Source organism: Lactuca virosa, chromosome 5 (genome assembly GCF_052849685.1).
Source record: "Lactuca virosa cultivar CGN04683 chromosome 5, Lactuca_virosa_CGN04683_v6, whole genome shotgun sequence".
NCBI lineage: Eukaryota > Viridiplantae > Streptophyta > Magnoliopsida > Asterales > Asteraceae > Lactuca > Lactuca virosa.
In genome coordinates, this window is record NC_136430.1 from 79,089,103 (window position 1) to 79,161,191 (window position 72,089).

Sequence of the window (72,089 nt, forward strand, 5' to 3'; positions counted from 1 at the left end):
TTTTAGCCCTTGTGTATGAGAAATGTTGCAAAATGGCCCGTAATGGCATTTTTGTAAATTATGAACGGAGCTCACGTACACTGGGCGTACATGCCAGAACCTCAAACCCTAATTTTTAGGGTTTGGACCCTATATAAGCATCATTAACTCACCAATGCTCATTCCCTCACCAGCCTCCAACCCTCATTTAGTCCATTGCAACCCTAATCTCTTATGTATGTGTTCCTTCGAGCTTGAAAGTGTGTGTTTGTGGTGTCCTTGAAAGAGAAGAGAGAAGCACCAACTTGGAAGATCAAGACCACATAGATCCATAAACACCTCACCTCCAAGCTTCATTTTGAGGTATAAAGTTATGAACTTGATGATCATATCTCTAGATCTTGTTTATGTCAGAAGTTTATGCTTATTAGCCCCATATTATTGGTAATTTTGGGTATGAACTACCTTAGACCAAATGAGTTGTCCTTTTGGACGTTTTAGGGTAGCCTGAATGATAAAAATGTGATCTTGGACCTTCCTTTCACTCGATGCAAGTGTTGAGGTGTCTTAATGGGTTAAGAAGTTGGAGTTTTAGCTTTTGGGCACTTGCTAGCCATGCAATACCATAAAGCTGGAAACTTTATGGTAAAGGACATTAGTTTAAGGTCAGATCTAAGAATTGGACGAAAGAGCTTAAAGGAATAAGCTCTTAATAGAAAGGATTAAAGGAGGGCTACGTACGACGGACATATAGATTGGTACGCTAAGCGTGTTAGGCTAGCTTCACGATTTTGGTCAAGGGCTGAGTACGCCCAACGTATGTAACATCCCGAGAATTTGGTAGGTATTCCCGAACCCTCTTCTATCATTACCTTGCCATCTATGGTCCTTGGGGTCGGAAGTGAAGATCCAAGATAAGTTTAAGGACCAAGTTTGAAAACTTGGGTAAAAAGGGAGTACGCCGCGCGTACATAAGAGTACACTAAGCGTATTAAGGTCCACTTGAGTACGCTAGGTGTACTAATGTCTGGGTGAAACCCTAATATTTAGGGTTTGGGGCCTATATAAGAAACATAATGTGCACCAACACCTCTTTTACCTCAGCCTCCACAAATCAAACTCGCCTCTCTCAAACCCTAGCCTCCCCTTTGTGTGTTAAGCTCATTTTGGTGTGTTCTTGAGTTCCTTAGGAGGAAACCATTGCATCAAAGAGTTGAAGGAAGAGACCAAGCTTGTAGATCTGAAGTTATCTCGTGCACAAGAAGCTCCAGAAGGTATAAAGTTCCAAACTTTATGCTTATATGATTAGATCTCTCCATTTTGCTTTAAAAGACCCATTTCTTGTCCCAAAAACCTCAAGGTGGTGCATGTTGTGTTTTGAACAAAAAGGACTGTCCTTCTGGACTCTTGAAGGGACCTTGAGTGATAAAAATGAGGTCCCATAAGCTGAAGGTGTCCCATGCATGGAAGGATAAGGTCTTAATGTATTAAGGCCAAGCATTTAGAACTTTTTTGGACGTCCAAAGTGATAAAGTTTACGACTTTATGGATCCTAGGCATGTTAGATCTCTGGATCTGAAGTTTGGGCTTAAGTGCTTAAGCCATTAAGCACTTAACAAGGTTTTGGCAAACTGTCCAGTACACCCAGCGTAAATCCAGTACGCCCAGCGTACTGGGTCAACCACCCCGATGGTGGTCAACGTCTGGATGAGTACGCCCCGCGTACGTCCTCTGTTGGGCCATTGGCAAATGGGCTTCGGGTTTTGGGCTGTCTATGGACTATCTGGATTTGGGCCTTTGCTGGACTTTTAAATAAGATGTTTTGGGTCAATTGGTGGTAGTGGATTATGAGGTTAGGCCCAATAAGGAAGTTGGGCCCAATTTAGTAAATTGGGCCAAATAGTGGACTTATGCTTATGGACTTTCAAGTTAAGGACTTGGAGTGGGGCTTTGGCCCAACAAAAGGGAATGAACTTAATGAGTTATGAGGACACTTAATCAAGGGAGTAATATTGGGTATTAACCTAGTATTTATTATTATATGACAGTTCGGGATTCCTGGTGAGTCAGCAGCCAGAGATTTGCAGTATTTCAGCACTACTTGCGAGGTGAGTTACCTCACTATACTAAGGGGTCTAAGGCACCAAGGTCGGCCCATTGATATGATATCCTAACAGTTGGTAGTATGTTGAGTATGAGTTAGTGTTGCATGATAGTTGTTATGCCAGTTAGGTAGATATGTAGGACTACCTGTGTTATTATGTGATTATCTGTATGCGTATTAGTGGTGTTATATGTCGACATATTATGTGGGGTGGGTTGAGGTGATACTGCTCCGTGCGGTAACCAACAAACCCGGGAGCATTCCAAATACGAGCTGAGGGCCAGGTGGGGCACGCCAGACCCGTATTGTGGGCTCGGGAGCATTCCAGATACGAGCTGAGGGAGACTCGTACTGTGGGCTTGGTGGCAATCCAGATGTGAGTTATGGGCCCGGAAGGCAATCCAGACTCACACTGTGGGCCCAGGGGTAATCCAGTCTGTAAAGCTGTGGACCCAGTACATGTTGTTATTTGTATATGTGTTATGTGTAGTGTATCGGTATTTTGGGAGGAACTCACTAAGCTTCGGGCTTACAGTTTCGGTTTATTGTTTCAAGTACTTCAGGGGATCGCGGCAAGGCGAAGGCGTGATCGTACAGCTCCTCATGTTTTGTTTATGTTTCTGGGAAAACTCTGATATTAGACTATTTTGAAAACGAATTTGTAATAACTACTGGTTTTAAATGTTTTGAAAAGTTTTAAATTTGCTTGAATTTTACGGGTGTTACAACGTATAGGCTGGGTACGCCCAACGTACTCAGCTGTGTTGACCAAGCTTGACTTTTTTACTTTGACCAAGTTTTACATAAGGGTATTTTGGGCATTTTGAGTGGTATTTGAGATTGGTCATTATTTGGTGTATAGGTGACCAATTGAGTTGACATTTGGAGCTGCGTCCTATTTAGCGATCATTTCAGACTGAGAGGTGAGTTTTCCTCACTGTTCTTGTGGGTCGAAGGCACCGATGCTGACCCATTAGTTATCAATTCTGGTATAGAGGATGTTGCTATGATGTAGTTATCTGTTAGATCTGCTTGATTGTCTGCTAACTGGTTATATGTTTATCTCTTTGTTGGATATATGTTATATGTCGATATAGTATGGTTGGGGGTTGAGGTAGCACTGCTTTGTACGGTAGGTAACAAACCCACGAGAAAACCAGACATAAGTTGTGGGCCTGAAGGGCAAGCCAGACTTATGCTGTGGGCTCGGGAGCAAGCTAGATATGAGATGTGGGCCTGAAGAGCAAGTCAGACTCATACTGTGGGCTCAGGGGTATTCCAGTCTGTTAGTTGTGGACCCAGTATATGTTGTTATATGTTTGTGTGGTGGTACTGTGGGGGAACTCACTAAGCTTTGACTTACAGTTTCAGTTTACTGTTTCAGGTACTTCAGATGACCGTGCAGATGACCGTCCTATTAGTTATCAATTCTGGTATAGAGGATGTTGCTATGATGTAGTGATCTGTTAGATCTGCCTGATTATCTGTTGACTGGTTATATGTTTATCTGTTTGCTGGATATATGTTATATGTCGATATAATATGGTTGGGTTGAGGTAATACTGCTTTGTGCGGTAGGCAAAAAAATTCAGGAGCAAGCCATACATAAGTTGTGGGCCTGAAGGGCAAACCAGACTTATGATGTGGGCTCGAGAGCAAGCCAAATATGAGATGCGGGCCTGAAGGGCAAACCAGACTCATACTGTGGGCTCATGGGTATACCTGTCTGTTAGTTGTGGACCCAATATATGCTGTTATATGTTTGTGTGTTTGTACTTTGGGGAACTCACTAAGCTTTGGCTTATAGTTTTAGTTTACTGTTTCTAGTACTTCAGATGACTGTGCAAAGGCGAAGACGTGATCGTATACATCCTTTGGTTTTTATGTTGTTTGGATTTTAGAATACTCTGTTTACTAAAATACACTTTTGCAATAATGATTTTGTAAATATTTATGGTTATGGGTAGTTTTTAAAAAGTTGAAATTTATTGTGATTTTTGGGATGTTACAGATATTTTGGAGGAACTTACTAAGCTTTGTGTTTACGGTTTATGTTTAAAATGTTTCTAGGTACACCTTGTTTCAAAAGGAAGAGTCAATTTGATCGCAATGCATACCTAGAGATTTATTTCACATTGATTGTTTATGATTTTACTCTGATGTTTTGAAAATACTTTTACTCTGACTATCTTTTGGGGTAATGAATGAATGGTTTTGACTTATTTAAAACAAAAATTTTACTAGGTATTTTTGGGACGGTGGTGTGTCCCCTTTGTTATCATAATTGGGGTAAATTACAAGGATGGTCCCTGTGGTTTAGGGTAGTCTGCGTGTTTGGTCCCTAACAACTTTTTTTAACTCGGACCGTCCCTACTTTATAATTTTGTTGCACGCTTGGTCCCTATCCACTCTAAAAAAACTAATTTACCCTCATCCATTTCTTTTTTTTAATTAAATTTTTATTTATTTATTAATTTATTATTTATTAATTATTAAATAAATTAAATTATTAATATATTTTTTTTAATTAAATTTTTATTTATTTATTAATTTATTATTTATTAATTATTAAATAAATTAAATTATTAATATATTTTTAGAAAAATGACCCACCCCACATCAACCCTCATATAGCTCCTTCCACCACCTCCGGTAACAGATCCGTCCCCGACATGCACCGGTCATCATCTCCGACTATAGATTAAATACCATAGAAATCTTTCAAAACTCAACACAAAGATACATAATCTTCAACAATAAATATGAAAATACATCTAAAACCAACCTTTAACACAAATCCAAAACCCAAATAAAACCTGAAAATCAAATATTAAACAAAAATATAACCTACGATGCAAATCCAAATCCAAATCCAAAATCATAAGATGCAAATGAAATTAAAATTCAGTCGACTCCCACATCCCTAAAGCGTCCCCCATTTCTTCGGTAGCAAAAGAACAAACCTCTGATTTTGAGGGGTTGAATGGTTTCCGATGTCGATGTTGCACTACCACCAATGATCGAAGGAACTCTGTAATCTCGTGGGAAATCGAAACATCGCCCCCTCTACTGGTTTATCAATTTGTGAATAGAAAACTCACAAGTACCCAAACCCTAGCATATCATTCCTTTCTTTTCTCACTGGAAAGATCTCTAGAAAACTCGTCAGTTTCATATCTTCTCTCGTCAGAACCCTAGTCGACGCCTTGTTTGAGTTGTGATTTAAAATCTGAAAATCGATCTGCACTCTAAAGCTTATGTACAAGATCGGTTTTTGAAAGTCGAACTCCACAGGTCGCCAAAGATTTCTGATTCGTTTCCTATCTCAACTCCGGTGGTAGTACTTTGTGGATCTGCTAGGGAAGTGGAGGGGACGAAGGCAACAAATGAGATGGAGGTCCCATGATGTTTGGTTATAATAAGTGTATTTGATTTTGCTATAATTTTTAATTTATTTAATAATAATCAGAATAAAAAAAAAGAATTAACAAAATAAAAACAGTTCTAAGGGCAAAAATAGTTTTTTCAAGAGTGGTAGGGATCAAGCGTGCAACGAAAATATAAAATAGGGACGGTCCGAGTTAAAAAAGGTTTTTAGAAACCAAACACGCAAATTACCCTAAACCATAAGGACCCTCCGTATTATTTACCCTCATAATTGAGATTGTTGATGGTGTCTATAAATGGTAGCTGAGATAATGGTGAGAGGTGAGTGATGGTGGTGGTGGGTGAGTGGTGATGGAAGCAGGGTATTTTCGATAAGTGGTGGTAGAGATAATGATGGTGGTGGTGGTGGTGGAAGAAGGATATTTTCGTCCTTGTTAAATATTTAACAGTCCTCTGTTAGATGGGAGGACCACTAATGATACGAAAAAATCTCTATAGGGACCAATGGTGTTATTTTTCTGATACTAGGACCTAAATTGTTATTCTGAGCAAAACCACATGGACCAAGAGTGTAATTTACTCTATATAAATCAACGGTTCTCAACGCAGTCAAAATTTTGACTTTTTGCTACGTGACAGCTTAATTCGTACGACACCATACTTCATAACGTGCATACCACTACACTCGATTCTTCCTTTCTCACTCCCCTGTCCCTCCTTCATCTTCGCCATATTCAATCGCATCAAAACAACCAGCAAACCTCTTACGATTCACGCATTCTCCATGGATTTCTGGCAAAAGGCTCGCACCTTCGCTGAAGACGCTGCCAAGAGATCACAGGAGTTAACCAAAGAAGCCGCGAAACGATCACAAGAGTTAACAAAAGAAGCCGCGAAGCGATCACAGGAATTCACCATTGGATCATCGAAGCTCTCTGACATCGTCCTGGAGGCGTCGAAACGGTCTAAGGAGATCGCTGCTGAGGCATCGAAGAAAGTTGATTTCGTTAAGGTCGAAGCGTTGAAACGTGCAGATCAGATCAAGTCTCAGATTCCTTCCACTTCTGCCGCGATCTCGCAACTCGTTGTCGATTCTTCTGCGACAGCGCAGCCTGGGGGCACTTCCCCTGCGGATCTCGAGAAGTTTGGAATTACGGAAGAGCTGCGAGAGTTTGTGAAGGAAATTACTATAAATACGTTTCGAGACTTCCCGCTAGAAGGTAAGTAAAGCAGTTAATAAGGTACGCCTGCATCAGTTATTAGTTAAAAGCATGCGTATTGTATGAAATACATATAAGAATGAAGTTAGTTATAGGTTTTGGAGAATGCTTAGTACATGATTTGAGAACCTTCATGACTTCCGACTCTATCAAGGTGTGGCATTGTTTCCCCTCTAGGGTTTTTGAGCCTTTTTAGTGCCTCGTAGGGATGCATCACGATTAATAGTATATACCCTGTATGGCGAGTTGTAATGGTGTTGTCAAAATTAGCAATGTCTTTCAGTTGTGATGTATTTCTTTTAACATTATCAAATGGTGAAGGGCAGCTTTGGTGTACTTAGAAGTACGAAATTTATGATCTGGTATACCTTCCAGAAGAGGTGGGTAATCCACAAAACTGTCCCAGTGTAGATATTATGCAACTATAGAAATCACAGCAAATCAGCTCTAGTTAATAAAGCCATTAATCATGTTGCCATGTCTGCACGTATTTCTATGTTGTTGGGAGTTACAGAATTCCTCAGATGAAGAAGTGTGTTACAGACATATATGTGATTCAGTTGTTCAGTCTAGAAGAGGTTGGGTGTTCCAACATTTGGTTTCATTGAATTTACAGGGACCAAACTGGTACGCCTTAGATAATATGTCAGAACTGACAATAACAAGGTGCACCTAAAAATAGTAGTGGAATATGTGTTGGTTTAGCTAATTATAGTGATTTCATTCCTGTATGCCTCTACCTCTCTAGTATAAAAATGCACCGAAGTTGTTGATCTTCTGAAATGGTAGGTAGCAAATGTTCAAGAAATTTGGAACTGAATTATACAATTTGACAGTAGTGTGCTTATATAGACATGTTACGGATTTATGATATTTTTCATGCTTATGTATATTTCAAAACCAGTTCAAAGTTCTAATTTGTTTGATGTGTTTGATGGTTATAATTGGAGTAGTTTATGTTTATGATGTGCAGATGACTCACAAATATCTGATATTCCTACGATCTCAAATGTTCGGCAGGATCTTACAAAATGGCAAGAAATACATGCTAAACTTGTTCTCTCAGCTGTAAAGGTAACTTCCTAAATCCTTTTCATAGCAGAGAATAACATCATATGAAAGGATACAAATGAACTAGTGACTTCACTTTTTTTTTTTTTTTTTACCTTTTACATACTGAAATTCCCTACCAGATACCCCTGTTGCTTATTTTATCATATTTTGTTATCTTAAGGCATAGATTGTTCGTTTCCATGTCCACCTATTCACTCCATTATTTTGAAACAAGATAGTAATCAACTTTATGTGATCTTCGTGTTATTGTCTTAATAGTAATATTGCCAAAACAAGTTTAAAAAGTTTGCTTTTAGAATCTTGCAATTAGGTGTAAGAAAAATGGCTAAAGTATGACATTTTGTTTAGAACTTGCATGAAATAGATCATTTAGAGTTCTTATGGTGGGCAGTAGAATAACTGAAAATAGAGAACACAGACCTCATGAAAAGGAGTTTTCAAGAAGTAACAAATTGTGACTTTTTGAAATGACTTATAACTTATTAGGATAAAAAACAAACAAAAGACAATTTTAAACCAAACACTTTTTAACTTATTGACTTTTGCCACTAAAAAGCTAATCCAAACACTTTTTTAAAAACTCATTTTCCCACCTTCATAAGTCAATAAGTCCTTTTTGGCAAATGAATCCCAAAGATAACAATCTAAAGTTTCTTTCTAGTATAATAAACAATATTCACAATATTCTTACAAAATTCTATCAATGTGTGTGTGTGCAAACACACTTCCACAACCATGCTTGCGGAATTCTGCCAAAATTCTTTCTTGGATTTTACAAATCAAGGTGTTCAAGAAATTATTTCATGTATGATGCAACATGCAGATTCTTTCAAATTCGTGTGCAAAAAGCATATAGAACACAAATATCTTTTTTTAAGGAGTTCTACCATATTGACGTGTATTCTCAGTTTCTAAAAGCAATGAGAACTCACAATCTTTCCAACTAGTATGTAGTATGCATTAAGTAGAATAAAACATCTAGCAATCAAATTATACAATCATTCTTCTTTTACTCTTCTAAACCACATATAAGATATAACTTTACCTTACTAACCCCTTACAACAAGAAGCTTGATTTTGCCCCTAGGGTTTTACTCAAAATCAAGTTCTTTCATATTTTGCTCAAAATCTTTACACATGACTTAAAATCTGAGCTATCCATATTCCAACAAAAATCTAACTCTCTTCTCTTGTTCTCTTACTCACTATATATGGGTTTTAGGTAACAGTGTAACACAAACAAGTAAATAATTTTGAGTTGGAATTTTCTGAAATATTTATTCAAATAAGTACTTTTACAAATTGCCCTAGGGTGTCACATCTCACATGCATGTATTGATTATTTATTTATTGGGATTGCAGGAAATTTCAAAGTTGAGGTATGATTTGTGTCCACGGGTGATGAAAGAACGGAAATTCTGGAGGATATATTTTCTGCTAGTAAATACCCATTTAACTCCGTAAGTAGAGGTTATATACTACTGTCATACTGTGTAAGAAAATGGTTGTTGAACTGAGTTTTGAATTTTGATATGATATGACTAAAGTTACGAAAAGCGATACATAGAAGAAGAGGAGAAGAAAAAGGTGAAGGAGGATGATGCTGAAAGTGTTTCTTCTAAAACAGAAGAAGCAGAAAACCAGAAGACTAAAACCGCAACCTCAAAGACGGCTGACCAGGACTTGGATGTCTTTCTCTTGGGTGATCTTGGTGACAGTGATGATGGACAAGGTATGTTTGTTGTCTAGCCATTTTTATTCTTCTTTTTATTTGGGATTCAACATGCTGATGTCTTATTCTTGTATTTTCAGATGAAAAAAATGATGACGGGTTAGACGATGATGATTTTGACAAACTATAATCTGGTAAGGATGATGTAAAGGGTTCCCCTTTTCATCTGTTTTTTCTTAATATTATTAGATTCTAGCATAATGTTGCCAAGTAAATTAAAGTTAGGGGGTTAGTTTGTAAAATGCTTATTTTTTGGAATTCATGGATTCTCAACGAGAATGAAATTGGAGATTCTCTTCCATGGCGTGTTTGGTTGCCAAATAGACAGAAATCCTTTTCATCATATTCCTTCAAATTCCATTCCATAGTGTGTGGAATTCAATTCTTCTTTTGACCGATTCAATTCCTTCCAAAAACATTATGCTAACCAAACGCCTACTAAGGGAATTGGATTCCGAAAGAATTGTAACCTGTCACGCGTTTTGTTTGGTTGAAATGGAAGGAAATTCACTAATAAAAATCAAATAAAGTTTGAATTTTCACTTATAATTAGAATTTTATTTTATTTGTTTCAATGCATATGTAATAATTGTATTTTGGTCTTTCAATAAAAAAAAAGAAAGAATGAAATTGAATTTTATAAATCCATTTCGGATTGAAAACGAACTTTTGATTTTGAATGATTGACCTGCTAATTTATAAAAATCCAAATTGACTTGAAAACATTATTGTTTCAGAAGGAAGAGGGGTGGGTGAATGAAGCCAAATGACAGATTTGTATTCCAGGTGATTTGTTTTGTTTAGGATGTTATGTTATTATCAAGTTGGTTCTTTTTTCTTTTTGTATTTTTTTTGTATTTTTCATAACCTTCATTGATGTTCATATAACGGACGCTTTCAATTTCCTTAAATATTTTATGCAAAAAAAGAATAGGAATCTAAGCACTTGCTCACACATGGTACACAAAGACGATGTTATTTTATGGGTCAGATATTTAATTACTTCTACTGTAATGTTATTTTGTATGTCAGACACCAAAATATTTTCAAAACAATTAATATTTCAAAACCTTATAGGATGTAGCTCGTATATTAAAACATAATTATAGCATAACCAAAAGGCAGATATATCACATTGACTAAAAGTCTAAGTCGTGAAATATCCAAACTCTCAAGAGTCTCTAAAGACATCACTTCAGACACACGTCAAAGTTGATGAGATGCAAATGAGTTGATTCATGATAAACTCTTTATAATTTAAATTCTCAAATAAACACATTGCATTTAATCATCATTTAACAAACTGTAAAACAACATCATAAAACTCATAAATCATGGGTGGGAGCTACTCTAATGGCACATGCACTACCTCATAGCCTTTTCAGTCCCTCCCGTAAACATCATCACCTCAAATGATACAAGAACGTCTCACAAGCCTTTTTTTATTTACCAACGTGTCACATGCACCAACCTAACGTAACTAATCAAAATACTACATTTTTTTTTTTTTACAAAGACTATCTAGAATTATCAAGGTGGCTTTACTCTTTAACTCCTTAACCTCTCAATGTGTTCGGACAACAGAACTCAGGGTTGGTCTAGGCATAAGGCGACCAGGGCATCAAGAATCTAAGGGGCATCAGGCCCATTGTTTGTATAGCTTATGGTTTGAATCGGTAAATCAATATCAGTTTAGGTATTAAATGCTAAGAAATTAGGAACCAAATTAGTGGGAGTTTTTGACCATATTAGAGTGGTTGAAAAAAGTATTTACAATTTTGGTGTACTTTGCAAAATATTTACCAAAATAGTATTCTTTTAAATTGAAAACTAATATTATTGTTTAAAAAAAAAACACTTTTCTTTTTTCACAACCCCTAGAACGAACGTCAACAGAAGAAAAAAAAGACAAGAACTCAAACTAGGCTCCAATCCGTCGCTCCATTGTTGCTCCTCCACCCATCGCCAGCCACCTGCGGCCTCCTCCACCCGTCGCTGGCCACCTGCGGTCTCCTCCACCGTCGTCGGCTCCGGCGGTGGTGGACGGTGACAAAAAAAAATTCACTGCGTGGTGATTAGGAGAAGGTTCAGGTGAGGGATTGTTGCCTAATTCTTTGAAGATTATATATCTTCTTGTATTAAGACTGTGTCTACTAATGCTAGCACTGTCGTTCGTTCCGCCGGTGCTTCCATCGCGGCTTCGATTGCAACTTTCGGAGACAATGAAAGATCAGGTGTTTGTTTTTCTGATCGACATTATATACTTTTACTATATGTGTTAATTAATTGTACGATTAGAATAATTATGCTGGAATGATATTAACTGGAATATCTCTTAGCATCGACATGTTTGTTAATTACAACTCTGTGCAATAATGAGTTGATTTGTGAATTTACAAGTCCATGTGACGTTCATGCATAATAGGTCGGTGGAATGCTATTGGAGTCTGGACAACATTTGTTTATAAGTAATATATTAATCCATGAATGTATAATGCAAAGCTAAATAGAAATATGCACCATGGGAGCTGATGTATGACAATATGAAAAATTTCATTTTATGTCCACTAAGTGTCTTTGATTATCTTTGGTTGTATGAATAAAGTAAATTAAATATGCTGGACAAGATCATACGAAATAGCTCTTAGCAAGTGTCATGTTTGTTTATTGCAAATAAGCTGATTTGAGAGCTTAAAAAAGTTCATATGACATTATTTGTGCTTAATAGGATACTGGATTGCTCTATTATGTCTTCAAGTTTTTTAAGTACATAATTCCAATATTCCATACAAAGATAAATGGATTTGTACATCATGGATGTTGATATATGATTTCTTTTTTGGTTGTACACTTTTATGATTAAAGTAAGTATACTAGATTAGATTAGATGATTATCATTGTGTTTGTTAATTGCAACTTTCTATAATTCATGTTATGTTGTATAAGAAAAAGGGATATTAAAAAAAACAGAAATAAAAAAGATAAAAATAACTGTTATCGTAAAAAAAGATAATAAAAAAAAACTAAAATAAAAACTATTACTTAAAAAAACAAAAAAATAGTAAAAAGGTGAAATAAAAGAGAAAGAGAGAAAATTTAGATATTTAAATAAAAAAAAACATTAAAGAAAACTGAAAAGTAAAGAAAAATGAAAAGAAATATTATTTCGGTAAATATTTTTTTTAATCACCCTATTATGGTCAAAAACTCGAATTAGTAGAGCCGTAAACAAAAAAAAAAAAAAAAAAAAAAAAAAAACATGTTATCACTATTCTCTCTGGTCTCACAAATCAATAGTCGAACTCCCTCACTCTCAATTTCTCCGATTCTATTTCTTTTAATCTCTAACAACAATAACCACTAACCTTTATATGGTTCAACATTTTCTTTTTCTTGATGTATGCCCCCTCTTTCCTCTTTCCACTTTCCACTTTTTCACTTTGACAGAACCCTACAGAAAAATATAGTTGCAGTTCATAAAACTTGATTGTGAAACAAATTTATGTATTACTCTCATCATTTTATCCTGTTACACACACTTATTGGATGATTTTATTGAAGATTATATTTTGTTGCATACCATTTATATTTGCCAATTCTTGACTCTTTTATCAGTTTTGGATATCTGTTTGTATCATTGATATACTTCACTCCCTTCCAACGTTAGATATATGCTTAGACTTTTTTGGTCAAATGATTTCTTTTATGATTATACCGATTTAAAGGAAATGAAGGTAGCTTAACCAGATAACTTTCTTTTAGATTGTCTACTATATTTTCCAAAGCTGTTCATATGTTCTATCAACATTTCAAGAATATATTTTTCAAACATAGGAAAGGGATCTTCATGTCTTTATGTCATTAGTAACATTTCATTTCCCTTTTTTACTTGTTAAATTAGTTATTTAAGCACATGTCATTCAATAAGATCATAAATTTTGTTATCATATTGTTATTAATATTTTGTTAAGAGTATGTAAAGAAAAAGATGTAAGTACATGTTTGTACATGATATATATATATATATATATATATATATATATATATATATATATATATATATATATATATATATTACTGGTTTTTTTTTTATTACCGGATGCTAATATTCTCAAAACAATCATGTTGGTTTTTGAGTTTTTAATCAGCAATCTTGATATTGACTTAGTATTAATATTTGGTGTGCTTATCTTAGTACATTTCTACTTTCTTTTTTCTGGCTGCTTCAGAGTTCATTAGTATTAGTATTAATCTTATTAATCTTAAAATTTATGTAGCAATCTTGATATTGACATGGTATTAATATTGGGTCTTCTTCTCGAGCATGGTATGTTTATGGACCGACCCTCCTTGACCCAAACATATACATGATTAACATAGCTTTTTAAGGTTATTTAGCATGCAACTTCACATGATAAAAATTTACCATCTAAATATGTAATCATCATAAAACACCATAATTATCGTAAACTCATTAAACCACTAGCATGAAAAAATAATAATGATCCTGTTTTCATCATAAACTATCATGAAAAATGTTTAATCATAAAATATCATAACAATACGTGTTGAAAGCTTGGACTCTAGTTTGACAAGCCTTTATTTGAATTTATTTTTGAGAAATCAAATACTCTCCTACATTTTCTTTTTATTCATCATCCTACCCATGTTAAATAATGTTAAATGTATCACATGTTATCATTTAACATGGATAGGTGGATGAGTAAGAAGAAAATATAAGATGCTTTATCTTTATTTTTAGGTAATATTTTACTTTGAACTCAAATAAACTAATGCACTTTCAAATACTTATGCTTAAGGTAATAATGTAGCCGATCCATATATTTACTTAACGAATCATCACCTATTCATATTTAAAATACTACATTTTATATGAAGTAATGTTGTTACTTAACTTTTATATGTTTTTTAAAATTATGATTAAATTTTTAATTTTTCTATTTGACCGTATTTAATAAGGTACAACATATATCATACAATCTTTATTGCCAAATTTGGATTGAACTTTGTAATGTTATCACCATTTAGAGTCATTTTTAATAAAATATAATCAGTAACATGTAATTTCAATAATTATTATAACTTTCTATTTATTAGCAATTCATTTTCTTATTTTATTTATCATTTTCTATAATTTGCATTAAATAATTTTTGTTGAATTTTTGTTCAAATACTATTAAATTTCATGATAAAAATATTAAATGTCTTTTTGAATATATCACCAGTGTTCAACCACTACTATCATCCTCTCCCGTTAACAACATACCACCACTTAGCACCACCACAATACAAAATCTAAAAACTAAAAAAATAAATCGATTATAAGAAAATCTAAATGGAAGAAGCTAGAATTAGAAATCCCTAAAATCAAATAAAAAACTCTATTTTGAATTCAAATAAACAATAAATACATCTAAAATCATTCCTAAATCTAAACACAACTAAAATCTTGGAAAAACAAAAAATCGGAATGCAAAATATTAAAACCTACACCTCAAAACAAAGAAAAATTGGAGGGAGTAGTAATGACACACAGATGTTGCTATAAAAAAATATTTTTGTATTCTATATTTATGTCACGTTTCTTAAAAAAAAAATTTGTTATTTCTGAGGATAAATATAGCTGTTGAAGATAAATAATTTGCCCGTTAAAAAACCATAAAACTCCAAAGAGAATAAAGTTGAAAGAGTATGTAAATAACAAAAAGCAGCTACACATCACAAGCACATCTCTCTCTCTCTCTCTCTCTCTCTCTCTCTCTCTCTCTCTCTCGTTATTCTTTGCCGGCAACCGACGCCCTCTCATTCCGGCGACCTTCTCATCTCTTACCGTAGTTAATTGCCGGTTCCAAGCTATAAGGACCATCAACACTGTTTCTTCTCGAAAACGATCTCGATTAGTTGTAATCTGCTGCTGTTCAGAGTAGCTGTTGAAATTTTGGTCAAAATTGAAATTTCTTAAATGACTTTTTTCGAGATCCACTTTGCTTTTGGGAACGTGTTATTGAAAAGCTACGGTTTTGTTGCATGTTATTGGAGGAAATGAATCTTGGTACATTTTGTTCTGAGATTTAATTAAACTGAATTAGTGGTAAATGATGTTTCTCTTTTGGTAGCTTAGTGTGGAATCAAATCATCAATCCTCTCTTCTATTTAGGAGATTGTGCATCTCGATAACTATATCTCATACGTATTTATTCATTTATTTAGTCGTCAATATAGCGAATTCCTGTGTGGTATATAGATTGTTGTGATGGAGTGTTAGGGTTTCCAGGTGATTTATGGTTTTGAAACCATGAAATTGAAAGGATTAGGAGATAGTAAAGTAGAAAAACTGAAGAGTTTGACGGGAAATTCATATGCAAAATCTTCTAAAACGAAGCTGTGGATGATCAGGGCCACGACAGCGGTGTTGTTGTGGACTTGTTTGGTTCAGTTGACGGCATTAGGAGATACATGGGGGCCTATGGTTTTGAAGGGCTGGCCTTCTCGTGAGACTCTTTCTGCTTCTGCTTTAGATGTCAAATTGTTGCCCATGGTTCCTGCTAGAGTTCTTCCACCCAAGAGTGAGTTCTTTATTCTTTTAACCTGTTGCTTTTTTTTGGTGATTATGTTGTTGTTTTAGTGATAATTGTGTTATAAATCTTGTTGCTTTTTTTGTCCTAATGTGCATTTTTGTATGTAGGGGTTTACAAGAACAATGGTTACCTACTGATTTCATGTAATGGAGGACTAAATCAAATGCGATCTGCTGTGAGTTCTTTCACTATGACTTGATCCCACAAGAATAATCATTGGTTCTTGTAGAAACAAATAAATTGATCATCACTTCAATTATATCTTCATATGCAGATATGTGATATGGTTGCAATTGCAAGATACTTGAATGTTACTCTCATAGTTCCTGAATTGGACAAATCTTCTTTCTGGGCTGATCCAAGGTACGCCAAATTCTCTCACTTTTCTGCATAAACAATCTTGACTAGTTGACTAGTTGACTTATTGTTGTTACTACTAAATAAATGGCAGTGAGTTTGAGGACATTTTTGATGTTGATCATTTCATAACATCTTTGAGAGATGAAGTTCGGATACTTAAAGAGCTTCCAGTTAGGCTTAAAAAGAGAGTGGAATTAGGACTCATACATACCATGCCTCCCATTAGTTGGTCTGATATTTCATACTACCACAACCAGGTATAAATTTTATTTATAAATTATAATATATATATATCTATTCACAAAGTTTAAAAGATTTGTTCTGTTTATACATATAGATTCTTCCTTTGATTCAAAGATTCAAAGTTTTGCATTTGAATAGAACCGATGCTCGCCTTGCCAATAGTGGTCAACCCATTGACCTTCAAAAGCTCAGATGTCGAGTAAATTTCAGTGCTTTGAGATTCACCAATCAAATCGAAGAATTGGGTAAACGAGTTGTGAATCTTTTAAAACAAAAAGGACCTTTTTTAGTCCTTCACCTCAGATATGAAATGGACATGTTAGCATTCTCTGGTTGTACTCAAGGATGCAATGATGAAGAAGTGGAAGAGTTGACACGGATGAGGTTTGACTTTTTGACTTTGACCATCACCACACATCTGTTATCTTTTTCTTATAGCTTTTTTTTTTTTTTTTGGCAGGTATGCTTACCCTTGGTGGAAAGAAAAGATTATAAACTCTGAATTAAAAAGAAAAGACGGGTTATGCCCTTTAACTCCTGAAGAGACTGCTCTTGCATTAAGGGCACTTGGGGTAAATAATGACATCCAGATTTACATCGCTGCTGGTGAAATATATGGTGGAGAAAGAAGAATGGCTAGTCTTAAATCCGCCTATCCAAATCTGGTTAGTAATTAATTTACTGTAGTATATAAAATAACAAAATCAAATTCAAGATTTTCTTTATTATTATTTTTTTTAGGTTAATTTATATTACAAATGACAGGTGAGAAAAGAGACTCTTTTGGGAGCAGATGAGCTTGGGTTTTTTCAGAACCACTCGTCTCAAATGGCAGCATTGGATTATCTTGTATCACTGGAAAGTGACATTTTTGTCCCTACTTTTGATGGAAATATGGCCAAAGTTGTGGAAGGTCATCGGAGGTATTTGATAAAACTTAAATTTTTTTTTTCTTGAAACTTTATTCAAGAATCTTGAATGTTTTTTTTTTCTTCAGATATTTGGGTTTCAAGAAGACGATATTATTGGATAGAAGATTACTTGTTGAATTAATAGACAAATACACAAATAAATTATTAAATTGGGATGAATTCTCAAATGCTGTGAAAGATGCTCATGCAAATCGCTTGGGTAACCCCACAAAAAGATTGGTTATTCGAGACAAACCCAAAGAAGAAGATTACTTCTATGCAAATCCAGAGGAATGCTTTCATCCCTCATCACAAAATGAACCTGTGAATATCATGCAATGATTCATGCATCCAACAATTTTCATTAATCTGTACCAGTCTTGTCCTGTACTGTTCAGTCCAGTCCAATCCAGTCCAGTTCTGCAACAACCTGATTTAAGAGGCGGTGATTTATTAATCTCTTACTCTTTTTAAATTTTTTTTTTTTTGTCAATAACTATGATTCATGTATAGTTATCATCACCCTGACATTCCAGGGTTATATTGGTTACCACTCGTTCATATACAAGAAAAATATTTGAGATATAAATTTATTTAGCTTGATTCATTCATTTTTGTATGTATAATTTGTGGGATAATTTTTTTTATTTGTTAACTAGTAGATTTGTGTATTAACTGGTGGAGGCATTATATACCAAGAGATTTTTTTGGAATAAATAAAGATGTCAATTGGGGTGTGAATTGCATCGTGTGACATGTCTGAATAATGCAAGAAAGTGGCTTTTATTCTAAGCTTTTAAAAATACCTTTAATAATTGTTGTATATGTTCTTTAGAATTGTTAATGATATGTTGAAACATTCTTAATAATGATGCGGGCATTATTTTATCTGGCATAGAAGGGGAAAACATCCACATAGAGATACGTGTACAAAATCAGATTGACTTGATTTTATTGGTGTATGGGTATTTGTTAAAAGATATTTTTATGAAGTTGTAACTACTTATAGAATTTATTTTATTATTTAACCGTAAAATTTTTGTATTTTAATAAAGAAAAATCATCCCCACCGGGTGTGTTAGGCAGTTTGTTTTTCTCATGTGGTATTAGAAAATAAAAACGAATTGTCTGGCATTTTAATTGGTGATGTGGTATTAAAAACTATTGTTGTTAGTTATTATTAATTTATAATTATAATGATAATAACTATTATTTTTAAACAAAAGCCCACCCGGCCACCCCTCAAACAAGAATCCAACACAATCACCAAACTTATGTAGGGGCATTTAGATTATGATAATCTGTTTTAAGTATAATCATTATGAATTAATTTATTCTATTAAAATCACAAAATTTTTAAATTGACAATTATGATCTTCTATACTTTTTTTGGGTTTTATGTGTTTTCTTCGATCTTAATTGGTATCTTTATAAGAATGGTGAGTATTCATCTTTGCCATCCCTCGTTTCCGTAAAGCCATATGAAAATACCAAGAACGTGATTGTTGATTCATATGAACAACCATGTACATGTAGGCAGTGACAATGGTCTAGTTTACCTTATGGAGGTGTCTTAATGACATGTAAATACTTATGTAAGTCATACTACCATGCTTAGGTCGTGCCCTGGTTTTCTATAGAGCACTCTCATCCTACATATCATGAGACGGTTCATTGTGTACGTGCTTCCTCTGAATGGGAACAACCTAAAAAAGTGATGATCGTGAAACCATAGCTCATGGACAAATATCAAGCTAGTCGCGCTACAAAACCACAACTACATATAATCCTAATAAAATCACGATTACATACAATCCTAATAAGAGAGTCACATTAATAAAGAGTGGAGTTGATACCTGTTGGTGATTTTATATCACTAATGTTATTTAAGTGTAATGGGGTTAATTTGTTGATCAATGTCACTTTGACAATTATTGAACAAATCGGTATGGTGTGGAGTGCACGTTTGTTTAATTTTGTCTTTGTTGAAAGTATACTGCTATTTAGGGGCGAAGCCCCTAAACCGACAGGGGTCCGGGGGCAGCGCCCCTGGGAGCGGGGTCCAAGGGGTGGCAGCCCCTGGCGGGGTCCAAGGGGCTCTGCCCCTGGCTGGGATCGAGACCCGAATTTAAGGTTGTTTATGACCGTTTGTGGACAGTTTTAGGACATAAAACTATCATGTGACAGTTTTAAGACAGAAAGTTTTTTCTGTTATATGATCATATCCGAATCTGTGTTGGGACACTTCTTCTTCATAACATAAAAACATTCTCTCTTCTGTTTTCTCTCAATTCTGAGTCTTATCCGATTAAAGATTGGGAGTACCACCCAAATACTTTAATCTGAAAGTGAAAACTACAATTCTCAGAATTTCCAAGGCTATTTTATCCCGAACTTTCTTACAATACCAATAGAAATGAAATACTCGCCTTAACTACCCATCTAGTAACCAACAAAGATGTTAGTGTCGAAAACCTCAAGTAGGATAAGTCTTTTCATGGTTGTTCAAAAAACCAAAACTATCATCTTACATTTAATTTACCCTCGTAGATCTATATCAATGGGATTGATGTTTACATTCAATCATATGATATGTTTGATTGACATTAAATAACTCATACATTTAATTATCAAAAGGAAATTACAGATAACATAAATTTCAAACATATTCCCTAAACATCTACCACTTTATCCAAGGACTTAGTTATAAATATCCACTTCCTTGGTCGATAGAAACTCAAGTGAAAGATTAGTATCAGACACTTTTTTACCGGTTTCTAGATCTTTCTAACGGATTATACATAATTGAATTGAATTTACAAAAAGATTCTTGAGGAATATCTACTTATTGGTCGAATTTGAATAAGTAGTTGATCCATTATATCTCCTTCCATTCCCTCACTATGACCTTCGAAAGTAAAGAAAAGCGGTGGAAATCATCCAGATGGGTGATATTTCCTTCCATTCCCTCACTTTGAAGACTTGTAGTTGCGATCATCTATAAATCTGTAATATTCAACAAATGCCATGTTTTGGGAAATTTCTTTTGCAACCATCCTCAACTAAGGAGATGACACTTGAAATACGATGATATAAAAGTTTCATGCTCTCTCTCTCTCTCTCTCTCTCTCTCTCTCTCTCTCTCTCTCTCTCTCTCTCTCTCTCTCTCTCTCTCTCTCTGCAGAACACGTATAGCAATATTCATCATTTCTTGAGTATTGTTATCTTGGTTAGAGGACAATGGAGATGCAACAACTTACAATTGTTAACGAATATAACAATCAAAACACAATAAAACCAAGGGGAAAAAAATCCAAGTTTCAAAGTTGTTTCATGAATTTCGAAAAATTTGTAGATTTTTTCTAATTTATATAATCAAAACTACAATACTATATAACAGTTTTGAATTTGTTTATGTGAGTTTCGAAATTGTTCTAAGTAATGACAAGAGTTTTAAAATTGACAGTGTGTATACATAAATCCAAACCACTATATACCAACTTTAGCAAATTATTAAGCACCAATACACAAATCTAAAACTCAAAAACAAAAACCTAAAGAAAATACAAAGTTTTGAAATTGTTGCGCGAGTTCATAGAACATTGAAATTTGTTCTCAATGTATATAAATAACTCAGGCCACTATACTATGTTACCCATTTATTAAGTATAAAATATATACACGAAACTCAAACTAAAAACCTTGAAAAATAAAGACTATGTAACATTTCTAGTTAGTTATTACATACTATAGAACATTTACACACAAAACTAACATTCAAAAGCTTAAAAAATCAAGAAAAATAGGAATTTCAAAATTATTGCATGTTGTTCTGAAATTGTGATAGGTATGTAAATTACATAAAAATGATAAGAACTTATTTCATTTGTGTCAATTTTTTGAATAAATTCTACATCCCGAGAGTGGACAAAGTTTTGAAATACATAATAAAAGAGAACTTGATATGTGAGTTCCAAAATTCTTGTCAATTTATAATGAAGATAACACTTTAAATAGGAGACTGCAAATAAGCGATTTTGTAACTCTAAGAGGATACGATCTAGATGGAGTACTATTGGAAAGGTGGTTGTGGGAAGCGTGGTACCAGCAGGAACACCATCTCGGGTGGCACGGTAGTACCACTCGCGTGCAGCTTCCGTTCCCCATAGTTTCCCACAACTCTTTTTATTTTCATGTTGTATTTTTTTTTACTTGTATCAAAAGAGTGAAAAAAAGGAGAGACCATTTCCATGCAATTGGGAAATTTGGAAAGAGAAAGAAGAGAATATGGGAAAAGAAAAAAGAATGATGTAGAATTGATGTGACATATGAAAAATATGACATACTTACCCTCTAAGCAACCAAGCTACAAATGGTTATTTAAAAAAATTCTTTGAAAAAATATCAAATTAGCCGGTGGCAGAGCCACGCTCAAAGTATAGGGATATCCGGAAAAAAAAATCGTGTAATATACAATAAAATGAAAATAAAAAACACAGTTTCGTTAGACATAAAATTCAAATTCCATAACAAAGTTAAGTTTTAAAGTTTACATCTTCGTTTTTTCATTTTACGAAAGCAAGTAATTACATTATCAATTTTACCATTCTTTAGTGTTTCATTTTCTACACTACAAATCAAATCATCATTCATAAAATCGTCATCTATTCTATTACGCAAATCGGTCTTCAATTTTTTGGACCATGTAGTAATAACCTGGATTTTTTTCACCATTTGAGCTAGTTTGTATTTTGGACAATTTAGAAATAACCTGAATTTTTTTAGGGTAGACCAATTTCTTTTTTTCCGAAGTATAACCGCTACATGAAATGAATATTTCGAAAATTTTTACAAAACTAAATTTTTTTTGAGGGGCATCCCAGGACACCCCGAGATCTATAGTAAATCCGCCTATGAAATTAGCTAAAATAATTAAGAAAATAAGGTTAACATCCTTTTATAATATGTCCTTAAAGGTAGTTGGAGTGGCTCAGGAAGAGCTGGATTGGGTTGCCTGTACCGTTGGGGATTGCCCATCCAGGAGTGGTACCGCTCATTTGCTTCATTCAACGGATTCTTTTTCTCTCTCATGTGCTTTAAGACTTGTAACTTATGTTGTTTTGTATGTTTTTAACTGAGTGAGTTGAGTGAGTTAAGAAATATGCTATTTTTATGTGTTATGGATTGAAAAAGAGAAAAATAAATAATAGAGATAAACTACTATAGAGCTAATGTTGCAGTGGGTCGAATGAGGTGGGAGGGGTCTACTCCCTCCACAATAATGTCCACATGATATTTTTTCCCCCATCTTGTTGAAAGTTCGTGTTAGAATAATTAAATCATGTTGAATTTGAATTACATATTTGAAAATAATGAAGTAAAAGTTTGATTTCTAAATAATCCTTAAAGAATCAATGGCATATTCCAAAAATGTTTAAAAACAATAAAAGCTGTGAGAATATTTCAAAAGTTGACTTCTCAACCGACTTTTTAGACGGAAAATGACATCATTGCGAATAAAATTTTGATATTAAAAGAAATGAAAAATACAATAGACAAACACGTAATGAGGTATGCGAGTTTGCAAATTAAAGCTATGGCAGATTAGCTGGAAAGATATCTGATATGCAGAAAGATAGTTGTTATCTTTACACAAACTACTGATAAATAAAAAGTTAGCTGCTATTTGATAAACTATAATGTTTTGTAAACTAGATTATAACCCGCGTAAAACGCGGGGAAAACATAAAAAATACATATAAAGTTATAAAAAGTTGGCAATAATATATAAAAATGAAGTAACAAAAACAAAATTAGCATTACTGGCAATATTAAATGTCTGAAAAAAACAACGAAATGCATGAAATCTATAATCGTTGAATGACCTATTTCTAGACAATATTTTTTGTTTTATTAGTTGAACGTTCTTCCTCTTAACATATGAGTACATTCAAGTTTTTTTGATTTGTAACGTAAGAAACATCAACATATAACAAACTATGAGTAAAGATGGATTTACGGAAGTATAAATGAATTCAAAATATGATCATTTTAATAAATAACTCTAATGTTATGGTTCACAACAACAATGTTAATACCATTAATAAAAATACTTTTAGCAAACATTTAGTTGAAAAATGATAGTCAGTTTCATGTTTATAAGTTTTATTTAATGCCCCCATTCAAAAATAACTCTAACTTTATCCATAATATTAATTTGTGTTTACGATTTGTATTTTTGAACTTATCAAATGATCATGTATGACCCGAAGGGATCCTTTTTTCTTTGTTTTTTACTTTTATAAATAATGAACCAAATGTTTATTATTTATATATCAACGCTTCAGTTTCTTAATTACGATATTAAACATAGTAATAAAATTATTATTTATTATTTATATATCAACGCTTCAAATTCTTAATTACATCAACTATAAAAAATTCTTAGATCCTTAATTAGATCAACTATAAAAAATTTCTAAGCGGAATCATTAAGACTCGCTCAGATGAAAAGAAAAGGCAAACAGTCAAATGAAGTAGTCCTTGGTATAATGAAGTCTTTGATACCAGGCAAGTTTGTAGCATCAGATTCCCATGAAACTAATCCATCTCCGTGACCTGTTCGCACTTTTTTTAAGCTAGGTAGATACATCTTTTTATTGCATCCTTACTTAAAGGTAGATACAACTTATACCTTCATGATGTTTTTTCCCTTTCAAGTGGGTGTTGTCATGTAGCCCTAAGAAACTTTGTTACTTGTTTCTCATTTAGCTTGAGAGCATATTCACCAACAATCCTATAAATCTTTAACTATAAATTAATGTCAACACAACTTAAGTTAGGTGATACACAAGCTGTATTTGCTTAAAAAGTTAAAAGTTTGTGACAATCTAAATGTTGTGAAATGTCAAATTTTGAAATTCATACCTGAGTTAAACCCATACCAAAGGTGAAGTTATCAAGAGATTTTAAGCAGGCCAATGAAATCTTTAACTCTGTCTTCTTTTACCTACAAGACTCTATATAAAGATCAAAAATTAAAAACCATCTAAACAACCCATAAATGAAAAGTATGGACCAGGAAATCCAATATTAATTGACCGACTTTAGTGTATCAATCCGAGCATTTGGTTGAAATGGAACCATAAATGCTTGGTATCAAAAGTGTATAATCTGCTATGTTTTAATCAACCAGAAGCAATGCATATTAGTGTCGAGTTTAGTCTTATCCATTTCTTCCGGTTTAATCTTACATAGTCACCACTTTAATCCAAAAGTTTTCATTTTTCATGTATAATCCAAATAGCATGTTAAATTTTATATTAGAAGAACCAAGTTTAAACTTTTCAAAGATTGTGCCTTTTCTAAATTGAACAACATAGTTTTTAAATTTCCAGCTCCAAAAATATATTCATTGTATGCTCTATTACATTCAACCTGATTGTCTTTGCATAAAAAACACAAAAATCATCAGATCTTGGGTCAAATAGACCATAATTTAAACGTCAAATTTACATGACTTGACCAGAGAAATTACCCAAGAACTCACTACCTCCCTGAAGTGATATCTCCCAAAATAACCTTTAAAAACAACCAAAAATGTCAGTAATCAAAGAAATTAAATGATTTATAATTCATGAACTGTTCGTATTGAAGTTCCTCCTTTTTATCTTCTTATAAATTGGTGATGACTTGTTCCAGACGTGATTATCAAACTATTTTGTTGCAATTTTATGTGATGAAGATAGTTAAACTAATCAAGTATCTTGTCTTCATATAAATCAAAATGAACCTCGGATTCTAACATGACTCGATTTCTCTACAAATTTCATACTCCATCAAATTGAAAATTTAAAATAAATACATGGATAAACAGAGATATTAGATTCAACTATCGAGTTTGTTTGTTGTCAAAACAAAATTTCGAACATGGATAATCAAAAAAACAATATCTATGATAATTGACCAAATGAAAGTAGGATGTTATAAGATACACATTAAAAAAATTAATAAAAGTATGTTGATATTTATAATAAAAATTTAATAAAAGTTTGTTTCTATTTATAGACTCTTCTATGTATTATGTTGTTAAATGAACGAAGGAAAGTAGGATGCTATAAGACACACATTAAAAAATATCTTATGACTTCTTGCATTTAGCACAAAGAATAGGAACATATTTTCATTTATTGGTTTATTATATCATCACACTCTCATTTATTTCATTATGACGTTAAACATTTATTTTTTTTCTTATTAGGGCATCGTACTCTGAGAAAATTACAAAAAACTTACAATTATTTTTTTCTAACTTTAAATATACTAAATAAATTTTTATATAATTAGTAAGAAGTGTTTATTTGCAAGAAATACAGGCAAAGTATATATTACATCCATTGATTCAACCTCCCATCGTCAACTTATAATGCATCTAACTCCCATTCAATGCCACATCAATCCTCTCTCTTATTGTGGATGCTCTAAAAATCAATGATTTAGTATTTTTTTCAAGGCTTGAATTATTGCATTGTTATATTTATCTTTTTTTTTCTTTCTGAATCCTAATCTCCTTCTACAACTAATTTGAAACTCCTTTTGTTATTACTTCAAGATCCATTAGCATCTGTTATTTTGGAACAAATACTATTGATTCGTAAAAGGATATAGGTTAGGTTTAGGGTTTAGAGATGGAAAGAGGAAGTGTATACTATGATGAAGTTCAATATTTCGTCACTTGTCTCATTTTTGGAACTGACTTATGATGTCTTTATCCAAGAACTATTTATAACATGTACTTTTTCCATTTTCTCTTCATCGTCTAACTTTGGTTTGAATTTTTAAATTTATATGACAATAGTTAATTTTCTGTCAGTTTTTATTAATTATATTAGAAAAAAATACAAGTACTGTAAATAGAATTGATAGAGAAAATTGTAATAGAGTAGAATGGAATGAATGAAGATGAATGAAATGATCTGATGGAGAAAATCAGCTAATAAGAAATAGCACTCTTAAGTCTGTAGTCTTTTATCTTTCCCTGGTTATATTATTAGCTGATTTTCTTCTGTCATGTTGTTTCTCTTTAGGCAGTCATCCTCTACCATCTACATAAATATGAAAAATCTTTCTCTATTTTGGAGAGATTATATGAAAATGTTGAACCAATAGATGAGGTAAGAAAATAAATTAAAATATCAATTTTGTCAAGGGATTTTATTCAAATGTGCTGATCAGTTTGTTTTCTACAGAGGGTAGCACGTCATGTTTGTCTCTTGTTATTGGATGTTTCTTTAGTATGCCACCATGCTTCAAGAGTTGTAGTAAGTTTCTTGTTTTATTATTTTTGTCTTTATAAAAGAAAAATCTGCATTAGGGACCAACACAACCATGGATATATAATACAATCTGCATTTTGCACTCTTAAGTCTGTAGTCATTTTTCTTAAATTAGGTTATTGAACTATTTTTGTTGTTAATTTCTCCATTTTAAAAAATTAAATGTCTAAAATGCCCTTGAATGTATTGTTTATTAATTATATACCCTACACACTGGTTATCGTATGTGTGAAATGAGACTTGGTCTAAACCCCAAACTAACTTTACTTGAATTCAAGAATTCTCCAAAGCCGGGTTTGAGCTTAGTGCTTCAGCAGTTTGTAAGTTCGGATGAAAGCCTTTTTGTGTTTGATCGGAATGAACAATATGAGAAGCGCTTCAGTGCTTACAAACTAGATTTTGGTGAAATGAAATGGTGTCGGTGTCTCCAGAAGGAGAATCCGTTTTCTTTCTTGGTGACGGTGCTGCTATTAAACTAGAGGCATGGGCTGACTCTCAGTTAGTACAATACAGGAGATATGTTGCCACTGATCGAAGTCCAAAGGGCATGTTCAGTATGGACTACTTATGGTATTTCCCCCATGATTGTTTCAATGATAATTGTATACATGAGTGAGTGATACACTTAAATCATAAGTGAATCACATGTGAATTACATGTGATTCACATGTAAATAACATGTAATTCTCATATGAATCACATGTAATTCACAAGTGAATCAGATATGAATTACAAGTGATTCACATGTAATTCACATATGAATCACATGTAATTCACACGTAAATCACAAGTGAATCACATATGAATTACATGTGATTCACATGTAATTCACATATGAATCACATGTAATTCACATGTAATTCACATATGAATCACATTTAATTCACATGTAAATCACAAGTGAATCACATATGAATTACATGTGATTCACATGTAAATCACATGTAATTCACATATGAATCACATGTAAATAACAAGTGAATCGCATATGAATTACTGTGATTCACATGTAAATCACATATGAATCACATGTAAATCACAAGTGAATAACATATGAATTACATGTGATTCACATGTAATTCACATATTAATGACATGTAATTCACATGTAAACCACAAGTGAATCACATATCAATTACATGTGATTCACATGTAAATCACAAGTGAATAACATATACATGTGATTCACATGTAAATCACATATTAATTACGTCTATATGCACACATGTATTTTGTGTGTGTGTTCTTCGTTAATTAATTTTTAAAATTTTCTTGTCAATTTCACATTTGAATATTAAAATATACAATTACATGTGAATATCACATTATATAATCACATGTGAATTTTACATGATATAATCACATGTGAATCACATGATATATATATATATATATATATATATATATATATATATATATATATATGCATTTTTGGTAGCGTTCTTGCATTGATCAATTTTTTTTAATTTTATTGTAGATTTTGAAGAATTTTATAGAAAAATATTGAAGATGTGAAAAGTGATACACTGAAGAAAAAATGAATATTTTGATATGAAGAAATGACAACACTGTGAATATTTGTAAGATTTTTTATTTTTTATATTGTATTTTGTATCAAATAAAATTCTTGTATTATTATGTTTATAGATTGATTAATAAAAATGAGATTTTTTATGATTTACTTACGAATATTATAGTATAAGAAATATGTATATATGTATTTGAAAAAATATGCATATATCCACCTAAAACTTTGATTTTTTTGGTTAAAAAATTACAGTTTTTTTAAATATTCTAGTTTTTTTTTTTTTTTTTTTTTTAATTTACTAAATTTTGAATATTTACTTTTTAAAAGAATGCAGTTTTTTTTGAAAAAAGTTGCATTTTTTTAATTGTAGTTTTTTTTGGAAAAAATGCAGTTTTTTTTTTTAAAAAATATATATATATTTTTTCATTTTTTTTAAATTCATGTTTTCTGAAAAAAGTAAAAAATCTCCATTTTTTTTTAAAAAAATCGAAAATTATTTAAAAAAGAAAATATGAAATTTGATTTATTATGTTAATTTTTAGAATATTTTATTACTATTTCTAATAACAAAAAAAATTAAACATTAAATGAGATCGATAAGATGACGATCATGACCTTAATGAGTTAATTTTGATCTAACGTTCCACTTTTAGTTCTCGGGTTCTCGCAAAAAGTATGAGTTCTCAACCGATCTCACCTATATATATATATATATATATATATATATATATATATATATATATATATATATATATATATATATATATATATATATATATATATATATATATATATATATATATATAAACCTCATATTTATATCCAAACTCATAATTTCATTAGGATTAAATTGATTTAATATTAAAAAACTTATAAAATTCAAAATTTCATACCCTCGGAAAATTTATTACTAACAAACCTTACACTTTTGCTATAGTTGAGCGAGGGTTTTTAGTGTGGCTTTTTAGGTGGGATCTAAACTTTGATTGCTAATATATATCATAAAAGAAAAGGGAACGTTTTGGAAATTTGGAATATGTTTGAAGAATTGGAATTGAACTATGATCATTGCTTGATTAATTTGGTGTATGGTGATGATGATCTGAGCGAAAGGGGGATTTTTTCAAAAGAAGGGGCAAGGGGTGTGGGTTATATGCATGCGGTAAATTTGGAATATGTTGGAAGAACTGGAATTGAACCAATGACCATCTTAAATGGGCAACCTTCTTCACCTTATAGTTTAACTGCAAAATATATTAAAAAGCTAGCAAGACGCTAGAACATTACAAGTTCATCACCTTTTAGTGTGTATGTTTATAGGTCGTGCCTTTCTTAAGTTGTGGTCCAAATATTTACAAGAGTAAATATTTTTCACTTTTTGTACATTGGCTCTTTCAATCCATGACATAAATTTATGTAGAAGATAATCATAAAAAGTGATTGCATATATGAAGATCTTGGCGACCCATTAGTTGGAATAAAAAATGATATGTGAAAATATGATCTAATTAATGGAGAAAAACTACTTCCGAAGAGTAGAAAAAATGTTTTAAAGCTTTTCAGTGGTTTAATCCCAATTAAATTAATTTAATACTAATCTTTAATTTGGGAAAGGTAATATAAGGACATATATGTAGTTTATAATTTTATAAGAATATAAAAGTAATATTTAAAATTTGTAAGGATATAAATGAAATTTTCAGTTTTTATATATCAAGCTATAATTTTGCATTTTCTCCCTAGCAAACTGCTTCCCTGATGGGTGGAATCTTCACTTTGTCATAATTTTTCTTGTGGAAGGTGTTCCAGTTGAAGTCAAAGAGCGAGGTTTTGAATGAATCTGAATCACCATGCACGGATTTTCATTTTCTTTTATATAAAATTTCAAAATTTGTATGAATCATTATGTTTATGGATTAGCAAGAAGACAGACCCAAAATAACGTACATTCTTGTTAATCGATTTGAGCCCAAGCCTGACGTGGACTTATCAAATTTTTGTATTTTAAATTATTAATCTTAATTTAATTTTTTTTTCATAAAAAATGGCTTTTCCTTGTAATTGGTTAACGGTTAAGGATTTCGAAGACTAGGTTCGGTTAATGCAACCTATTCAAAACTAAGCAACATTAAAAGTACAAATTCTTTTAAGGCAAATTTTATTTCTATAAAGTTATTAGAGTTTTATGAATATAAATGTTAAAACCATCCAAATTCTTGACCCTACTTCCACTAAAAGTTATAAGTCTATTATTTTCTTCATCTCCCCATCATCTTAATAATACACTTCTATCAAGACAAAATTTAAAAAAAGGAAAGAAAAAGCACATGTACAATATACTTTGAAGACAAAACAATGCATAAATGATCCTCAATATGTTATAAAAGGACCCCTAACAAATGATCAAAATAATTGAATTTGTTATACCAACTTTTACTGTCTCCTCCTCTTCAACCTCTTCAACCCTTCACCACTCTCCTCAATGGAAGGAGTCTCATTGTCCTTTTGTAATCATGAAACATAAATATTTTCATTAAGTCCTAGCATTTTATATATATATATATATATATATATATATATATATATATATATATATATATATATATATATTTAATTTTTCCATTTGTATAATCTATTTCTTTTCTCCAAGTATATCATCGATTTTAGAAATAATTTATAGAAAAAATTCATTTATCCAGACAACACATAACCTAAACAGTACCTTGAGATTGGTGCTTGATCTCTTTCCAAGATCAAGCTCTACAGAGATGTTGGCCTTTGACAAATCCACTCCCGAACTCTTTAACGCTTGTGTTAGAGCACTAGATATTCTGTTTTTTTTTTTAATTAAATTCAAAACTTATTTTCACTCCATAAAAAATATCATAATAGATGAGAAAAAATGGTAAAGATTCTCACCCTTGAGAGTACATGGTTGAGACGCTAATTATGCCGTTTGGAAGTTGTGGTTCATCAGTTGGTATGTTGTTCTTTTAGAAAAAAAAAAAAAAAACAAATAAAATGAAAAATATTAAATAAAAGAAATACCAATATACTTTTATTGATTTGTTTACTGTAACATCCTATTTTTATATCTTAGAAAATGTGGAAGTATGAATTTACCAATGGAATCATTTTTAGAGGTTTGTCGTTCCTTCCTTGGTATGAATCCTCATACTTGTTCACCTTCTCTTGTAGAAACTGAATGTATTCAATAACCTACAAATATATCATGTATTCAATAAATTTGACCATTTTACCCTTACATTTCAAAAATCCCCTGCCTTTAGTATACCTCTAACAAAAATGACGCCTTATCTCTCTTTTGATCAGCATGAGGGATGATTCCTCTCAACATCGAAAATCTGCACAAGTTTTACAAAACTCTATAAATCGATCTCACCAATAATTTTATCCTAAAAAAAAAAAAAAGAAATCCTGAAAATGGAAGTGAGAATTAGGGTTAGAGAAACATGCCTGTCATTGATTTTACTCCTTCTACGCTGTTCTGTAGCAGAGTGCTTTGAGCGTGGGCTGTTGGGCTTTTCACCATTTTTATCAGCTTTAACCGATGTAGAATGTGACGTCATCCAAGGCATTCCAATCTTTCCCGATTTACCCTTGTTTACATTAGATTCTCCCCAAAACGTGAAACCACTCCCTGTGTAAGAACTGCAGTTTGAGTTTTCATCATTGTTATTATTGATACTACTTGATTGACATTGTGCACCCGATATCTCAATCCCTTCAGCCTTTGGAACTACCTTTTGGCTTTGAATTTGATTCATATTCATATATGAATATGATGATGATGATATTTGACTAATGCTGTATGTCGCTATTCCCCCAGGAAGAATATGGTCAAACTTATTTCCTTCTTTCTCAACTTGTTGAAAGAAGTCGTGAGTCTTAAGGAAACCACCTGAATAAAAATTAAGATCAAATAATTTAATAGTTTTGACAAGAAATCCCAATCGATATCAGCGACATTATAAATTTGTGTCAGTGAGGCTAAAATCCAAATGATAAATGGCCTACCAGAACCTTGTGACTGTGTCTATGTCCCCGGACCCAGTATGGGGTTCACGGGTACCACCTAATTCGTGGGTTTGTTTGGATAATCAGATTTCATGTCATTCGATTAAATATTATCTTGATAATTGATGTCACCCGCAAATCAAAAAGTGTATGCACATCAATCAACTCACACAAGTATGAAAATTTGGTTGTCTGATCTTGTTGATGAGGTAAAACATATCTCAATCGCATTTCAATTGATATGATATTTCACTCGTATCCATATATAATTGACTCATCTTTATGATGATGATGATGATTGATTAAAGTAATTAGAATGGAAGAGGGTTCAAATATACCGGGAATGCTGGGAGTAGGATCTTGCTGGGGAGGTGAATAAAGTGAAAGAAAGTCATGCGTGGGCTTAGCACCTGCAAAATCAACGTCACACATGGACAGGCTGGTGTTAATTCTTCTCAATACAAACACACGCGCCGCTCCACGCGCAACCACAGAAAACCACTTAATCTGTACGTTTGTGTATGAGAGATGTTATATGATGGTACCTTGGGCTCCACAGGGTCGGGGTTGAGAAAACTCCATCTCCGCGCCTCAAGGAAGATTAATTTGGAGATTTTGCTTCTCAGATTCCGATCGACTTAGTCGTGGCAATTTTATATAACTGACATCCCGTTCTTCACTTAGATCGCGGGAAACCAGAGTGAGACTTTACGGATTCAAATTAGTTGGCCAGATCCAGCAGAAGCAGCGCAATTAGATGAAGCCACTGTGTTTGCGCCTTCTCCTCTTGAAACTCAGAAGTGTATTCACGCTATTGTGTACGCAATTCTGTTAGATGCAATGAATTCCACCACTTTCAGATCAAAACTCAACAAACGAAAAAGTAAAATCTCAGAGAAAGTCTCTTAGATTTCCCCTAGTACATTCAAATTCTTTCAGCTCTTTAGTCTAGCGAAATTCATAAACAACAGGATTGCTGGAATCAGTTGATGAATTAAGCTGACGTACTGTTAACACTAAACAATTCAAATGAAAGCAGAATACTAGACAACTAGTCTATAAAATAATCGAGTAACTAATCAAACCAGGATAGTGATGAAATAGCAAAACTTACCGTGAAAATGGACAAAACGAAGAATCAAATACAGAAGTACAGATCGAAATAGATGAAAACTACCGAAAGGATCAACAGATGCATACCTTTGATCTGAATGTCAAATATTTCCGCGGAATTCAGCTTCTACAAGAAATTTCCAACAATAGGACTTCAATTCTCAGGTGAAGTAACTCCAACCATGGATTGTAATATTTGAATCTGTTGGTGTTTTGAGTTGTCTTCGTGTTGATATAGTTGAGAATTGTGACGAAGATCAAGCAAAGAACCTGTGATGAAAGATAGGACCCTCCCTCCCTCCCTCCCTCTCTCTCTCTCTCTCTCTCTCTCTCTCTCTCTCTCTCTCTATTTATCTCTCTCTGCGGTTTTGATGAAGAGAATAAGGAGATGTTCTCATACGGTCTCCGTTTCGTCTTTTATAACAAGAGACGGAGTCATAACCCCGTTTTCTCTACCTACGTCAACTCGTTCTTTTATATGTCAACTGGGTATTGGCAATGACAATTTATTCATACTGTGAAATTTGCTACTTTTAAATATAATTATTGACGGCTTAGAGGTGTATGATTTTAATTATGAATGTTGGGCAACATGAAAGCAAGGAAGATGAGTTATAATTTTCATTATAGCTAAGAAAATAAAAGTATGTTGCCTAAACCGGAATATGGCCAAGTAAATGATTTATACAAGGATTCCATATTAGCTATGTATTCCATGATAGTATAGTTCATACAAGCATGGACATATGTATCGGAAATGTTAAAAGTTTACCCGAGAGGACAAGTGAGGAAAGTTTGCCCACTTAAATATAACATAATACAAATGAGAAATGGATTAAAGATGAGATGTAGACAAGTATCTTTTGTATTAGTAATGTAATCTATGACATAATATAATATAAATGTTCCGAAGAAAATCTTATAAAGTTTTGCGGTTGAAATATAATCAAGGTACAAATGACACATGAACATATAAGCCAGTAGGGTTGTTGGACGACTTCGATATATTTTGGTTACTTGAAGTAGCAAATTGGCTTATCAGGGCAACTTGGTTTGGCTAGTTGATACGGAAAAATTATGGCAAACCGCTAGCAGATGCTTATAATAATTTATTTCAAGGTTTTTATTGTTTTGTGAAAACATATACATAAAGTGATAAACTTAGGAGAAACTCATATGCATTTTGAAGGAGATAAAAGGGTGGTAGAGTATGGCTAGGACAGCTTGGGCGATGGCCCTAGGCCTCCAAATTTCTAAGGGCCCATTTTTATACTGTAACACTTGAAATTGGTATGTTTCATATTTAACCCTTTTTATTTAAAAGCCTTGCATTTTGATCCTTAAGCTAGTACACGGGCGTACTAGGTGGTACACTTAGCGTACTAGCTTGATGTTGGTCGCGGAGCTCATCCACGTACGCTAGGCGTACGTGGAGTACGCATGGCGTACGTGAGCATTTGTGAAACCCTAATTTTAGGGCTTGTACCATATATAAACCATATGATAACCTAATTTGGCCTTGTTTAACCAATCTCCATATCTTTGAAAACCTTAATTCGTCCCTTTGCCTTTGTGTGGTGCTTATGAGCTTTTGTTTTGAACTTTGGTGGGTTTTGTGCATCTTGAAGTGGTAGAAGAAGAAGTTGAAGACTCATTCCTTGGAGGAGAGCTTAAAGATCCATATTTAGCTCCATCTTTTGGTGACTTTTGAGGTATAAAGTCCATACATTGTCTACTTTTTGCATTGATCTACTCTTTAGCTTGTTTATGGTCAATTTTGGTCCCTTTTGGTTGGTCTTGATGAGCTAAGGCCGTTTTGGAAGCTAAACCTTGTAGATCTGGACGTTTTAAGGGTCCCTTAAGCATAAAAATGCAAACTTTATGGTATTTATGGACTCATGCATGTGTTAAGTCATTTGTTAAGCTCTTTTGAGCTCTAAGAGTGTCATTAAGCCATGCATGCACATAAAGTTGCCAACTTTATGTGATGAATCATCATTTGGGACTAGATCTGAGAGTTTGGAGTAGTGGCTGAATGGGTTAAGTGCTTATTTGTTGAGATTGGCCAACTGGTGAGTATGTTGGGCGTACCAAGCTGGTACGTTGCGTGTACTTGCCCTTGGACATGTACGCTGAGCGTACGAGCTGAGTACACCCTGCGTACTCAGCAGATGGGCTTTTAACTTTTGGGCTCTCGGTTTTGGGCCATGATTGGACTTCGGTGATTAGGGCCTTGTTGGGCCATCATATTTTATTTTGGGTTCACTTGGATGAAGGCCCACAAAGGGACTTGGGCCCAACTTGAAAATTTGGGCCACAATTAGGGTTTGGGGTGACCATTTTAGAATTGGGCCTTCTAGTGTAGTTGGTTTGGGCCTTGGTCCACAATTGGGGTTTGGGGTGACCATTTTGGAATTGGGCCTTCTAGTGTAGTTGGTTTGGGCCTTGGTCTTGGACCAAGCTAGGTAAAGGGTAAAATGATCTTTTTACCCTAATTTAGACTGATGGTTATGGATTGGAATCAAATTATTATTTTGATGTTATTGGTATTGATAGCTCGTGGATTTGTCGGACCAGCAGCCAAAGATTTATCAGTGTGATTCAACAGTTCAAGGTGAGTATCCTCACTGTGTTTAGCGGGTCGAAGGTACCAACGTCGGCCCACGATTATTATGATAGGATGCTAGATGTTTGTGTGACTATTGCATGTGTTATGTGATGGTTTGTATACCGAGCGAGACTCGATGTCGGGCGAGGCCCGATGACTGTATTATATGCTATTGTTTTGTGATTATCGCATGTGTTAGCATGATTATATGTTATATGTTTATTATGTGTATCGAGCGGGGCCTGATGTCAGGCGGAGCCTAATGAATGATAGATCTATAATCCGAGCGGGGCCCGAGGCCGAGTGGACTCGATGTGGGGCGAGGCCCGATGTGGGGCGTGGGCCTAGTATGTGTTTATTATGTATGGTATGTGGTAATTTGGGGAACTCACTAAGCTTTGGGCTTATGATTTTTAGTTTATGTTTCAGGTACTTCGGGATCGAAAGGGAAGAGCCCTAGATGATTGCAGCAGAGCACACACCACCTTTTTCCGCATATTGAGATTTACTCTAATATGATATGATGTAGTGCATACTTTGGTCTTTTTGGTTGTACGATAATGTTTGGATTACTGTTTTTATAAAAATCAAAATGAAATTTTTGGGTCTTTTTTTGGGACGTTACATTCACAACTAGGTGTTTTTGTTTCTTTTACTTGCTTTTTTCTTATTCTTTTACAAGTTTAAAATAATAACATGTTGCCTAGAAAACATTTAGCTGGTAGTACACATAAGGATTATTTTGATGTTTTCTAATGTTACATGTTTAAAATAATAGCTATATATATTTGTGTTTTCTAATGTTACATGTTAAAAAACTAATTATTGGACAAATATAGAAAACACATATTTTGATGTATTTTTTGGTTTATAATTCATATTTACAAGATCACTTTATTAAGGTTTATATTTTAGACAACAGTCATTAAGTTTCGGGTTGAAAGAGAAAAGTAAATTCTTTGGCACATTTATAAGTTAAAATATTTCATTATTTAAAAGCAACCATTAATTCTTCAAAGCTACCATATTTACTAATTACATGTAATTTCAACCAACAAATTAAAAGTCCAAAATTTAGGATTGAATTAGTATAGGCGACATCTCAAATGTACTTTTATATTTGTAGATCTTTTACCAAATGAGGCGTAATTAATGTTAGCTACATCATTTATAATACCGGCTATAGACATTTTTTGGGGTTGAATTCCAAAATATAGACACAAAAATTTGGATTTCTGCGTAATCCACTGTAGCTCCGCGGAATGACAAAATCGTAAGTAAATCAGGGTATTAAAAAAAATAAATAATAAAATAATAATAATAATAATAATAATAATAATAATAATAATAAAACTCAAGATCCATTCCGCGGAGCTATCTCCGCGGAATGAGTTCATTCCACGGAGGTAGCTCCGAGGAATGGATTTTCAGAAAAAAAAAATCACCTCCAATGGTTCTTTTATGTAAAGATCTCCGATTAAAAGACCATTTTTTTCCACCTCACATTCATTCCAAACATTGTCAAGAAAAATTCATACTATCATAATCTTTTCTTAAAAATAATTAGTTGGTGAATGAGTATAAACCTCGAAGAATCGATGTGAAAAAAAATTGAAGATCCATTCCTCGGAGCTACCTCCGCGGAATGAGTTCATTCCTCGGAGGTAGCTCCGCGGAATGGATATTGAGGTTTTTTTTAATACCCTGAATTATTTACGATTTTGTCATTCCGCGGAGCTACAATGGATTCCGCGGAGCCCTCATAGCTTACCTCCACGGAATCCATGTCTATACCCAGAAATCCAATTTTTTGTGTCTATATTTTAAAATTCAACCCCAAAAAATGTCTATAACCGGTATTTTCCCTATTAATTTTGCAGCCAAAAAATGAATTTTTGGGCATTTTGACGGTTTATACAAGTTTGTGGATCTCTTTAATCTCAACATGTTTCCTCACTTCTTAATGATTGTGTAATGGTTCCAAACATCCCAAGATATTATAATTTGGTCCATAATAACCAATAAGGATCATTTAATTTTAATTTTTACAATTAGTGTCAATTTCATTTATAAGGTAAAAATGTTAAATATTTATGTGAATTTGATAATGCAAATAAAGCATTTCATAGTTGATGTAAATACGTAAGCATAGTTTTCACCATATGAAGATGATATGAGAAGTGAAATGACCACTTTTAATTTCATGATTAATAAAGTGATTTAATTTAAGTTATAACAAACTATGTTTGATGTTTCAACGATTTATTTTTATTAAAAGTACTTACTAATTCCTCATTCCATGATTACTCGAGTGATTTAGTTGCCAATGTGGGACTAACCCAGTTAGTAGAGGCTTTGCATGTTAGATTGGAGGTCCCGGATTTTACTTCGGGCATTGAAGAATTCTACTAACTTGGTGATACTATCTTCTAACCACTAACAAACTGTTCAAAAAATAGAGTGATTTGGTTGAAGTTATTGCAAACTATGGTTAACACTTCAACAATTTTTTTAAATGACTAATAATTCTTTATTTCCTACTGAAATATATCATTTTAAAATTTGTTGATGTTTAATCCTTAGCTTTAATATTTATTTTTTAAATCAATCTGTGTAATACACGAGTTTTTAACGGAAGTAGACAAGACATTGTGAATGCTCATTAAGATATTCCTACATCTGGTCAATGAAAAGTTCTAAGATTAACGAAAAACATGAGGTTAAGTGTTCAAACATCTTATATTGAAGAAACAACAACATTTAAAAACTAGGCTTCTAGCCCAACGATATCAGGTGATGCCCTCCTTTGACGTCGAGGGTTCAAGTTACGTCGTGGACCTTGGTGGAGTTACGTGTTAGCTTATGAGTAGATTATATTTTCCGGTTTAACAAAAATCTATTAGATATAGGAGAAGGAAATGTTGATGGTTTAAATCATGACAAGACAGTTATTGATATTCCGGATGATCTTTTCATTAGTGATTATTTTGATCCTATTGGTTCATTAGTTAAATATGTCTATTTATTTTGAATTTTTACTTAAAAAAATGCTTAATATTTACACCTTGAGATTTATTTTTTTTAAATCAACTGGTATAGTACACGGGTTTAACACATAGTTTTCTCATTTAGAAAGTTCTTGTGTATATAATATAAATTAATTATATGTTTTTTCTAAATTAGTTTTCCCATTTATTTGATATGATTAAAATAATAATAGAAAAAGGAAATACGAAAGTTCCATGTAACATGGAAATGCTGCAGAAGCAATCCTCTTAGGGATCAGTTAATAAATACTTTCTCTTTCTTTAGGTAGCATAATTTAATAAGTATCATTTATAATGACATTAATGAATTATCTATAAAACCATACTCCTGATTTTATTAAATTAAAACATATGATAACAACATATAATAACAGTTTGTAGAATAACAAACATCTTAACATATCAATAAAATTATGTTAATTGTTTATTTATTATCTTTTCTTATGTCAATGTATGTTTATGTTAGAAATTTTTTATATCAATGTCCCTTTAACCATACATTGTCGATCTTGAATGGTTTAGAGTATCAATTCATTGGTTTCTTGCTCTCGTTATGCAAGATAATGACCAAAACTTGTTCTTCTTATTTAGAAAATACATATTATATATTTTGTATCACCTCTTATAAAGGTGATGCTAATTTTTGTTTGTGAAACTTTTTTTTTTCGCTTTAGATCTATAAAAAAGAAAAGGCAAATAAGAGGTGGATGATATACCTTGAATTGCGGGGAGAGTCACGTGATGGAAACTGTGTAGCTACCACTAGGAGTCAGTGGATATGTTAAAGCAAGAGGAGATGCTCACGTGGCCAACTCACGCCGTAATGTTGTCGCTTTGTCCCGTAATTGTTGCAATAACATTTTTTTTCGGTTAATTCACAAAAATATAAAACTTTATGTGGAATGTAGAAAATGATCAAAATTTTGGGCGTTTGTAAAATGGGTCCTTGTGTTTGAAATGTTTTATTTCGAGTTAAAAGAAAACTGTATCAACAAACCATTAGGACTAATGTATCTACAACTATATCCCTAAACGGTGGCGGGAATGCACGAGCAAGTAAAATGATTGGTCGGACATAGGCTACGGATCCTTCATTCCCACCGAGAGTATAGTTTTTGAATTGATGGTCTTAAACTATTTCAGACTCTGATATTTAAGAAAGAATGTTTCAGATGTCACGTATCACGTATCTGACAAAGATTGGACATAAAGTGTTTCGATCTGATATTGCAGATTGATGTTTCATAATCGCATTCCGAACTTCAAGTTTTTACTAGCATATGTGTTTGTTAAAGTTTTAACAACTTTATCTCAAACACCATAGATACAAAATCAATAATATAATTTTTTCCAACTTCCTTATCTATTGTCACAATCTAAAAAAAATCTTAGAATAATTATCCATATCAAGAAAGATAATCTGGTCGATTTGGGTTACATAGTAATATTCATTTTTTAATGCAACACTAGTTTGCAGTTTCGGTTCGATTAATATTGTTTTTAATTGACGATCCAACTCAATGTAGATTCAAATGTTTCTACAATGCATGCGACATTTGATTTTTATAAGATGTTCCTCCCTTAAAGGGAAATACTTAAGCAGCATGTTCTAAACGGTTTCCATGAACATAAACCATAAAATCTTGCCCCTACCATACAGAGTGAGCAAACTAGAGAATGAAGATCCAGATCCTAGTTTTTCATGGGACTGAGGGACTACATTGGGAGGTTGAGAATCCGACCATCATATCTGATATGGTTCATTCCATTGACATGATCATTAAACATTTTCCCAAATACATATCACGAGCTTTATTGTCGAAAATTGGTTATAAATTTGAAATCTAGGAGTGAGAAAAATCAAACTGTGGAAGTTGTTTTGGGAAGCATTCAAAGCGTATATGTTGTTTGATTTCGAAGAGAATGTGGTTAGGATTCAAATATAATTCCAAGTCAACATGAATGGATTGAGAATATCGGCCATGGTAAACAGGCAAGTGTGTGCTTCCCTAGCATGTGTTATAGTATAAAGACCTCTAATATTATTTGTGTCATGTATACATTATTTTTACATAAACAAAATATAACGATAATGATGTTCATTAAGGTTTTCTTTGACACGACGTAACACTAGGATTTCAGATATAATAATATATTTCGGGAATTATGGGCATTAAATGGATCAAGTTAGGGCCCTGGACTTCAAGGTTTTGGGTTTTAGATCCAATTGGGTGTGGAATATATAAGTTGGGTGATCCAAGCTTTCAGTCTGTGTTTTAGGAGTCCAAGGGTATAATGGTAAAAGTGAAGGTTTTAAGTCGAGGTAGATTAGATGGGATTGTAGGGTTTTTCATTACCTTTCCGAGCATATAAAGAACGCCGAAATCAGAATTGGGATGAATAAGTTATGGCCTTCGGAAGTTAGAATGGGAGTGTGTTTTTCCTAGTACGTTGGGCGTACGTGGCACGTACGTTGGGCGTACTTGGCTTAAGTTGGTCGCGATATTCTCCCTAGTACGTTGGGCGTACCTAGAATACGTTAGGCGTAGGCGTGACAGGGTCAAACCCTAATATTTGAGTCTTGGACCCTATTTAAAGGCCTTAACCTATTGGAAACCCTTCTTACCTTCAGCCTCCACCCTCTAAAACAGTTCCCTTGAAACCCTAGCCCCATTTGTAAATTTCTTGAGCCTTTGAGTGTTTTGGAGTGTTTTTGGTGCATCTTGGAGAAACAAGAGCTCATTGGAGAAGTGTTGATTGTCTTGGAGCTTATAGATCCAAACCTTTTTCACCTTGATCTTTCTTCCGGAGGTATAAAATTTCAATCTTGATGGTTCTTTAATGTAGATATAGTTTTAGGTTATGTTATGCGTTTGTTTTGGTTCCATGGCTTGGATTTTGTGAGTAAAAGTTACTCCAGAACCTTTGAGCCTCATTTATAGCCATTTATGAGGTCATAAAGTCATAAAAATCAAATCTTGATGGGTATATCTCTTCCATGCATGAGTAGTGGTCTTTTGGTGAAGTTATGAATCTAGGGCTTTAGTTTGAGTTCAGACTCACCCTAAAGTATGTCCGAATCCCTCAAACCAAGGCTCTGATACCAACTTGTAACAACCCAAAAAATCGAGGGTAAAAATTTCATTTTTAATATAGACAGAACATAGATATCATTTATTCCAACATCCAAAACATCGTTAATTAAAACATTTATCAAAGTTCATCCCAAAATCATTCAATGCGGAAAACATGGGTGTGTGCACTGCGATCAATCCGAGCCCTTTTTTTCCAAATCGATGATATCCGAAACCAATAAACAAAACTGTAAGCACGAAGCTTAGTGAGTTCCCCAGAGCATACCCCACACAGTCCACATAATCACATAATCCATATTAGCTATAAAAGCTACATAAACCTCACGATGGCTGGTGGTGGCGGAATAGTGGTACTAGGTGGCAGCCACCACGGTGGTTCCCTCGTAGTTCCGGTCACCAGACATGCTCAAAACACGATAAGCACAGCAACACTCGGCTTCTTACACCAAAACGAATGTAGCCACCCACCTGGTGGTGCTCGACGGCGGTAAAAGCAACCCTAGCAGCTGGCGGCGCTCTTCAGTGACAGAAAGAACACGTTCTCTGGCGAGGAACGATGGCGGCGACTGGAATCACAAACAGCGGTACAACAGCGACGATGCGACGTTGGAAAGGAGTGGGGAAGGGAGATGGTGGTGCGAAACCCACCGAGCACAGGAGTAGCAGCCTCGCACCATGGTTTTCCGGCGTCCCACTTGTGAACAGCAGCAACCCGATCCTTGATCTCCCGTTTTTCCCGACTAACACGCCTCGGCTCGTGGCTCTTCGTCTTCACCGGTAACGGAGCGGCGGCTGGAGGATATGGAATGGTAAGGTGGCGGTTGGGAACAGTGAAGTAGGGTTAGGGTTTGGGGTATTGCATCTTAAAAACGGGAGGGAAATAACACGGGTTCAAGTCCCGTGTCTTACCAAATTTGGTCACCTTTTAACAATAATGGTCCCTGCCTCTACAAATTCTTTTCAAACTAAGCCCAAAATTTACCATTTGGCCCCTTATCCTCCAAAATCTATTCAATTAAAGTCCTAATAATTACCATGCATCCCCTGTCTTCATAAATTCTTTCATATTAAACCCATAATTTACTAAATAGCCCTCAACCTTCATAATTCCTTACAAACTAATCCAGAATTTACGTTTTAACCCCAAATATTCAAAATTTATGACTTTTAACTCCTCGAAACCAACACCTTGCTAAAATATTATGGATTTAGAGCTACAATAAAATATGTTATACATCTCGGGGTTTTCAAATTTATTATTTAATTACTCGTTTTATTTAACTTCAAACAGAGTGTTACATCCTTGATTTTTGGAATAAGGGATATGAAAAAGGAACTACACGCATGGCTAAGACTACCAAACCTTTCAAAATACTTGACAAAGAGAGCTATGTCGCCTAAAAGAATGTCCCAGTATGCCTTGATAAACTTAAAGGTGAATACATCCGGGCCAGGGGCCTTATCACCGCACATGCCCATACCACATCTTTTATTTCTTGTAACGAGATGGGGTCTTCCAAGTAACTTCAATATGTTGTAGAGATGCGTGAGAACATGGGATTGTAAAACTTGGGTCTAGAAGGCCATTTTTCTTTGAATTTATTTTGAAAGAAACGATGTGCTTCCGCCTTGATCTCAACTGGATTTGTATTCCAACTACCATTGATCATGATCCCGTTAATATTATTTTTTTCTGTTTCGATTATTAACCCGGCCATGAAAAAAACTGGTGTTTTCATCTCCATCTATAGCCCAGCGAATCCTGGATTTTTGTTTAAGATCGAGGCTGATCATTTTTTCAAGCTTAGTAATTTTTTCTAAAACCATCTCGCCATTCTTCTTTTTCAAAATCATTAAGCACTCTTGTTTCAGCAATATGATCCAACGAGTCCATTTTGGTTTTTAGATTCTTTAAATCCTCCACCTCCTTTGGATGAATAGTCGCCCGCCATTCTTTAATTTTCCTCTTTAAGTGCTTGAGTTTGGCTGCAAGCAAACATTCCGCAGTACCGAATCCTTGAAAATGCAGTCATGCATTAGCCACCATATTTGCAAATCCTTCCCTCTCCATCCATGAGTTGAAAAAACAAAATGGTGGGGGTCCGAAATCAACTGATGTAGTTGAGAGAAGAACTAGGCAGTGACAACGACTTCAGGGTGAAGAGATAAGAATTCAGAACAAACCAAAAATCTGTCTAATTTGCTTAATTTCATCTTTTTATGACATAAATAAGTGAACCGGTGACCTCCCATTTTAAGATCATTCAATCCGCCTTCGTAAATGAACTTATTGAATCCCATTGCAGTTCGTGCACAGAAGTTTGAGTTGAAACGCTCATCAGCCCTACGAACAACATTGAAATCCCCCATTAATATCCAAATTCCACCCCTTCGTTCTTTGAGATTAAGAAGAGCCTCCCACAACTTCTCTTTTTCATGTATGTCCTGAGGGCCATAAATATTAGCTACAACAACTGGTTTATCGATTTCGGACCAATTGCCAATGTTGATCAGACAGTAACGAGATTTGATAACCTCCGATGAAGTGAACACAAGAGGATCCCAAATATTGATTAATCCACCTGATCTACCTGTTGTGTGGACCCTAACTGCTTCACATTGATCTGCCCCCAACAAGATGCCACATTGATTCTGTCTGCATCTGCCTATTGAGTTTCCTGAATACCAATAAATGAAATGTTGTGTTGTCTCACAAGCCTTGAACCCAAGCGACCTTATGCTCTTCGCCGATGCCTCGAATATTTAGAGTCAAGAGATTCATTGGCCCTAAATATTCTCTCCATCTTCGCCTATAACCTCTGCTAGAATGGGGCCACCCATTGCAATTTCAAACCCAATCTCATTCCCAATTTTGATTGTCTTCTCGCTTTCATTGATTTTATCGAAGTCAGAGGATTCCAAACCAGTTGGGTCTTTATTTAATCTCACTAAAGGGGGTTCACAGTTTAGATCAAGCTGTGCAGGCGTTGGTGACTGGATAACCTGAGAGGAAATAACTGTTGAGTTAATATGATCGATGATGAATCCTGGCAACTGAGCTCTTCTCCTCTTACGCGAAACCGTACCATATGGTTGGGGTGGATCATTATCGCTTCTTCACTCGTTTGGGGCTTCCAGTGGGCCATTGGGTGGAAATGGACCAAACCACCCAGATGGGATTTTATCAACCTTGTCAATGATGGGCCCATCATTTAGGCCCATGAGAGAATCCACTGGTTGGGTTACCATGTTAATCGTTGTAAGGATTGGAATGTCCTCGTTAGCACCCGACCCATACCCGTCCTCTAAAGAACCGTTAACCGGATCAGGCAACGGGATGTCATCATTTGCAGATGTTTGATCTTCCAGTGAATTATTCAAAGAACCCTTTTCCGCTATCATTATTCGGGATGATTTCCCCTTCCTCCAATCCATTTTGGTCTAATTCCACGGATGATCTAGTATCACCTGTTCTATCAATCTTTACCTCCACATTCCCTTTATCACCTGTGGCCTCCGAATGTTATCTGGATGACTGAAGCCTACCTATTTTATGGTAAGATAAATTGTGAGACACTAATAATATTTAAATACGTATAAGATTTAAATCTTGAACATGCTTTTTGAAAATCCTTACCTCATTATTATTATTTTTTTTTGGAAATGATTGGATATTTAATGTAATCCAAATTTGTGGTATTAGATCAATTGTTAGAGTCTCATTTTCAAATATTAGAATATCATTTTCAAATTTTCGTTGAACTTATAATTATTTTCAATACTTCAATAGAGTAATAGAGGTATTTTATTTGAGAGGACCTTAATTTTTTTGGACAAGCTCATTTTCTACCTTTTGCTTTTTGACAAAAGAGATGGAAAGGCTTAATACGTGTCTAACACAAGTTAATAATCCAAATTGTTTTAATAAACTGATAAAAGGTAAGACCCAAATTACATTTATTCCAAAAAAAATAATAATTACAAATATAGTCTAATCCTTTAATTACTTTATGGAAAAAAAACCTCAAATTACAAATATAGCCATAAAAATCGCAGATGGATTAAGCCTATCTGCGATTTTAGCATTCCATCTGTGAACGTACAAGTCGCTAAAACACAGTCGTGCTTTAGCGAACTTGTACGTTCCCATGTGGTTTTTTTTTAGTTTTTTTGATTTTTTCCGTATAAATACCCCCATCTCTGATTAAAATCGCAGATGAACTAAGTTCCTCTGCGATTTCCTCTCATCCCACCTGCAATCTTACGACTTGTTTTTACTACGAAATTGATAGGGTTTGACTACGAAACAACCTTATTATTATATATATAAAGTTTTACAAAAAATTACCGCTTTAGTTGTTATTTCTTTGGAAAGTTTGTTTAAAACCTCTCTAATAAAATGAATTCTCCAACAAAAAGTTTGAAAAATGAAATCGCCTATAGTGCCTCCAGAGAGAGAGAGAGAGAGAGAGAGAGAGAGAGAGAGAGAGAGAGAGAGAGAGAGAGAGAGAGAGAGAGTTCTCCAACAAAAAATTTGAAAAATAAAAGAAAAAAAAATTACGTTTTTATACCCCTGAAAAAGGGGAAATCACAGATAGACGTAGAATCACAGATGAACTGAGTCTATCTGCGAACGTACAAGTCGCTAAAACACAGATGTGTTTTAGCGACTTGTACATTCGTAGATGGACAAGTAAAATCGCAGATGGACCGAGTCAATTTGCGATTTTAGTGGCTATTTTTGTAATTTGGATTTTTTTTTTTACTATTTTCCACAAAGTAATTAAAAAATTAGACTATTTTTGTAATTTTTTTCAAAAAAAAATATATTTTTTATGTTAAATAACGTAATCAACAATTAAGCTTCAAAGTTTAAATTGGATATAAAAAGAGAATTAAGAGAAAGGGAAAAAAAAACTAATATAATCATATTCCTCAAAGATTTGGCATTAAAAAATGGAAACAAACAATGGTAATGGTTGAGGAAGGTCCAATAAATGGAAAGGGTGAGATCACGTGGTTTGATGGATGGATCATGTGTACTGTAGCCCCTAGGTCCTCCCAGGTTAGGTTAGGCGGAGCCGTTGCGCCGCTCTCTCTTTCACGTGACCAACTCGTCACGTGTGTGATCTCATGAATTTATTTCAATACTATTTTTTAAAATTTTTTTTACTAAACTATTTCGGCAAGTTTTTGTGCTAATCATTTTTCTTTATTTAATATTATTTTGTCAGTTTAAAAAAAATAAACTTTTAACGAAAAATAAACTGAATTAAAAATTAACCCGTTCCAAAATTACCGGGTTCTATTATAAAAATGTCACAAAAAACTATAGGGAAATCTCCAGAAAAGTCCTAAAATTTTACCCTAATTTACGAAAAAGTCTCAAACTAAATTTTGTTTACGAAAAAGTATGAATTACCGGTAAAAATGACGATTTGACCCTTTTTTTTCCGGTTTACCGGTTTTATTACTTACCTGTTTCACTAAAGTCCCATTATTTTACCCTAATTTGCGAATAAGTCCCAAAATAAAATTTACTGATGATTTTGCCATTTGCTCTATGTAACATGCATTTTACCGGTTTTGTTGCTGACCCGAATGCCTAGTCATTAAATGAGATGATGAGATGGATATGTTGAGTTATATAATGTTATGTTTAGCATAAAACTTGATATCCTGATGTATTGTATATCTTTTTGGAACATAAAATGCATCCAACGAAGACTACAATAATTACATAAACTAACAACAACTGCGTTATTTTTTACGTTTATAAGAAATATCAAATTGTCTATCTAATCTTATGTAACCCAATATATCCATCTCATCAGACATCAACTCATTTTCTGTCCTTTTTTCTTGGAAACACACATTTTATTGGTTTCATTGCTGACGTAGATACATAGTCATAAATGAGCCGATGAGATGGATATCAAATTTTACAGTAAATGTGACACATTATATAACCCATCGTATTCATCTTATCAGCTAACTTAATGACTAGGTGTCTAAGTTAGCAATGAAACCGATAAAATGTGTGTTACATGAAGAAAATGGCCAAATTATCAGTAAATTTTATTTTGGGACTTATTCGCAAATTAGGGTAAAATAATGAGACTTTAGTGAAACATGTAAGTAATAAAACCGGTAAACCGAAAAAAAAGGGGTCAAATCGTCATTTTTACCGGTAATTCATGCTTTTTCGTAACCAAATTTTAGTTTGGGACTTTTTCATAAATTATAGTAAAGTTTTAGGACTTTTCTGGATATTTCCCAAAACTATATGATGAGTTCAAATTCGAATTTAATGGTTGCAGTATTTTGAACACTAATATTTATTTGTATTTAGTTTGAGCTTTGATATACTTTTAGAATTTATAAAATTTAAAATCAAGCTCAAGATTTATTAACATAATATTTGATAAATATATTTAAATTATCCTTAAAAGTGACTCATATATACATTAAAGAATCTCTAAACTATTAAATACATGTTGAAAATCACCTAAAATTATCATCTTGAGCTCGAGTCACAACTCATTTCCAAAAGCAGTTTAATTATTGAGTTTTAAAATAAAATAAAATAACAAGATCGATAATAATAATAATAATAATAATAATAATAAATAATTTATTATGCTCTTATAAATTGCAAAAAAAAATTTCCAACAATGGTTATTATTGTTCACAACAATGGTCTTAATGACATATTAATTCCATAAGTATTATAAAACTAATATTTAAGTCATTTTGTGCGTTGTGACGGATAATTAGTTTGCAATATATAAACACGAAACTATAAAAAGTTATGGACAAAACTACAAAAGTGATCATTGTGGTTTGCATTTTTTTTTTTGACATAATTACATAACTGATCCTTGTGGTTGACAAAATTGACCAAGTTTGATCCTTATGACAAATTTTGTCCATAGATGGTCCCTATGGTTTCAAAATCTAGCAAAACAGTCTTTTTGGCTAACGGTGTTAACTTTTTCAGTTAAGTCCCTTGTGAAATGACATATTTGTCCTTCCTACCATAGGGACCATTTATATACTTTGTTCTAGCCATAGGGACCATTTATGTAACGTCCTCTATTATTTATTATTACATTATTTAATTTATTTATAATACTATGAATTAATTTTTTTTATTGATGTGACATCCCCAAATTTCTCGGCCAGAAAAGACCGATTTAATTTATGCTTTTTAAAATAAAATCAGAGAAATCCTTTTAAAAGATGTTGCGGAATTGGTCCCCAAAACAAAACATGATAAAAGTTTATCAAAACCTTTCTTTAAGAAATATATAATTTCATTTCATATCAAAAGCTCGGGATGTCATGTTCCGATACAGATCAAAAGCATAAACAAGACATTATAAGCCTTACAACATTTATTTACAACTACTGGCCTATAATCCAAAAATCTCTCATCATCCTCCGACTATGCTCGGGGTCCACTACCTGTAATCATAAAAAGCTGAGTGGGTCAGGCTTGGGAGCCTGGTGAGCATATAGGGTTTTCAACCCACAATAATAATAAACTTATTAAGTTCACCAATCAACAATAACCCTGATTACTCATTCCCGTTATCCTCACTTTACGTCCCTAAACACCTATCACAAGGGACCTAGCCTAAGGAATATCATCGGGATGGACACTACTGCTAAGGGGACTCCTCAGCCATACATGTCCTAAAGGCAACCATGAGGGGGATGGAGTACGCCAATGAACATTTAGTTCACCAACACCTACAAGTTGCGAACCGGCTAGTGTTCCACTGGACTGTCTAGAAAGGTCTGTGGTCGTCATCTATACTCCGCTAGACGACTACAACAACAACAACAACAACAACAACAACAACAACATCGAGGCCTCTCATCATTTTAACACCCATCATCTATTTCGTCTACCCATGTTAGCCCAACATATTTGTAGATAAAATATATATACAGTTTAAAACTTGTATAAAACATCTATTCAACAGTCACCTCAAATAAACAATTAATATATTTACACATAGCACATATTTTAAGGTAAATACTTCATATCTATGTGTAAGGTGAAAGTCACTACACACTCACTTGATTTAATGATAATCGGGCAGCACTTTGTTCCCTAAAACGATCGTTTCTAATAAAACCGTGAGTTTTATTGAGAAACCGGGCTCTACGAGGGTCGGGCTTCAAAACCGAAAAGATAAATTTCTCGGGCTTCTCGGGCACTTCGGGACGTATTTCGGGTGTTTGGTATGATACCGGGGCTTTGGGGGAAGTTGGAATGAAAGAAATATTGAAAGAGGGGTTAAAAATGATAAGTTTCTAAAATTTACCCGGGAGGTCTCGCACCCTTCTATTTATAGGGGCGAGGCTCCTGATCCAACGGTTGAGAGGCTTCCAGGTGGCAGCAGATCCGAAGAGGGGTCACATGGGTCGCACGTGCGAGGGGTGGGCTGTTGACTTCTGATTGGACAGAAGTCTAGGGTCCGAGCAGGGGGGGGTTCGTGGCACACCTGCGAGGCTTGGACACATCGGGAGGGCATGCGTCGGATCGCTACTGGATCGCACTTCAGATGCGAGGAGTCACCTGGACACGCGTCGGACGGAGGCGAGGCGGCTTCGGACGGCTCTCCGGATTCGAACACGCGTCTGCCAGCTGCTCGGATGACTCAGCAATTTCGGACACGTGGCACGTTTTGAGCGAGGGTGACGTGGCCGAAGTCCACCATGCGAAATTTCTCGATTTTTGTGCAAAAACTTCTAAAATCCATAACTTTTGCATACGAGCTCCGTTTTTGACGTTCTTTATATGCACGCGTAGGTAAAATTACGCTCTACAACTTTCGTTTAGACTTCGTCGGCTAATTTTGACTTTAATTTTTATATTATTATTTTTAACAGACCGGGACAGGAAATCCGTTAAAAATTCATAACTTCTTCATCCGAGGTCCGTTTTCGTCTGTCTTTTTACCGTTGTACTACTATTGACGAGACCTTCGATTCTCGTTTAGGTTGTGTCGGCTAAAAATCACTCGATCTAAAATTCGAGTTTTTAGCTGTCTAGTGCTAAGCTGAAACTTAGAAAAATCATAACTTCTTCATACGAAGTCAGATTTGGGCGTTCTTTTTATACATACTCTCGGTTTAACGAACACTACGACTTTCGTTTAGATCACTAAGTCTAAAAAGTAGTTTATCAAAAACTCACTTTTTACGACATTCGGCACCGTGCCGGTTTTGTCGCGAAACTTCGACAGGTCATAACTTCTTCGTTATAAATCGGATTTCGGTATTCTTTATATATCCGTAATCCTTGTCACGACCACTACAACTTTCTTAATAGATATCGGATTTATCTAATATTTATTTTCGATGCTCATTTTTATTCTTAATTAATTAAATCCTAATAATTAAGCATAAAACACATAATATTCACATAATTCCTTTTCATTTCTTCAAAATGAGTTACAAAGGTTAATCTAGACTATCACATCAATATTCCTGCCTAGCCTAGAAACACGGGCATTACAATTCTCTCCCCCTTATGATGATTCCGTCCCCGGAATCACACATCAACAAACAACTGCGGGTATCGACTCATCATGTCACTCTCCGTTTCCCAGGTGAGATTTGGCCCATTCGTATGTTTCCATCGCACCAGCACTAAATTGACCATCTTGCGTCGCAACTTCTTAGTCTTACGGTCAACGATTGCCTCAGGTTCTTCAATCAACCTCTTGTTTTCATCCAACCTTAATTCAGAAATGGGAATTATGTCGGGCACATCTCCCGTGAAATTTCTCAAATAACACACATGAAAGGTGTTATGAATACCCTCCATTTCTTCCGGTAATTCTAGCTTGTAAGCTTGATTTCCGATCCTCTGAAGAACTTTAAATGGTCCAATAAACCTTGGACTCAACTTTCCCCTTTTACCAAATCTTATAAGTCCCTTCCATGGCGAGACTTTAAGTAAAACCGAATCTCCAACTTCGAATGATATCGGTTGTCTTTTCTTGTCAGCATAACTCTTTTGTCGATCTTGAGCTGCCAACATCCTTTCCCTAATCACTTTCAACTTTTCAGCAGTCTGATGGACTATTTCAGGTCCCATAAACTGCTTTTCCCCAGCTTCCAACCAACATGACGGCGTTCGACACTTTTCCCCATACAAAGCGTGATAAGGTGTCATCTTGATGCTCGAGTGGAAACTATTATTATAGGAAAATTCTACTAGAGGTAAGTGTTCATCCCAGTTACCTTGGAATTCTAGGGTACATGCTCTCATCATATCCTCCAATGTTTGAATTGTTCGTTCGCTTTGACCATCAGTTTGCGGATGGTAAGCTGTACTCAAACACAACTTAGTACCCAATTCCTCTTGTAGACTCCTCCAAAACCTTGAGGTAAAACGGCTGTCACGATCGGATACAATCGTTAACGGAACACCGTGAAGCCTCACAATTTCCTTCACGTAAGAATTCGCAAGTTTATCCATAGACCATTTCTCGTTGGCTGCTATGAAATGCGCACTCTTAGTGAAGCGATCAACGACCACCCAAATCATGTCGTGACCGTTCCTTGTTCTGGGCAGTTTAGTCACAAAATCCATGGTGATGTCTTCCCATTTACCCATGGGTACAGGTAAAGGTTCTAAACTCCCATACGGTTTCTGATGTTGTGCCTTAAACCCTAGCACAAGTTACACACTCGGCCACATCCTTAGCAACATCGAGCTTCATCGTCGGCCACCAGTAATAGGGTTTTAGATCCCTATACATTTTTGTACTGCTAGGATGAATCGAGTACATGGTTTTGTGAGCTTCTTCCATCAGAATATCTCTTACTCCTCCCGTCTTAGGTACCCAAATCCTATCTTTGAATACCTTCAGTCCTTGACCATTTGTATCAAACACCAACGTTTTACCCAAACGTTCTTCCTTTCGGTCATTTTTCTCTAAAGCTTCCTCCTGAGCTTTCTTTATACTTTCCACAATTGTAGAGACAACTTCAATTCTCAACGCTCTTGGCCTTTTCTTTTCAAGATTTACCTTCCGACTGAGAGCATCAGCAACAACATTTGCTTTACCAGGGTGGTAAAGTATCTCACAGTCGTAGTCCTTGAGTAACTATAGCCAGCACCGCTGCCTCATGTTCAATTCCTTCTGATTAAAGAGATATTCAAGACTCTTATGATCAGTGAAAAGTTTGCATTTAGTACCATAAAGATAGTGCCTCCATATCTTTAAGGCGAATACTACCGCTGCCAACTCCAGATCATGAGTGGGTTAGTTCTTTTCATGCTCTTTCAATTGCCTCGATGCATACGCTATCACTTTATCCCTTTGGGTCAGAACACAACCTAACCCAACTCCAGAGGCATCACTATAAACTGCGAAGTCATCAACTCCTTCAGGTAACGAAAGAATCGGTGCTTCACAAAATCTCTTCTTTAACTTCTCAAAGGCTTCCTTATGCTTCTCATTCCAAGTATAAGTAGCTCCTTTGTGGGTCAAAGCTGTTAATGGAGTAGCAATCGAAGAAAAGCCTTGGATAAATCGGCGATAATATCCGGCTAATCCTAAAAAGCTTCGAATCTCCGTAGGACTTTTTGGTTGTTCCCACTTCATCACATCTTCAATCTTTGCTGGGTCAACCATTATTCCTTCTTGGTTAACCACGTGACCTAAAAATTGGACTTCTTAAATCCAAAATTCACATTTGGAGAACTTTGCATATAGCTTCTCCCTTTTCAGAACTTCTAGCACTTCACGCATATGCTTGTCATGCTCCTGCTTGCTTTTCGAATAAATCAAGATATCATCTATGAATACTATCACGGATTTATCAAGGTATGGTTTACAAACCCTGTTCATCAAATCCATGAAAGCTGCTGGGGCATTGGTTAGTCCGAACGACATAAGCAAAATTTCATAGTGTCCATATCTTGTTCTGAACGCAGTATTTTCGATATCCTGCTCTCTCACCTTTAGTTGATGATATCCTAACCTAAGATCGATCTTCGAGAAATAGCTCGAACCTTGCAACTGATCGAACAGGTCATCGATCCTCGACAACGGGTACTTGTTCTTTATTGTTGCTTTATTCAGCTCTCTGTAATCGATGCACATTCTCATGCTCCCGTTTTTCTTCTTTACAAATAACACCGGGGCTCCCCAGGGTGATGAACTAGGTCGAATAAAACCTTTGTCCAATAACTCCTGAAGTTGTGTCATAAGTTCTTTCATCTCTGTTGGTGCTAATCGATACGGTGCTTTTGCTATCGGCGCCGTTCCTGGTAACAAGTTGATACGAAATTCTACTTGTCGATCAGGGGGCAATCCAGGAAGATCTTCGGGAAAGACTTTCGGATAATCACACACCACCGGAATATTCTGCACCTCCTTCTTTTCCTTCTTAGCATCGATCACGAACGCTAGGTATGATGTACATCCCTTGGCCAAACACTTTCTGGCTTTCATTAGGGAAATGATTCCAGAGTTTACTCTGCGTTTGTCTCCATACACCATAAACGATTCTTTCCCTGGCGGGTTTACTTTTACTATCTTCTTCCTACACAATATTTCGGCATCATTGGCGCTAAGCCAATCCATTCCTAAAACTATGTCGAATCCATTTAACTCGATAGACAATAATTCCTCGTGGATCTTATTCCCATTCAAGTCAATGAATATGTCTTTCATACGATGGCTAACAGGTACAAACTTGCCACTAGCAATCTCGACTATTATAGCATTAACTAGTCTATCTACAGGCAAAGCTAGTTTTCTACCAAATTCATGCGAAATAAAGGAGTAATTGGCTCCAGAATCAAACAAAATTTGGGCAGGCAATTCGTTTACGAGAAAGGTACCTGAAGCGACATCAGCTTCTTCTTTCGCAGCTTCAAGTGTCATCTGAAAGGCTCTTGCCTTCGGCTTTGGTGGAAGATTGGGTTTTGCTGCATCCTTCTTCTTCGGGCAATCCCTCAAAATATGCCCTTCTTCATGGCACCCAAAACAGACGTTCTTATCGAAGGTGCATTCATTGGCATAATACCCTGGCTTTCCACATTTGTAACAAGTAACTTCCACGCTGCATTTCCCAGCATGTTTCTTCTTACACTTGTCACACCACTTGGCTTCGGCTCCTCCTCTGAATTTTCTCGAACCAGTCTTCGAGAATTTGTTCTTCTTATTAGAACATGAAGTTCCTTCAAACTTTCTCTTTTCGCCAACTTCAATCTTGCTGGCGGCTCTCCCCTTAATCATATCTTCAACAGACTTGCCAGCCCAGATAGCTGCCTCCAAAGTAAGTGCATGACGTACTGGCACCGCATACTCCCATGGAAGTCCCTTTGCGTACCTGTCAATTTTTGCCAACTCATCTGGGACAATACGCAAAGCAAACTCCATTTTGTCTGTGAAGTTATTTGTATATTCATCAACGGTCATACTCCCCTTCTTCAACATTAGAAATTGGTTTTCTAGCTCAAGCACGTTTTGGGCCGAGCAGTACTTGCGCTTGAAGTGCACCAAGAACTCTGCCCAAGTTAGTTGTAGTGGCTCGTTAGAGCTTAAGGTTTTCCCCAGAGTGTTCCACCAACGAGCAGCACTACCCCTGAACTGACGTACTGCAAATGTGGTTTGTAACTTGCCTTGGCAACCACAAGTCATGAAAGCCAATTCCATTTCCGAGATCCAATCCATTACTCCGACGGGATCTTCTTTTCCAGTGAAGATCGATGGCTTGCAAGTCATAAAGTCCTTATACTTGCACCCATTTCTCTCCACTCTATCCTCGTGGTTATTTCTCCCAACCACAAGCGGTTCACTATGACCAACAGATCTACTGTTGTTTCCTTCTTCAGATCGATCGTCATTCAATTCACGTTGTTCAACAGGAACTGAAGGTTCATCCCTGTTGTTCAACAACATTTGCCTCAATTCCTCCCTTTGTTCAGCCATCATGGTCTGAATCATAGTTCGTACTCCAGCCATGGTGATGGGTTCTGGTGCAACTCCTACTATAGGCACCTGTTCCACCACTTGGGGTTGAGGTTGTTGGTTTCTGTTTGCATTTCCCGCTCCACTTCGAGTTCTTGCCATTATAATCTATATACTGAATAAGGCGAATTTAGGTCTTTATCCTTGATAGATATTTCAATTCCATTATCACTTCGAAACGTTTACATGTTAGTTCTAATCTCGTAATCATACGCTTAGAATCCTAAACACATAAGGTTTCTAGATCCGGTCGGCAATAGACCATAGATCCGAACAATTAATGGCACATATGGCAAACATATAGCATTTAGCACATAAAAGCATTTTAGGCACCTTTCCTAAAACAAACTAGTGCTCGTGTCTAAAATATTATAGACACTCATCTCACAATCATCACTTAGCATTCTAAGTTTAAGTCTAGAAATCCTACAATTTCTTAGTTCCCTTAAACTAATGCTCTGATACCAACTGTGACGTCCCCAAATTTCTCGACCAGAAAAGACCGATTTAATTTATGCTTTTTAAAATAAAATCAGAGAAATCCTGTTAAAAGATGTTGCGGAATTGGTCCCCAAAACAAAACATGATAAAAGTTTATCAAAACCTTTCTTTAAGAAATATATAATTTCATTTCATATCAAAAGCTCGGGATGTCATGTTCCGATACAGATCAAAAGCATAAACAAGACATTATAAGCCTTACAACATTTATTTACAACTACTAGCCTATAATCCAAAAATCTCTCATCATCCTCCGACTATGCTCGGGGTCCACTACCTGTAATCATAAAAAGCTGAGTGGGTCAGGCTTGGGAGCCTGGTGAGCATATAGGGTTTTCAACCCACAATAATAATAAACTTATTAAGTTCACCAATCAACAATAACCCTGATTACCCATTCCCGTTATCCTCACTTTACGTCCCTAAACACCTATCACAAGGGACCTAGCCTAAGGAATATCATCGGGATGGACACTACTGCTAAGGGGACTCCTCAGCCATACATGTCCTAAAGGCAACCATGAGGGGGATGGAGTACGCCAATGAACATTTAGTTCACCAACACCTACAAGTTGCGAACCGGCTAGTGTTCCACTGGACTGTCTAGAAAGGTCCGTGGTCGTCATCTATACTCCGCTAGACGACTACAACAACAACAACAACAACAACAACAACAACAACAACATCGAGGCCTCTCATCATTTTAACACCCATCATCTATTTCGTCTACCCATGTTAGCCCAACATATTTGTAGATAAAATACATATACAGTTTAAAACTTGTATAAAACATCTATTCAACAGTCACCTCAAATAAACAATTAATATATTTACACATAGCACATATTTTAAGGTAAATACTTCATATCTATGTGTAAGGTGAAAGTCACTACACACTCACTTGATTTAATGATAATCGGGCATCACTTTGTTCTCTAAAACGATCGTTTCTAATAAAACCGGGAGTTTTATTGAGAAACCGGGCTCTGCGAGGGTCGGGCTTCAAAACCGAAAAGATAAATTTCTCAGGCTTCTCGGGCACTTCGGGACGTATTTCGGGTGTTTGGTATGATACCGGGGCTTTGGGGGAAGTTGGAATGAAAGAAATATTGAAAGAGGGGTTAAAAATGACAAGTTTCTAAAATATACCTGGGAGGTCTCGCACCCTTCTATTTATAGGGGCGAGGCTCCTGATCCAACGGTTGAGAGGCTTCCAGGTGGCAGCAGATGCGAAGAGGGGTCACATGGGTCGCACGTGCGAGGGGTGGGGTGCTGACTTCTGATTGGACCGAAGTCTAGGGTCCGAGGAGTGGGGGTTCGTGGCACACCTGCGAGGCTCGGACACGTCAGGAGGGCACGCGTCGGATCGCTACTGGACCGCACTTCGGATACGAGGAGTCACCTGGACACGCGTCGGACGGAGGTGAGGCGGCTTCAGACGGCTCTCCGGATTGGAACACGCGTCTGCCAGCTGCTCGGATGACTCATCAATTTCGGACACGTGGCACGTTTTGAGCGAGGGTGACGTGGCCGAAGTCCACCATGCGAAATTTCTCGATTTTTGTGCAAAAACTTCTAAAATCCATAACTTTCGCATACGAGCTCCGTTTTTGACGTTCTTTATATGCACGCGTAGGTAAAATTACGCTCTACAACTTTCGTTTAGACTTCGTCGGCTAATTTTGACTTTAATTTTTATATTATTATTTTTAACAGACCGGGACAGGAAATCCGTTAAAAATTCATAACTTCTTCATCCGAGGTCCGTTTTCGTCTGTCTTTTTACCGTTGTACTACTATTGACGAGACCTTCGATTCTCGTTTAGGTTGTGTCGGCTAAAAATCACTCGATCTAAAATTCGAGTTTTTAGCTGTCTACTGCTAAGCTGAAAATTAGAAAAATCATAACTTCCTCATACGAAGTCAGATTTGGGCGTTCTTTTTATACATACTCTCGGTTTAACGAACACTACGACTTTCGTTTAGATCATTAAGTCTAAAAAGTAGTTTATCAAAAACTCACTTTTTACGACATTCGGCACCGTGCCGGTTTTGTCGCGAAACTTCGACAGGTCATAACTTCTTCGTTATAAATCGGATTTCGGTATTCTTTATATATCCGTAATCCTTGTCACGACCACTACAACTTTCTTAATAGATATCGGCTTTATCTAATATTTATTTTCGACGCTCATTTTTATTCTTAATTAATTAAATCCTAATAATTAAGCATAAAACACATAATATTCACATAATTACTTTTCATTTCTTCAAAATGAGTTACAAAGGTTAACCTAGACTATCACATCAATATTAATGACTAGCGTAGAAACATGGGCATTACAATTGACGTTTTGTTCGAATATATTATTTAATATTTTTTTGAAAATATTTTTTCACTTACATTTTTTGATATTTTGTTCGTATTATTTTTTCTAACTTTTTGATACTTTTTGGAATACATTTATTAATATTTCTTTGAATTTTTGTTTGAATAATTTTTTCTATTTTTTTTTTACTTTTTGTTCGAATATATTTTTTAATGTTTTTTTTTCTACATTTTGTTTGTTTGTATTTATTAAAGATTTCATGGTCATTGTAATCATAATTCCTAACTTAATTCATTTACAATCATATTTTTTTTGTTCTTTTAATATAGATAAGTTTTTATAAGTATCATTTTATAATTCAAATATATAACTATGTAACACATATAAAGTTGTATAATTATTATTTTTGTAAAGCTTTTTATAAACATTTTTAATAAAAAATGTAAAAAATTTGTTAAATGTGAATATGATGGATATAAATTAGGTACACATAGGCTAACCTAAGACTGTCTCATAGTCTTGACGATAACACCTATGTCATTTCACATTAGACTTAACTTTAGTATTTTCGAGTTATTTCATTATTTTAGACATTTTTTCGGTTAGCATATATGTTCCGATTAGCCTATCTATATTAATCATATTCACATTTAACAAAGTTTTTTATATATTAAAAAAAATGTTTATAAAAAGCTTTACAAAAATAATAATTATACAACCTTATATGTGTTACATAGTTATATATTTAAATTAAAAAAAAATATTATATAACCTTATATATATTAAAAGAACAAAAAAATAGAAAAATATGATTGTAAATGAATTAAGTTACAAATTATGGTTATAGTGACCATAAATTCTTTAACAAATATAAACAAACAAAATATAATAAAATCATTAAAAAAAAATATTTGAACAAAACGTCAAAAAAATAGAAGAAATTAATCAAGAAAAAAGTCAAAATAAATATTAATAAATGTATTGGAATAAAACGTCAGAAAAAAATAGAAAAAATTATGGGAACAAAATATCAGAAAAGGCAAGCGAAATTAAAAAAAAATCAAGAATATATTCGAACAAAATGTCAAAAAAAATTCTAATTCATTGAAATATAAATAAATTAAATAAAAAATAATAATAAATAATAGACAAAGTTACATAAATGGTCCCTATGGCTGGAACAAATTACATAAATGGTCTTTATGGCATGAAAGGCAAATGGGTCATTTCACGAGGGACTTAACTGAAAATGTTAACACAGTTAGCCAAAAGGGCCATCTTTGCAAGATTTTGAAACCATAGGGATGGATTGTTCTATATTGATATCAAAGACCGAAAACAATTTGAATCTAGTAGAAACATGCGATTGGGTATTTGGGGATTTATGAATCGAGTAAAATGTGGGAGATCTGGGGGAGTTTGGTGAGGTTTTTGATGGATATGACGGATGGATTTTGCAATCTGGATGTCAATTCAATTGTGTTTGAGAGAGAGAGACTTATTTTTTTAAGACAAAACTGCAAAAATGGTCCCTGTGGTATGCATTTTTTTCCGTATTTTGGTCCAAACTCTGACTTTTTGGATTGGTGGTCATTTTGAGCTAGTTTCGTTGCGTATTTGGTCCCTCCGAATATTGAAATGACTTTAATACCCGTGGGGTATATATTTTCCATTTTCTTTCATTTTTTAAATCTACTTTATTTATTTAAATACTAAAAAAATAATATGGGAACCACCTCCTCCTATCCCTCTCTCTCTCTATCTATCTCTCTCTTTTTCTCCCTCTCTCGTCATCAAAGCCACAACAATGAGACTCAAACTAGTCTCACCTAAATCTTACCGCCAAAAAACCATCTTCTGACCATCTAGTTTCCTCCAATCTCCCTCTTCCAACAAACCCATTGATGAATACTTCCACGTAGAAACCAAAAACTCATATCTTCATGACCAAAAATCTTTGAAACTTAGCCCAAAAAAGTCTCGAGCTTTGCACTGGAATTTTAGGTAGCGAAGCTGGCAGCGACACGAGCGAGGATGACACCACTTTTTCCTTCCCATCGTCGACTTTATCAGTCAAAAGGAGTTGGAGACATCAGGTGGTGTAATATCCCCCTCTGGCACGTATCACAATATTGTCCGCTTTGGGCTCCCGACACGAAAAATTCACAGGGGGTCACCCATCCCTGGATTGCTCTCGCCCGGGCACGCTTAACTACAGAGTTCTTATGGGATATGCTGCCCTCACGGCTTTAAAATGTGTTGTGACAAGGAAGGTATTCACACCCCTTATAAGGAAATGTTTCGTTCTCCTTCCAAGCCGATGTGGGATCAGGTGCAACCCACCTTCACCCCAAGCCAGAACGGCAGAAACGTCTGGGGGCGGACGACTTCATGTACAGTATCATAACAATTGAATAATAGCAATCAAAGCATCACAACCATCACATTGAATATTTAATAAGTTTACATTGTACTAAAAAAACATTGTTTACATGGTATCAAATGTGTATGACAAAAGTAAATAACGAGATGCGACGACGTCCCATCCACCAAAAACTCTTGTGGTTACCTGTTTACTGGTTTCCTAAGAATACAAGTGATTTTGAAAAGTGTCAACAATTAAGTTGGTGAGTTCATAAGCGTTTTGTATGAGAAGGATATTTTAACTGTTTCGTGTAAAAATGATAGTGTATACTTCCAGAAAATCCAATATTTTCTTTAATATGAACTGTAAGTCTTAATACAAAGACTAAAAATGTAAATAATGTTGTACTGAAAAGTAGTGTGATAAAGTTTTATCTTTATATAAAACTATTTGAATGTTTGTTAACCCATAAATCAAATATTTTGTCGATACTCTATATGAGTTATTATAACCATACTAATGCGACTAGTTGCTATAACGACGCGCTTCGGACGTCGGAACTGTTTACGACATTTGTCATCCCAGACCTGCCGGTCTAACTGTAGCTAACAGTTTAGGTGCGGGGTTGTCAATCCCGTATAGATCTATACACAAGTGTCACGCTCTCCCTACATGTCACAACTAGCATTTTAGGCTAGGAAATTATGTCCATGTGTGATTAACTTTTGATGTATCTTGTAGCCCTAAGTATGATTTTATACAAGTTATTCATTCAAAGACGACAATTCGAATCAAAACTCATCTGTGCAACCTCTAAACCTAAATCAATACGCTGCATTCACCCAACCTTGAGCTTGAAAACCCTAACTTCCCGGTTCAAACCTTTTAATGAACTAGGATCCTCATTTTGGGCCTAATGGACAAATAAACCCTCAACTTGATTCTTTTGGGCTAAGAAACCTCATTTGGGCCCTAGTTGGACCCACATTCATTTAACTATAACATTTTGAGCCATAAGACTTTTCATGGGTCTTATTGGGCCGAAAACCACATAATTAATTTTAATGGGCCGAAAACCCATTTCCTTTGTCATTTTGGGTCGTAAACATATATGTGGGCCCAATGGGCCGAAAATCCTTATTGGGCTAACATACTCTCGACTTTTACATGCACAATTCAAGCCCAACACCAAATTTCTTTCTTTCCCTCACTCCATTCTCGGTTTTATTAAAAAAACGAGAGAGGAAAGCTTATTTGACTCAAGATATTGACACCTCACTATTGTTTACAGGATATTTATACAATTGTCTCACATATTTCCATGATCAACTCCCTAATCCTCCATGTAATGACCAACTAACCTCCTCTCCCTTCCTCCTTAAAATTCTCGGCCTAAGGCCATTTCTTCCTCACCAAAATCATTCAAGCTTCACTCCTCTCTAAATCTTCAAGAATTCCTCCACATTTCCTTCAAGAAAACTGTGAGGTGGTGTGTGTTTTTCAACAAGTTGTCATCAAAATTCATCATTCTTGGTAAGTTTTTATCTAAACTCAAGTTAATTCAATCCATCTTAAGCTAAACCATCCCTCACACACACATGTTTTCGTGATCATGTTCTTAGAACCTCCTAGAGTTCGAAAATATCCTCAAGAAGCTTGCTAGACCGAAAACACCTTCTTCTCTTCTTCAAAAACCGAATCCATCAACCAAGGTGAGTTCATACCCCCTTGTTTTCGGTTTTTACTCTGTTTTGGGGGAGGATGCAAGTTGCTTTGTGTTAGATCTATGTATGTATGCATGTATATGTGTGTTTTTATGTTATATGTAGTGATTATATTATGAAAACATGCTAGAACTCTACTAAACTCGAAAGATCTTCCATAATTGGTAATGTTTGTAACTAAACCATCTTATGTGACTCACTATGAAGTGGAAAGAACTAAACATGTTAAAAATGTATGAAAACTAAACAAAAATCGCATAAAGGGGCCATAATTGACAAAATAAACAAAAGGGAGGTCTTTATGACTAACCCACGGTTTTGAGATGACCAAAAGAGTCATTTTAAAAAAAAATGGATCTTTATGATATTCATGATTTTTAAAGGGCCAAAAGTGTTAATTTTCACAAAATGGGCTTAAATTTGGGTCTTAACAGTTTCATAGGCTTAATTTGTAAATTTTTGACTATTGTGGATTAAATTGTCATTTTAAACAAATTTGAGCCATAAATGTAAATTTTCGGTTAAAAGGGGTTAAAAATGTCAATTTTATTAAACTTGGGCCGAAAAGGTAAATTTCTATACATTTGGGCCGCAAATGTCAATTTTCATCAAAGATTGGGCAGAAAATGTTATTTTCAACAAAAGTGGGCTAAAATGTTTATTTAAAATAAGCCATTAAATGTAAACTTTTGGTCTTAAGGGACCTAAAGTGTCATTTTTACCAAAAATGTGATTTAATTGTATATTTTTGGCTTAATGGGCCAAAAATGTCATCATTACAAAAAGTGGGCATTTTATGTCATTTTGATTTTGGTAAACAATTGAGCTAAAACAAACAACATAATAACAAACAGACTAAATACGTCATTTTCACTTTTATTGGGCCTGGAATATACCTTACATGTTTATTGGGCCTTAATGGTCAATTTACATGCTTATTGGGCCTGGAATATAGCTTACATGTTTATTGGGCTTTAGTGGTCCATTTACATGCTTATTGGGACTGGAATATACATTACATGTTTATTGGGCCTTAGTGGTCCATTTACATGCTTATTAGGCCTAGAATATACATTACATGTTTATTGGGCCTTAGTGGTCCATTTACATGCTTATTGGGCTTGGAATATACATTACATGTTTATTGGGCCTTAGTGGTCCATTTACATGCTTATTGGGCCTGGAATATACATTACATGTTTATTGGGCCTCAATGATCCATTTACATGCTAGATATGTCTTGTATATTCATTTCATGTTTATTGGACCTTATAACCTAAAAACATATACAGAAACATTATTTTGAAACGGTAAACAATGTGATACACTGTTCGCGTAAATTTGGTTAAGGTTCTTGTGAGACGTTCTTTCATTCGTACCTACCTAGTGTACAACCTTTAGTCCTATAGTTATAACCAGAGTCTCCTGGAGGAAGAGCGAGAGTTTGTGTATAGATCTATACGGGGTTGGCAGCTCTGCACCTGAGCTGTTCGCTACAGCTAGACTAGGCCAGTCTAGGGTGACAAACGTCTTACCTTAAACAAGTTGACGCCTGAAAAACGTCATGACAGGCAGATCAGTCGTATCAAGTATGGTTATAACGACTCACATAGAAATTAACTCCACTGCAAAATTTACAGAATGCATAAACATTTCTGCATTTGCGATACTATACAAACACCATTTTACGGTCTTTGGGTTTTAAGACCACAATACTTTTACAGGCAGAAAATATCGGATTTTCTGGGAAAACTTACATTATACATTACCTTCTACTTACAACAGAAAACATAAGATTTTCTGGAATACTCTTTTTATACATTTTTAAAACAGAAAACACACATGCTTTAATACAAGATTCGATACAAAGCGTTCAAACCATTTATTTCTGTTACAGAAAATATCGGATTTTCTGGTATTTACAAAATGATACAAACTTTTCATAGAAATATGCTTATGAACTCACCAATATTATATATGTTGACCATTTTCAAAATAACTTGTATTCTCAGGAAATCGTTAAGCAGGTTGGGCTTCAAGAACTCATGGATTTTGATGTATTTTTGCAATCATCGTACACATATATTTTGGGAATGTAATTTTGTAAACCAAAACACTGATGTAGACAATGACGGTTGTATTATTATATGTGTGATGATGATTTTGTCTTGATTCATTTATATACTCCGTGATGGTATTACAAGATGAAGTCACCCGACCCCCGGACGTTTCCGCCGTTTCTTTGGTTTGGGGGTGTGACAGATTGGTATCAGAGCAATGTTTATAGTGAATTGACATGCTAGAACTATAATAGGTATAGTTTAGGTTCACTATCACTACCACTATTTAGTGAATTATGATATGTATAGTTTATGTTCACTACCACTACCACTATTTGATAAACTATAATATGCATAATTCATGATCACTATCACTACCACTATTTGATAAACTATAATATGCATAATTCATGATCACTATCACTACCTCTATTTGGTGAATTATGATATGTATAGTTTATGTCCACTACCACTACTTGATGAATTATGATAAGCATAGTCTCGGCCTTTGGTTTTTAAGACTACATTCTATCTAGCATTGTTAGTTTTCAGCCATAATTACTAAGTGTATATGCTAGAGTTATATAAGAATCTAGTCATGATCGACTTAGAATTGGTGGGTCCGCTTTATTTCATGTTCCTTGTTTGGTTGTGGGCCTAGGGCAGATCCATTACATTCGACGGTCTATTTAACTTAAATTTTATATAACTTATATACATTTAGAGATTATAGAAGGAAACTATAGGAAATTCTAGGATGCACTATTTATTGATATAGAAACTTACAATTCACTCTTTAAGGAAAATATCGGATTTTCTTTGGAAACGTATCTCTATTAAAACTACATTACGTCTAGAATTGTTAGGCTTCAGCTATAATTGCTAAGCGTATATGCTAGAGTTATATAAGAATCTAGTCACAATCGACTTAGAATTGGTGGGCCCGCCTCATATCCTGTTCCTTGTTTGGTTGTGGACCTAGGGCAGACCCATTATATTCCACGGTCTATTTAACTTAAATTTTACATAACTTATATACACTGGGCGATTATAGAAGGAATCTATGGGTCCCTCTAGGGTTCATTATCGCATAACTTAGAAGCATTCATTTCACTTAATAAAGAAAATATTGGATTTTCTGGAAACATACTTTGTCGCTTTTACAAGGAAAACGGTTTCTTTCTCCAACAAAACTCTTATGAACTCACCAACTTAATTGTTGACACTTTTTCAAAACTACTTGTATTCTCAGGAAATCAGTGAAATAGGAAAACATCAGCACTTTGAGGATGGGACGTTAAATCGTCAAACATTTTATTTTGTCATCATAATGTAATTGATTTTGAAACATGTAAACATATACTATGGTGTAACCTTTTCAATTATATTTATGATGGTTGTATTTACTTTGAGCACTATTATACTCGTTGTTGTGATACTTTACATGAAGTCCCCCACCCCCGGACGTTTCTGCCATCTTTGGTTTGGGGGTGTGACAGATTGGTATCAGAGCATTGTTTATAGTGAACTAAGTATATCGAACCACATAAGATATACAAACTATAAATGCATTGGGACTAAGGTGTCTGATGTAACATTTTCAAATAACTATACTTTTAGAAATAAATAGTTTCTTGTTAAAAGTATACATGCATGCATACATATTAAGGTCAGCATCATTCTAGAACAAAACAAAAGTTGTGATTGTTGAATGACACAAGTAGGCTTGGGGATGTATGGTCAGGTCCGGGAATGACATAGCCTGATCAACTATGTCTAACCCAGAAGTGATTAGCATATGCCCGGGAATGGTTGTGGCGTTGCAACAAGTCTAAAAACTTACCAATTCTATCTACAAACAAACATTGAAAAACATAGGTCAAACATTAAAAATACTATAGGAGTATTTTGTGATACTATAACCAACTTATGTGAAAACTAAAGACCCCTATTAGTAGGTCTATAATGACTAAGTGCATACGCCAAGGTTATACATAATTAAAGATATTATAGACTCAGAATCTATGACTATTGCTCTACTTCCTGTTCCTTGTTTGGTTGTGGACTTAGAGTAGAGTCATTTATTCGAAGGTCTATTCTATCTCAGATTATGTATAACTGGTATGCACTATGTGATTATAGACATGACTAATAAGGATCACCCCCCTATAAGCAATTATAGGATTAGACGTCTATTAATTATCTCTTCTACCCCTATTCTCGCACGAGAACATGATGGGTAAATCTTAACGCCCGTACAAAACCTACTTCTACCCACTACCATAACTCCGTCTCAGGGACGTTAGCAGAAACACCGAGAATAGTTCAGTAAAGTGCGAAATTTATACGTATGTATATAAATGGTAAGGATATAACTAGAACATATCAATAAAAATTGGCATGCATTTTATTTCAGTGGGAGTTACCACATATCTCATAACCTGTATTACAAACGATTTGCCTATGGAAACTCTAAGATTACTTAATGTGTACCTCAAAGTTATGTGTAATTAAGAGACGATCGGCTTAGAAATGGTAAGTCCGCCTTAGGTCCTGTTCCTTGTTTGGTTGTGGGCTTAGGGCAGACTCATTAAGTTCAACTACCTATTGGACCTTAATTACACACAACTGGTATACATTGGGTGATCTTAGGAGTGGATCGGGCATGGAACAAATCACAAGATTACATTCGAGTCATTTCTACTAAATTCATAAGTTTATTTATATAGACCTCTGGTATGAATTGTTTTCCACATTCGAAAAATCGGGGAATACTATACTTAAAAACTAATAACCATTACTAAAAGACTTATGCTCATTACGTCTTTGAAATTCTATAACAGAAGGATGCCGCCTCGAAGGTTTGTTAGACGCACTAGCGGAACGCAAGCAAATCCACCACCGCTGCCTCCCCAATATAATCCTGTTATGTTCCAAGCTGCGGTCACGGCCGCGGTGGCAGCTTCTATGTCCCAAATCAGCACTGATGGTGCAGGACGGACAGGTAGCGGTACTAATAACTCCACTCAAGGAGATAGCCAAGGGCGTTCTAGAGAGTGCTCCTTTAAAGACTTCACCAATGCCAGACCCGATTCATTCAATGGCAGCGGGGGAGTCATCGATTTGATGCAGTGGTTCGAAAAGACCGAGTCTGTCTTCAAGATCTGTGCGTGCCCCGAAGCGATCAAAGTCAAGTTCGCAGCTCGCACTTTCTCCGGCCGGGCCCTTACTTGGTGGAACGGCCACGTTAAGTCACTGACGCTTACAGTGGCTAACTCGATGAGTTGGGAGGACTTGAAGGCAAGGATGCTGAAAGAGTATTGCCCAAGGGGCGAGGTGCAAAAGCTAGAGCAAGAACTGTGGAACCTCAAAATGACAGACTCTGACCTTGCAACCTATACCGTCCGATTTTGTGATCTAGCACTCCTTTGTCCCGCTATGGTCACCCCGGAAAGCAAAAAGTTGGAGCGATACCTCTGGGGATTGTCCCCCCAAATTCAAGATAGCGTGTTGGCCTCAAGACCAACTACCTTTGAGAGTGCCAAGGAATTGGCACAACAACTCATCGACCATCGTGCCAGCCATGACACTACGACAACCAACCCGAATCAAGCAAGAGGAGGAAACAACAAAAGGAAGTTCTGGGACAACAAAAAGGACCAAACAGCCCAAGACTTCACTAAGAAGCAACCGAGCATTGCTGTTCATGCTGCCACAACCCTCGCCACGCCAGCTCCCATAAAACAATACGCCAGAACCCTTCCGAAATGCAACAAGTGTAACTTCCATCACATTGGGGCTTGCCGGAAGATGCATTGCAAAAATTGCGACAGAGAGGGGCACACTACCCGTTTCTGTAAGGCACCAGCACGACCCATCAACCAGGTCCCTAACATTGGAGCAAGCCCAACTTGTTACGAATGCGGTGAAACGGGACACTTCAAGAGAGACTGTCCAAGGACAAGGAATGTCGGTGATGGTGGAAGGGTGCTTGCGATCACCGCAGGAGAGACCACCCCGGTACCTCCCGTAAATATCAGTACGTGCTTCTAACATCGACATTTAAATTCTAAATTTCTTTTTATTACTAAAACTAGCATCGATTCAAGTATATCAACCATGAATATCGAGAACACGGCAAAACCCAAATAAGTCTTATCATCTATATAAAAACGCAGGGTTTTTACTAGTGAATCTATGATGGCTAGTGTAAACATTATGGTCATGTCTCATTAAGATTCAATGGACTTAGGATGTGTGATTCCGCCTCATTCCCTGTTCCTTGTTTGGTTGTGGGCTTAAGGCGGGGCCACCCATCCGAATGCCCTTGCAATCTTAATGATGTACGACTAGTTTACACCAAGCGACTATAAAAGAACTGGTAGGACTTATAATGCAAATTTCGTCACAATTTGTTGAAACATTCGTAATGATGGAACTCGCTAACTACGTTATAAAATATTCATAGTGGTAATACCAAGTATAAAGCAGAGAGCATAAAGGCACGCGTAGAATACACTATCATTCCAAAACAATAATTCCTTTTAAATTGACTCAGCTCAAGTTACAATAAGAAATTCCAAGGACGTCATTTAACATCAGGCGGGTTGTTTCCCCACCATATCAATTTCTTATACTACAAAAAGTTCCCCCCATCTTTCCTCCAAATTCTTGAAGTCTCAGTCGAAACACTAATTTCGGGACGAAATTCTTTCTAACGGGGGGACGATGTGACAACCGTCAATTTTTAGCCAAGTCAAAGTCAACTAAAGTCAACAAGTCAAACCGGTCAACTCATCTAACCCTTGTACATTAGGGTTTCCATTATGTTTCTTATTGTACAACTCGCAATCCTCATACAAATTATCACTTAGAGTTTTCACGTGTTCGGAAATTCTAAACCCTAATCAGGGTAAGTGATGACTCTACTCGATGAAACATTATTTCATACTCCTCGAGAGTGTATAACAATCATAACGATACTTAACGGGAGTACAAACCTTGCATTACAAAGCCAAACACTCAAAAAGGTCACAAAAGAAGTCTCTCCAAATCTCTTTCACTCTAACTCTCCCAAAACTCTCTAAGAAGGAGAAAATCTCTCCAATAATGTCAAATCTCTTCCAAATCTCTCCACGTATGTGAAATCTCTCCCAAATCTCTCTCTGTAGGAGAAATCTCTCCAAGAATGTGAAATCTCTCTCTGTATGAGAAATCTCTCCAAGAATGTCAAATCTCTCCCAAATCTCTCTCAAAAGTTCCTTTAACTTTTTATAATCATTCGGGTCATCCCGACCCTTAATCGGGTCAAAAATCGCTTAAAACGGGGTAAAAACGGGTAAAATAGCCTTAAGGACCCGAAACCCCTCTTTAAGGAGCGAAGCCTCTTAGGACCGAAGGTTCCTTATTGGGACCGAACTGCTGAGCCGAAGCCCCAAGAACCGAACCCGAAACTCCAGGAACCGAACCCTCTCTCTCGGACCCGAACCTCGCATGCGAACCCGAACCCTACTTTCGGTCCATTTCGCTTCCGACCAGTTTCGCTCCATTTCGCCTTCGGGCTATTTCGGGGCATTTCGCCTTCGGTCTATGACCAGAAGGGACCGAACCTCGGCCCAGTACCGAGAGGTCTCGCAGAAAGGCCAAATTCACCCGGTTTTCGACTAGTTTTGCATTTTAAGCCCGATTTCAATTATTTTAGCGCGGGATTTTCACGCAAAACTTTATTTTAACAATTAAAGACTCAAATTTCATTAATCCCTACGTTTTTAGTGCCAATCATATCCAAGATTTAGTGGTTGAAGTACAAGGGGGTGGAGTGTTGACTTGTCTTTGATTTATGACACAAGCAACCACCCATACCCACTCTATGACCAACCCACACCCATCCCCATCATACCTAGTCACATCCTTGTACTTTTCCATCAATCTCCAGCCATTCCCACGTCCTAAGGGCTGGACAACCCACCCTCTCTCCTCACACTTCCTTCATTCTCTCATTTTTCCTCCAAGGATCACACTCCAAATTCTATCACCATCCTCTCTCAATTTCGAGACTTCCAAGGCTGACCATCAAGCCTTCCTCCACTCTTGGTAAGTATAATTCATTCTTCTTATAATTATTTCACTTCCTTCTACTCAAATCATAGATATTTTACACAAACATCATCACATTCATGTTAGATCTTTGAACCTTCAAGGCATCTTCTTAGTGTTCTTGAGTTGAACACTACCATTCTCCATCATCCATCTACTGAAATCACTCAAGGTGAGTTCATACCCCTATCTTTTCATGTTTTTCTTAAGTTTTAAGGGGGGGTGGGGGGGGGGGGGGGAATACAAGTTAAAACACCAAGAACACAACTAAACTTATTTAACAGCCTTCATCAGAAAAGTTCAACTCCATTCATGGACTGTTTTGGTCAACTTAAACATTTTAGTTTTCAAAACTGTATTAGGTGCAAATAGTTCAGGTTCATACCTTTAAAATGACTATTTGCACATCTCCATACGATTTTTCTACGATTTATGGTGATTTTTACAAAACTGCCTATCATTTCAGAAACAAATTCGGACCAGTCTGTGAATATGAACATTTTAACACAAGTTAAAGATTTCTAAAAATCATAGTAAAAATTATGAATAAAATAGACACATTTTGTGAACTCTCAGAATTTACGGAATCAGTTTTTGACTTCGTATGATTTTTCTAGGATTTTTCTAAAAC

General features: G+C 35.0%; 3 protein-coding genes across 3 annotated transcripts; 2 read left to right on the forward strand and 1 right to left on the reverse strand.

The window, feature by feature from the left end:
- The first annotated feature begins 6,130 nt into the window (after positions 1-6,130).
- Positions 6,131-10,407, forward strand: LOC145116694 (uncharacterized). The gene is made up of 6 exons (XM_079053023.1): positions 6,131-6,690; positions 7,664-7,764; positions 9,127-9,224; positions 9,312-9,496; positions 9,577-9,630; positions 10,234-10,407. Exons 1-5 carry the CDS (start codon positions 6,255-6,257, stop codon positions 9,624-9,626), a joined length of 870 nt encoding a protein of 289 aa, XP_078909149.1. The 5' UTR covers positions 6,131-6,254; the 3' UTR covers positions 9,627-9,630; positions 10,234-10,407.
- A 4,802-nt stretch (positions 10,408-15,209) lies between these two features.
- Positions 15,210-18,216, forward strand: LOC145115176 (rhamnogalacturonan I rhamnosyltransferase 1-like). The gene is made up of 8 exons (XM_079051398.1): positions 15,210-16,083; positions 16,203-16,270; positions 16,370-16,458; positions 16,547-16,712; positions 16,793-17,082; positions 17,159-17,363; positions 17,464-17,621; positions 17,696-18,216. The coding sequence occupies exons 1-8, from the start codon at positions 15,813-15,815 to the stop codon at positions 17,949-17,951; spliced, it is 1,503 nt and encodes a 500-aa protein (XP_078907524.1). The 5' UTR covers positions 15,210-15,812; the 3' UTR covers positions 17,952-18,216.
- Positions 18,217-30,774: 12,558 nt separating this feature from the next.
- Positions 30,775-33,925, reverse strand: BIM1 (basic helix-loop-helix (bHLH) DNA-binding superfamily protein). The gene is made up of 9 exons (XM_079052989.1): positions 33,711-33,925; positions 33,056-33,338; positions 32,849-32,920; positions 31,950-32,394; positions 31,768-31,837; positions 31,596-31,691; positions 31,392-31,462; positions 31,195-31,303; positions 30,775-30,974 (listed from the first exon to the last, which is right to left on the reverse strand). The coding sequence occupies exons 2-9, from the start codon at positions 33,090-33,092 to the stop codon at positions 30,906-30,908; spliced, it is 969 nt and encodes a 322-aa protein (XP_078909115.1). The 5' UTR covers positions 33,093-33,338; positions 33,711-33,925; the 3' UTR covers positions 30,775-30,905.
- Positions 33,926-72,089: the final 38,164 nt, after the last annotated feature.

Excerpts from the sequence above, each read along its gene's own strand:
- LOC145115176 (XM_079051398.1), top strand. The coding sequence starts at position 15,813 with ATGAAATTGAAAGGATTAGGAGATAGTAAAGTAGAAAAACTGAAGAGT. Across the intron at positions 16,713-16,792 it reads TTTCATACTACCACAACCAG|ATTCTTCCTTTGATTCAAAG; the intron begins GTATAAATTTTA and ends TTATACATATAG. Across the intron at positions 17,083-17,158 it reads GAAGAGTTGACACGGATGAG|GTATGCTTACCCTTGGTGGA; the intron begins GTTTGACTTTTT and ends TTTTTTTGGCAG.
- LOC145116694 (XM_079053023.1), top strand. The coding sequence starts at position 6,255 with ATGGATTTCTGGCAAAAGGCTCGCACCTTCGCTGAAGACGCTGCCAAG. Across the intron at positions 7,765-9,126 it reads TTGTTCTCTCAGCTGTAAAG|GAAATTTCAAAGTTGAGGTA; the intron begins GTAACTTCCTAA and ends TTGGGATTGCAG. Across the intron at positions 9,497-9,576 it reads TGACAGTGATGATGGACAAG|ATGAAAAAAATGATGACGGG; the intron begins GTATGTTTGTTG and ends TTGTATTTTCAG.
- BIM1 (XM_079052989.1), bottom strand. The coding sequence starts at position 33,092 with ATGGAGTTTTCTCAACCCCGACCCTGTGGAGCCCAAG. Across the intron at positions 31,304-31,391 it reads TCAACCATGTACTCTCAAGG|AATATCTAGTGCTCTAACAC; the intron begins GTGAGAATCTTT and ends AAAAAAAAACAG. Across the intron at positions 30,975-31,194 it reads GATCAAGCACCAATCTCAAG|GACAATGAGACTCCTTCCAT; the intron begins GTACTGTTTAGG and ends TGATTACAAAAG.